Source organism: Salmo salar, chromosome ssa29 (genome assembly GCF_905237065.1).
Source record: "Salmo salar chromosome ssa29, Ssal_v3.1, whole genome shotgun sequence".
Classification (NCBI taxonomy): domain Eukaryota; kingdom Metazoa; phylum Chordata; class Actinopteri; order Salmoniformes; family Salmonidae; genus Salmo; species Salmo salar.
The window spans coordinates 31469910-31541998 of NC_059470.1; the positions used below are offsets into that span (position 1 = coordinate 31469910).

A 72089-nucleotide genomic window follows, 5' to 3' on the forward strand; every position below is an offset into this window, starting at 1 on the left:
TAATAAATCACATGTGTATATGTATTAAATCACCATTACATGTGTATATGTATTAAATCACCATTACATGTGTATATGTATTAAATCACATGTGTATATGTATTAAATCACCATTACATGTGTATATGTAATAAATCACATGTGTATATGTATTAAATCACCATTACATGTGTATATGTATTAAATCACCATTACATGTGTATATGTATTAAATCATCATTACATGTGTATATGTATTAAATCACATGTGTATATGTATTAAATCACCATTACATGTGTATATGTAATAAATCACATGTGTATATGTATTAAATCACCATTACATGTGTATATGTATTAAATCACCATTACATGTGTATATGTATTAAATCACATGTGTATATGTATTAAATCACCATTACATGTGTATATGTAATAAATCACATGTGTATATGTAATAAATCACATGTGTATATGTATTAAATCACCATTACATGTGTATATGTATTAAATCGCATAATGGAGGCAGTTTAATAGGACTTGTTTTATTCTACTTTTACCATTGCGAGAGTCTGATGTGGTTTGGCTTTTTTATTTATACATTCCATTCCAGGAAACCCTAGGGGGGCTGAAAGCATCCCCGCGTCTGCAGCGGCAGCGACGTGCACGTCTATCTGGGTCTGTTCGTGAGAAAAGATCTGGGTTTTTCAATAAGGCCTTGATTCCCAAATCACCTCCCGAACGAGGCTGCGTTTTAATTCGACCTCGTCATAAGCTAATAAAGAGCGAACGAGACGTTGTAGGCCATTGTGTGTGTGATGTTAAGCTTTATTGGCGGCGTTGAGCAAAGCGTCGCACAAGGCCGTCTTTGATGAGGGAATTAGCGGCCTATTCTGTCCCTATTATTCATAGCGCGGTGGAACATGTAAGTACCAGGAAGGGTGTCAAAAGGAGAGCCGGTCCTATTGCAGAGTGTCCCCCTTGTTCGGCCTGAAAGGTCCGCTATGAGATGATAAACCGCTTAATACAGCCAGCTAATTGGATGAGAGCGAAGGAGAGCGGAGGGAATTAAGGGGAAAAGAACCAGTGCCAAAGGGCTCCTATTCACTCCTTTTATTCCCCTCCATCTCATCTCTCTCCCAGACTCCTCTCATCAGCTGTTCACTCCTTTTATTCCCCTCCATCTCATCTCTCTCCCAGACTCCTCTCATCAGCTGTTCACTCCTTTTATTCCCCTCCATCTCATCTCTCTCCCAGACTCCTCTCATCAGCTGTTCACTCCTTTTTATTCCCCTCCATCTCATCTCTCTCCCAGACTCCTCTCATCAGCTGTTCACTCCTTTTATTCCCCTCCATCTCATCTCTCTCCCAGACTCCTCTCATCAGCTGTTCACTCCTTTTATTCCCCTCCATCTCATCTCTCTCCCAGACTCCTCTCATCAGCTGTTCACTCCTTTTATTCCCCTCCATCTCATCTCTCTCCCAGACTCCTCTCATCAGCTGTTCACTCCTTTTATTCCCCTCCATCTCATCTCTCTCCCAGACTCCTCTCATCAGCTGTTCACTCCTTTTATTCCCCTCCATCTCATCTCTCTCCCAGACTCCTCTCATCAGCTGTTCACTCCTTTTATTCCCCTCCATCTCATCTCTCTCCCAGACTCCTCTCATCAGCTGTTCACTCCTTTTATTCCCCTCCATCTCATCTCTCTCCCAGACTCCTCTCATCAGCTGTTCACTCCTTTTATTCCCCTCCATCTCATCTCTCTCCCAGACTCCTCTCATCAGCTGTTCACTCCTTTTATTCCCCTCCATCTCATCTCTCTCCCAGACTCCTCTCATCAGCTGTTCACTCCTTTTATTCACCTCCATCTCATCTCTCTCCCAGACTCCTCTCATCAGCTGTTCACTCCTTTTATTCCCCTCCATCTCATCTCTCTCCCAGACTCCCCTCATCAGCTCTTCACTCCTTTTATTCCCCTCCATCTCATCTCTCTCCCAAACTCCTCTCATCAGCCTGCGTCGCTAGTCCGAGGGGGAGGCGAGGTGGCTTCATCAAAGGGGCTTTAAGAGAGCCTTTCCCGGGGACGGGGTGAGGAGTGAGACGGGTGAGGAGAGGACTGATTGGAGCTATTCTCTCGGAAAGGCTCGCTGGGAGATGGGGGTCCTGGAGAAGCGGAAATCAGCGGTCAAATCAGTCCTGCAGGGAGAGCAGGGATGGAGATGATGAAAATGGGTGGGTCATTGTGGAAAGCAATTTTAGACATCTAATAGGCAACCTTTATAAGAAGATTGTGGTCGTGCCCATAGTCTCTTTTTTCTATTTGAAAATGTAATTTGATTGTATTCAGACACTATTCATAGACCTATCTTAAAAGAGAATTTTCATTATTCGATTTAAAGACCTAGCCTTTGGCCAATTCAAAGTCGTTTGAATCTCAGAGCCTATAGCCTATGCCCTATGTCCAATCTGCAGGCCATCAGGCTATGCCAAGGCTACAGACTATTGTGCGCGCACCCAACAACAAGTGAGAATTCATAGGACCTTGAAGGCGCGCGCCCGCGGCTACGACAACTCATTTCAGTCTTGTCACTCTGAAAAGAAAGTGAAAGCCTCGAGCGCAGCGGGTCACCCGCCTCCTGCGAAGCCCCAGGCATTCCCCAGATATTAGGGGCAAATTGGTTTGCCATTCATTAGTAATGTGCACAATAAGATTAAAGCGTCCCGGACAATCTCATATAACATCCTATTTCAGGAGAATTTTCAAAACACTCAGAGTTCACGTAGAAGGGGAGGGTTTTGGACACACAGGAGAAAATGTGTTTCTTCGTTTATTTCAGTCTTTCTTTTGCATAATGCCCCTTTGAACGCAGAGAACGAGTGTGAGGTTGTCATGCGTGCTTGGCAAGTGAGACGACGCGTAATGCGGGCTCGAGGCGGGTACCAAAGGGTGTCCTTAGCGCGCTGTATGGGAATATTAAGTGTCGAATTAGGACTGATCCAGCTGGAGAAAGTTGAGATCATTTCTCTCTCTCCCTTTCTCTCTCGCTCACTCTTTCCCTCTCTAGCTCTCTCTCTCTCCCCCTCACTCGCACTCTCCCTCCCTCTCTCTTTCTCTTTCCCTCTCTCCCCCTCTCCCTCTCTCACTCCCACTCCCCCCCTCTCCCTCTCTCCCTCCCTCCCTCTCCCTCCCTCCCTCTCTCTCTCTCTCTCTCTCTCTCTCTCTCTCTCTCTCTCTCTCTCTCACTCCCACTCCCCCCCTCTCCCTCTCTCCCTCTCTCCCTCCCTCCCTCCCTCCCTCTCTCTCTCTCTCTCTCTCTCTCTCTCTCTCCCACACACACCATCTCCATATTTGATTGCTTTATTATTCCCGCTCATGTGATCTGATGTCATTCTGTCTCGGATTAGCAGGTGTAGAGCGAGACTATAAAAGAGGACTAAATTAATCCGAGAGGTAATTTCACGCGCTTTGGTCCGATACCATGGACGGGTAAAACGGTTGAGAATTATTTCGGTGAAAGGAAGCGCATTGATGGTCCCTAATAGAACCCTTTATAGGGATTTGGGGAATTAAGTCGTGGATAGAGGGATGGATGGAAGCAGGGAGCGGGGGGGGGGGGGGAGACTTTAGAGCAAGTCTTTATGATTAAGTGATTTGTTACTTCATTAATGACAAAGGGACTCGCTTCCATCGACATGGCATTACAGATGTTAACACCAATTTAGCGCCTTTAAAAGCTTTTAAAGCGCGTTTTGTAAAGAGGGTCCCGGATAAAGTGGGCGATCTAATTGAAAACCCATCGCCTTTGTCGCCCGTTTCACATGTGGGGATTCTGCTCATGAATATATGGGTCTGTATTTTGTCAACTCGGCTGGAGAGACCAGACGCACACAGCGACCTTGAATTCTGTCTGTCATTACTGCAGCTAATCTATTTTCTCTTTCAGTTGGCCTGTCCAGTGTGGCCAGCCACCATACAAATTAGTCCGGTAGCGCTATTCTCCCGTTCTCAGTTCCTCACACTCACAACTTCATTATTTTATCCTCTGGTGAGCCTCTCTTTTTTAAATTCATTTGGAAAACAATTAAGATGCATTTTGGACCTAATTCCAAACGACTTTTGAAATGTCACATGAATGTTAAACAATATGAACATTCGTGAATTACTTATAATAAAGGTTAATTCGATAGGAAATGCTAGTGGGTCAGAATCTAAAAATGAAATGTTATAAAAATTGCAATTCCACGTTACATTGTCATTAAAACTGCATTAGAATCACTCTTTATGGTATAACTGTACAATTCATAGGCAAACAGAATGGAATCATACAATTATTTTGATTTGAAGCAGTCATAAGCCTAGGTCTATCTATATAATTTCTAAGCAATTTTTTTAAGCAAGACTTAAAACATCAGTTTCATTATAACAATTTTATTAATAGTTCTATAATTCTATTTCACATGTTTAAAATTCCTGGCTTCTGTCAGTTCTATAATGGATTGAAATAATAATCTAAGCAATATTTAATTTCACCACTCATTTATTAAATTATGTTTTTTTTCTATTTATTTTTAAACCAGGAAATGTACAATCACTTTAACAATAATAAAAAATCCTGCCCTGTGGGGAACATTTTTACATGACACCCTGCACTCAATCTGTTGGGGAACAGTTTCGACATGAATTGTAATGTAAAAACCTATGATAGCTCATAACCATGGGGGAAGTCTCAGGGCCACATCTCAATCCATACAACGTAACACCGAGTGCAACTTCTCACGCATGGTCTCTTTTCAAATATGCAAGGCTATGTTTTTTGAAAATTATAATTTTTTTGTTAGTTTTCCCCCTAATTTTTTACAATAATATTTACACCAGTTTACTTTCTCACTTCAGCCATAAGAGTCACCGGACAGAATCAAAAATGTATGTAATTTGTCCTTAAATTAAAACTCAATTTGCTGAAAGCCTGAAAATGATATTTTGTTTACTCCAAAAGGATCAATCATGTGCTGCTTAGTGAGGAAGTGAAAATGAAGACAGGAGAAGAAACGTGATGCAGGTTAGATTGAGCCAGTAGGTTCAGGTTGGGTTGCAGGGTAGGACAGGAAGGTCTGTGGACAGGTTGCTTTGGCTTGGATGGAGACCTCAGACTCTGCTTTGGCACTGGGTTCACGTGGTCCACTGAATCAACTGGTTTTAGTTCTGGTTCTTGCTCTCTCTCTGGACTCGAGAAAGTGTGTGTGTGTGTGTGTCCAAGCAGCAGGTGTCATGGAGTTGACCCCCCCCTGAGTTCGTAGTTTTTAATCTGTCACAAAAAAAGTGGACTTAGTGAAACAGGAAGCATGAGCTAGAGAAGGGGTTAAAACAATATGGAAGTTCGTTGGTGTGTGTGTGTGTGTGTGTGTGTGTGTGTGTGTGTGTGTGTGTGTGTGTGTGTGTGTGTGTGTGTGTGTGTGTGTCAGAGGGATTCTTGATGAAATGGATCTATAGCTAAGGATTAAGTTCAATCAGGAGACCTGGAGAGGTGATGATAATGATGCTCTCTCACACTCACACACACACACACACACACACACACACACACACACACACACACACACACACACACACACACACACACACACACACACACACACACACACACACACACACACACACACACACACACGCACACACACACAAACAAAAAACACACACACACACACACACACATACACATACATAAACAGCGCTCCGGTTTGCCAGTGCTCTTTGAATTTGGTTGTGCTTTTTGTTTGGGGCTAAGAGGTGTGGGGTAGGGGAGGGGTGGGGGAGGGGGAGGGACAGTCAGAAGATCAGAGTTCATGGTGTCAGAGGTTAGGTTTGGATCCACCCACCACTCCAGAGGTATGAGAGGTAAGAGGGGGACAGGTGAGGGACAAAAGTCCAGGAGAAAGAGAAAGGGTTGGGATAACAGCTGTTCAGCACACCTCCTTCCCTGGAGCTCCGCTGGGCAGGATGTGGATCTGGGTGATCTGAGCAGAGTGCTCTTTAGCCTTCATCCTTAGAGCTGCAATACTGGAGGCCCTGCGGTCTGCTGCAGCCGAGGAGGAGGGCGATGGGGAGGAGGAAGGGTCAGAGAGGACCGGGGGAGGGATGGAGGGAGTCTTGATGGACAGGCCAGGCTGGCGGAGGAGTGCGGCAGCAGTGGAAGCACTGGTCAGAGGGCCCATACTGGAGAAGAGCCTGAGAGAGAGAGCAAGAGAGAGAGAGTGAGGGGGATGAGAGAGGAGAGACTGTTAGACCAGATTGTGATCACCAGCATTTTCACACCAGTGCAAATAAACAAAAAAAAGGCGATAAGGCGAGGAAGCGCCTTAAACTATTGAGATTCTCGTGTTTGGAGTGTGTGTCTGTTTTGGCACTTCAGGTACCAGCTTGTGTATCAACATCACACTCAGCTAATTACTGTCAACACTGACAAGGCAGAGTGATAATGTTTCTGATGCCATGTACACACACACACACACACAGTCTCATGAGCAACGTTAAGGGCTGTAAACTAGCACACTTCCATCTTACTGAAACCAACAAAGGTAGACGTCGGAGGAGCCTGCTCTGTCAAATCAAATCAAAGTTTATTGGTCTTGTACACAGATTTGCAGATGTTATCACAGGTGCAGGGAAATGCTCGTGTTTCTAGCTCCAACAGTGTAGTAATACCTAGCAATACAAAACAATACACACATAATGAAAAAAGTAAAACATTTACAAAATTAAGAAATATCAGAACGAGCTATATCAGAGTCCGGAATATATACTGTATATATACAGTACCAGTCAAAAGTCTGGACACACCTACTCATTCAATGGATTTTCTTTATTTTTACTATTTTCTACATTGTAGAATAATAGTGAAGACATCAAAACTATGAAATAACACATACGGAATCATGTAGTAACCGAAAAATTGTGAAACAAATCAAAATATATTTTATATTTGAGATTCTTCAAAGTAGCCACCCTTTGCCTTGATGACAGCTTTGCACACTCTTGACATTCTTTCAACCAGCTTCACCTGGAATGCTTTTCCAACGGTCTTGAAGGAGTTCCCACATATGCTGAGCACTTGTTGGCTGCTTTTCCTTCACTCTGCGGTCCAACTCATCCCAAACCATCTCAATTGAGTTGAGGTCGGGTGATTGTGGAGGCCAGGTCATCTGATGCAGCACTCCATCACTCTCCTTGGTCAAATAGTCCTTACACAGCCTGGAGGTGTTTTGGGTCATTGTCCTGTTGAAAAACAAATGATAGTCCCACTAAGTGCAAACCAGATGGGATGACGTATCGCTGCAGAAGGCTGTGATAACCATGCTGGTTAAGTGGGCCTTAAATTCTAAATAAATGGATGGTGTATCAATACAGGCATCCTTCCTAACTCAGTTGCCGGAGAGGAAGGAAACCACTTAGGGATTTCACCATGAGGCCAATGGTGAATTTAAAACATTTACAGAGTTTAATGGCTGTGATAGGAGAAAACTGTGTAGTTACTCCACAATACTAACCTAACTGACAGAGTGAAAAGAAGGAAGCCTGTACAGATAAAAATATTTCAAAACATGCATCCTGTTTGCAACAAGGCACGAAAGTAATACTGCAAAAAATGTGGCAAAGCAATTCACTTTTCGTCCTGAATACAAAGTATTATGTTTGGGGCAAATCCAATGCAACACATTACTGAGTACCACTTCAAGCATAGTGGTGACTGCATCATGTTACGGGTTTGCTTGTAATCGTTAAAGACTTTTTCAGGATAAAAAGAAACAGAATGGAGCTAAGCACAGGCAAAAACCTAGAGGAAAACCTGGTTTAGTCTTCTTTCCACCATACACTGTGAGATAAATTCACCTTTCAGCAGGGCAATAACCTAAAACACTAAGCCAAATCTACACTGGAGTTGCTTACCAAAAAGGCAGTGAATGTTCCTGAGTGGCCGAGTTACAGTTTTGACTCAAATCTACTTGTAAATCTATGGCAAGACCTGAAAATGGTTGTCTAGCAATGATCATCAACCAATTTGACAGAATTGTAAGAATTTTGAAAAGAATAAGGGGCAAATGTTGCACAATCCGGGTGGGGAAAGCTTTTAGAGATTTACCCAGAAAGACTCACAGCTGCAATCACTGCCAAAGATGCTTCTACCAAGTATCGGGTGTGAATATTTATGTAAATGAGATTTTTCTGTATTTAAGCTTCCATACATTTGCAAACATTTTTAAAAACATGTTTTCACTTTGTCATTATGGGGTATTGGGTGTAGATGGGTGAGAATTTAATTGTTTTAATCAATTTTGAATTCAAGCTATAACAACAAAATATCAAGGAGTATGAATACTTTCTTGAAGGCACGGTACATATGAAGTGGGTAAAACAGTATGTAGAACATTATTAAAGTGACCAGTGTTCAATGACTCTATGTACACAGGGCAGCAGTCTCTAAGGTGCAGGGTAGAGTAGCTGGCTAGTAACAGTGACTAAGGTTCAGGTCAGGGTACTGGGTGGAGGCTAGTAACAGTGACTAAGGTTCAGGACAGGGTACTGGGTGGAGGCTAGTAACAGTGACTAAGGTTCAGGTCAGGGTACTGGGTGGAGGCTAGTAACAGTGACTAAGGTTCAGGACAGGGTACTGGGTGGAGGCTAGTAACAGTGACTAAGGTTCAGGGCAGGGTACTGGGTGGAGGCTAGTAACAGTGACTAAGGTTCAGGACAGGGTACTGGGTGGAGGCTAGTAACAGTGAATAAGGTTCAGGGCAGGGTACTGGGTGGAGGCTAGTAACAGTGACTAAGGTTCAGGACAGGGTACTGGGTGGAGGCTAGTAACAGTGACTAAGGTTCAGTGCAGGGTACTGGGTGGAGGCTAGTAACAGTGAATAAGGTTCAGGTCAGGGTACTGGGTGGAGGCTAGTAACAGTGACTAAGGTTCAGGACAGGGTACTGGGTGGAGGCTAGTAACACTGACTAAGGTTCAGGTCAGGGTACTTTTTTTTTCTTGCGACTGTTTGACTTGGATTTGCATTTTTAATTGGTTGCAAGGTTACCAATGACATTTTTTACCTGGTGACATTCGTTTCACTTTTTTCTTCACATTTATTCCTATCATAATTTATTCAAACAGTGATGTGCAATTGACCAAAAATGAACAAACTTTCTGAAGAGGAAACAACCTATTTGAGCTATATGTCTTTATGTAGCCGTTAGCGCCACTAATGCTAATGATGATGTTGATGATAATGATGATGCTAATGATAATGCTAATGATGATGCTAATGATAATGATGACGCTCTTGTCCATAGAGAAATAAATAAAGTCAATAAAAATAGACTACTACATCAGAATGATTTGGTGACAGAGGATAAACTTTAGATTGTTTTAAGTCGCATTGCCTACAGTCAGAAGGGCCCGCAATTTGGACAGTGCGCGTGTCAAATACCACATATATAATTGTTGAGTTGCGACTGTCAGCCCCATCCACGTCGATGCTCCCTCTGCTGTCTCCTGTAGTCCACGATCAGCTCATTTATATTGTTGACACTGAGATGTTATTTTCCTGGCACCACTCCGCCAGCGCTTTCACATCCTCCGTGAAGGCTGTCTCGTCGTTGTTGGTAATCAGGCCTACCACTGTTCTGTCAACAGCAAACTTAATGATTGAGTTGGTGACGTGTGGGGGTGAGCACGGACCCTTGTTGGGCACCTGTGTTGAGGATCAGCAATGGCGGACGTGTTGTTGCCTAACTTCACCATCTGGGATTGGAACATCAGGAAGTCAAGGACCAAGGTGCACAGGGCGGGGATAAGACCCAGGGCCCTGAGCTTAGTGATGAGCTTGGATGGCACTCTGGTGTTGAAGGCTGAGCTGTAGTCGATGAAAAGTGTTCTTACACAGGTAGACAGTCCTTGTGAGCAGCGGGTGGCCACGTCAGTGGCTCAATGTTATTTTCCTCAAAGTGGAATAGTAAGGATGATTATGGATGCTGACGGTCACTAGTGTGAAGTGATGTTATAGAGGACAGTACAGGTGTGAGGTGATGTTATAGGTAGAAGACAGTAGAGGTGTGAGGTGGTGTTATAGAGGACAGTACAGTTGTGAGGTGGTATAATAGGTAGAGGACAGTACAGGTGTGAGGTGGTATTATAGCTAGTGGACAGTACAGTTGTGAGGTGGTATAATAGGTAGAGGACTGTACAGGTGTGAGGTGGTATTATAGGTAGAGGACAGTACAGGTGTGGGTGATATTATAGGTAGAGGACAGTACAGGTGTGAGGTGGTATTATAGGTAGAGGACAGTACAGGTGTGAGGTGGTGTTATAGAGGACAACACAGGTGTGAGGTGGTGTTATAGAGGACAGTACAGATGTGAGGTGGGATTATAGGTAGAGGACAGTACAGATGTGAGGTGGTATTATAGGTAGAGGACAGTACAGGTGTGAGGTGGTGTTATAGAGGACAGTACAGGTGTGAGGTGGTATTATAGGTAGAGGACAGTACAGGTGAGAGGTGGTATTATAGGTAGTGGACAGTACAGGTGTGAGGTGGTATTATAGGTAGAGGACTGTACAGGTGTGAGGTGGTATTATAGGTAGAGGACAGTACAGGTGTGAGGTGGTATTATAGGTAGAGGACAGTACAGGTGTGAGGTGGTATTATAGGTAGAGGACAGTACAGGTGTGAGGTGGTATTATAGGTAGAGGACAGTACAGGTGTGAGGTGGTATTATAGGTAGAGGACAGTACAGGTGTGAGGTGGTGTTATAGGCAGAGGACAGTACAGGTGTGAGGTGGTATTATAGGTAGAGGACAGTACAGGTGTGAGGTGGTATTATAGGTAGAGGACAGTACAGGTGTGAGGTGGTATTATAGGTAGAGGACAGTACAGGTGTGAGGTGGTGTTATAGGTAGAGGACAGTACAGGTGTGAGGTGGTATTATAGGTAGAGGACAGTACAGGTGTGAGGTGGTATTATAGGTAGAGGACAGTACAGGTGTGAGGTGGTATTATAGGTAGAGAACAGTACAGGTGTGAGGTGGTATTATAGGTAGAGGACAGTACAGGTGTGAGGTGGTATTATAGGTAGAGGACAGTACAGGTGTGAGGTGGTATTATAGGTAGAGGACAGTACAGGTGTGAGGTGGTATTATAGGTAGAGGACAGTACAGGTGTGAGGTGGTATTATAGGTAGAGGACAGTACAGGTGTGAGGTGGTATTATAGGTAGAGGACAGTACAGGTGTGAGGTGGTATTATAGGTAGAGGACAGTACAGGTGTGAGGTGGTATTATAGGTAGAGGACAGTACAGGTGTGAGGTGGTGTTATAGGTAGAGGACAGTACAGGTGTGAGGTGGTATTATAGGTAGAGGACAGTACAGGTGTGAGGTGGTATTATAGGTAGAGGACAGTACAGGTGTGAGGTGGTATTATAGGTAGAGGACAGTACAGGTGTGAGGTGGTATTATAGGTAGAGGACAGTACAGGTGTGAGGTGGTATTATAGGTAGAGGACAGTACAGGTGTGAGGTGGTGTTATAGGAGGACAGTACAGGTGTGAGGTGGTATTATAGGTAGAGGACAGTACAGGTGTGAGGTGGTATTATAGGTAGAGAACAGTACAGGTGTGAGGTGGTATTATAGGTAGAGGACAGTACAGGTGTGAGGTGGTATTATAGGTAGAGGACAGTACAGATGTGAGGTGGTATTATAGGTAGTGGACAGTACAGGTGTGAGGTGGTATTATAGGTAGAGGACAGTACAGGTGTGAGGTGGTATTATAGGTAGAGGACAGTACAGGTGTGAGGTGGTATTATAGGTAGAGGACAGTACAGGTGTGAGGTGGTATTATAGGTAGAGGACAGTACAGGTGTGAGGTGGTATTATAGGTAGAGGACAGTACAGTTGTGAGGTGGTATTATAGGTAGAAGACAGTACAGGTGTGAGGTGGTATTATAGGTAGAGGACAGTACAGGTGTGAGGTGGTATTATAGGTAGAGGACAGTACAGGTGTGAGGTGATGTTATAGAGGACAATACAGGTGTGAGGTGGTATTATAGGTAGAGGACAGTACAGTTGTGAGGTGGTATTATAGGTAGAGGACAGTACAGGTGTGAGGTGGTATTATAGGTAGAGGACTGTACAGGTGTGAGGTGATGTTATAGAGGACAATACAGGTGTGAGGTGGTATTATAGGTAGAGGACAGTACGGATGTGAGGTGGTATTATAGGTAGAGGACAGTACAGGTGTGAGGTGGTGTTATAGGTAGAGGACAGTACAGGTGTGAGGTGGTATTATAGGTAGAGGACAGTACAGGTGTGAGGTGGTATTATAGGTAGAGGACAGTACAGGTGTGAGGTGGTATTATAGGTAGTGGACAGTACAGGTGTGAGGTGGTATTATAGGTAGAGGACAGTACAGGTGTGAGGTGGTATTATAGGTAGTGGACAGTACAGGTGTGAGGTGGTATTATAGGTAGATGACAGTACAGTTGTGAGGTGGTATTATAGGTAGAGGACTGTACAGGTGTGAGGTGGTATTATAGGTAGAGGACAGTACAGGTGTGAGGTGGTGTTGTAGAGGACAGTACAGGTGTGAGGTGGTATTATAGGTAGAGGACAGTACAGGTGTGAGGTGGTGTTATAGAGGACAGTACAGGATTTAGGTGATATTATAGGTAGAGGACAGTACAGGTGTGAGGTGGTATTATAGAGGACAGTACAGGTGTGAGGTGGTATTATAGGTAGAGGACAGTACAGGTGTGAGGTGGTATTATAGGTAGAGGACAGTACAGGTGTGAGGTGGTATTATAGGTAGAGGACTGTACAGGTGTGAGGTGGTATTATAGGTAGAGGACAGTACAGGTGTGAGGTGGTATTATAGGTAGAGGACAGTACAGGTGTGAGGTGGTATTATAGGTAGAGGACAGTACAGGTGTGAGGTGGTATTATAGGTAGAGGACAGTACAGGTGTGAGGTGGTATTATAGGTAGAGGACAGTACAGGTGTGAGGTGGTATTATAGGTAGAGGACAGTACAGGTGTGAGGTGGTATTATAGGTAGAGGACAGTACAGGTGTGAGGTGGTATTATAGGTAGAGGACAGTACAGGTGTGAGGTGGTATTATAGGTAGAGAACAGTACAGGTGTGAGGTGGTATTATAGGTAGAGGACAGTACAGGTGTGAGGTGGTATTACAGGTAGAGGACAGTACAGATGTGAGGTGGTATTATAGGTAGTGGACAGTACAGGTGTGAGGTGGTATTATAGGTAGAGGACAGTACAGGTGTGAGGTGGTATTATAGGTAGAGGACAGTACAGTTGTGAGGTGGTATTATAGGTAGAGGACAGTACAGGTGTGAGGTGGTATTATAGGTAGAGGACAGTACAGGTGTGAGGTGGTATTATAGGTAGAGGACAGTACAGGTGTGAGGTGGTATTATAGGTAGAGGACAGTACAGGTGTGAGGTGGTATTATAGGTAGAGGACTGTACAGGTGTGAGGTGGTATTATAGGTAGAGGACAGTACAGGTGTGAGGTGGTATTATAGGTAGATGACAGTACAGTTGTGAGGTGGTATTATAGGTAGAGGACAGTACAGGTGTGAGGTGGTATTATAGGTAGAGGACAGTACAGATGTGAGGTGGTATTATAGGTAGTGGACAGTACAGGTGTGAGGTGGTATTATAGGTAGAGGACAGTACAGGTGTGAGGTGGTGTTATAGAGGACAGTACAGGATTTAGGTGATATTATAGGTAGAGGACAGTACAGGTGTGAGGTGGTGTTATAGAGGACAGTACAGGTGTGAGGTGGTATTATAGGTAGAGGACAGTACAGGTGAGAGGTGGTATTATAGGTAGTGGACAGTACAGGTGTGAGGTGGTATTATAGGTAGAGGACTGTACAGGTGTGAGGTGGTATTATAGGTAGAGGACAGTACAGGTGTGAGGTGGTATTATAGGTAGAGGACAGTACAGGTGTGAGGTGGTATTATAGGTAGAGGACAGTACAGGTGTGAGGTGGTATTATAGGTAGAGGACAGTACAGGTGTGAGGTGGTATTATAGGTAGAGGACAGTACAGGTGTGAGGTGGTATTATAGGTAGTGGACAGTACAGGTGTGAGGTGGTATTATAGGTAGAGGACAGTACAGGTGTGAGGTGGTATTATAGGTAGAGGACAGTACAGGTGTGAGGTGGTATTATAGGTAGAGGACAGTACAGGTGTGAGGTGGTATTATAGGTAGAGGACAGTACAGGTGTGAGGTGGTATTATAGGTAGAGGACAGTACAGGTGTGAGGTGATGTTATAGAGGACAATACAGGTGTGAGGTGGTATTATAGGTAGAGGACAGTACAGTTGTGAGGTGGTATTATAGGTAGAGGACAGTACAGGTGTGAGGTGGTATTATAGGTAGAGGACTGTACAGGTGTGAGGTGATGTTATAGAGGACAATACAGGTGTGAGGTGGTATTATAGGTAGAGGACAGTGCAGGTGTGAGGTGGTATTATAGGTAGAGGACAGTACAGTTGTGAGGTGGTATTATAGGTAGAAGACAGTACAGGTGTGAGGTGGTATTATAGGTAGAGGACAGTACAGGTGTGAGGTGGTATTATAGGTAGAGGACAGTACAGGTGTGAGGTGGTATTATAGGTAGAGGACAGTACAGGTGTGAGGTGGTATTATAGGTAGAGGACAGTACAGGTGTGAGGTGGTATTATAGGTAGAGGACAGTACAGGTGTGAGGTGGTATTATAGGTAGAGGACAGTACAGGTGTGAGGTGGTATTATAGGTAGTGGACAGTACAGATGTGAGGTGGTGTTATAGATAGAGGACAGTACAGGTGTGAGGTGGTATTATAGGTAGAGGACAGTACAGGTGTGAGGTGGTATTATAGGTAGAGGACAGTACAGGTGTGAGGTGGTATTATAGGTAGAGGACAGTACAGGTGTGAGGTGGTATTATAGGTAGAGGACAGTACAGGTGTGAGGTGGTGTTGTAGAGGACAGTACAGGTGTGAGGTGGTATTATAGGTAGAGGACAGTACAGGTGTGAGGTGGTGTTATAGAGGACAGTACAGGATTTAGGTGATATTATAGGTAGAGGACAGTACAGGTGTGAGGTGGTGTTATAGAGGACAGTACAGGTGTGAGGTGGTATTATAGGTAGAGGACAGTACAGGTGTGAGGTGGTATTATAGGTAGTGGACAGTACAGGTGTGAGGTGGTATTATAGGTAGAGGACAGTACAGGTGTGAGTTGGTATTATAGGTAGAGGACAGTACAGGTGTGAGGTGGTATTATAGGTAGAGGACAGTACAGGTGTGAGGTGGTATTATAGGTAGAGGACAGTACAGGTGTGAGGTGGTATTATAGGTAGAGGACAGTACAGGTGTGAGGTGGTATTATAGGTAGAGGACAGTACAGGTGTGAGGTGGTATTATAGGTAGAGGACAGTACAGGTGTGAGGTGGTATTATAGGTAGAGGACAGTACAGGTGTGAGGTGGTATTATAGGTAGAGGACAGTACAGGTGTGAGGTGGTATTATAGGTAGAGGACAGTACAGGTGTGAGGTGGTATTATAGGTAGAGGACAGTACAGGTGTGAGGTGGTATTATAGGTAGTGGACAGTACAGGTGTGAGGTGGTATTATAGGTAGAGGACAGTACAGGTGTGAGGTGGTATTATAGGTAGAGGACAGTACAGGTGTGAGGTGGTATTATAGGTAGAGGACAGTACAGGTGTGAGGTGGTATTATAGGTAGAGGACAGTACAGGTGTGAGGTGGTATTATAGGTAGAGGACAGTACAGGTGTGAGGTGGTATTATAGGTAGAGGACAGTACAGGTGTGAGGTGGTATTATAGGTAGAGGACAGTACAGGTGTGAGGTGGTGTTATAGGTAGAGGACAGTACAGGTTTGAGGTGGTATTATAGGTAGAGGACAGTACAGGTGTGAGGTGGTGTTATAGAGGACAGTACAGGTGTGAGGTGGTGTTATAGAGAGGACAGTACAGGTGTGAGGTGGTGTTGTAGAGGACAGTACAGGTGTGAGGTGGTATTATAGGTAGAGGACAGTACAGGTGTGAGGTGGTGTTTAGGTAGAGGACAGTACAGGTTTGAGGTGGTATTATAGGTAGAGGACAGTACAGGTGTGAGGTGGTGTTATAGAGGACATTACAGGTGTGAGGTGGTGTTATAGAGGACAGTACAGGTGTGAGGTGGTATTATAGGTAGAGGACAGTACAGGTGTGAGGTGGTATTATAGGTAGAGGACTGTACAGGTGTTAGGTGGTGTTATAGAGGACAATACAGGTGTGAGGTGGTATTATAGGTAGAGGACAGTACAGGTGTGAGGTGGTATTATAGGTAGAGGACAGTACAGATGTGAGGTGGTATTATAGGTAGAGGACAGTACAGGTGTGAGGTGGTGTTATAGAGGACATTACAGGGGTGAGGTGGTGTTATAGAGGACAATACAGGTGTGAGGTGGTATTATAGGTAGAGGACAGTACAGGTGTGAGGTGGTATTATAGGTAGTGGACAGTACAGGTGTGAGGTGGTGTTATAGGTAGAGGACAGTACAGGTGTGAGGTGGTATTATAGGTAGAGGACAGTACAGGTGTGAGGTGGTATTATAGGTAGAGGACAGTACAGGTGTGAGGTGGTATTATAGGTAGAGGACAGTACAGGTGTGAGGTGGTATTATAGGTAGAGGACTGTAAAGGTGTTAGGTGGTGTTATAGAGGACAATACAGGTGTGAGGTGGTATTATAGGTAGAGGACAGTACAGGTGTGAGGTGGTATTATAGGTAGAGGACAGTACAGGTGTGAGGTGGTGTTATAGGTAGAGGACAGTACAGGTGTGAGGTGGTATTATAGGTAGAGGACAGTACAGGTGTGAGGTGGTATTATAGGTAGAAGACAGTACAGGTGTGAGGTGGTATTATAGGTAGAGGACAGTACAGGTGTGAGGTGGTATTATAGGTAGAGGACAGTACAGGTGTGAGGTGGTGTTATAGGTAGAGGACAGTACAGGTGTGAGGTGGTATTATAGGTAGAGGACAGTACAGGTGTGAGGTGGTATTATAGGTAGAGGACAGTACAGGTGTGAGGTGGTATTATAGGTAGAGGACAGTACAGGTGTGAGGGTGGTGTTATAGGTAGAGGACAGTACAGGTGTGAGGTGGTGTTACAGGTAGAGGACAGTACAGGTGTGAGGTGGTATTATAGGTAGAGGACAGTACAGGTGTGAGGTGGTGTTATAGGTAGAGGACAGTACAGGTGTGAGGTGGTATTATAGGTAGAGGACAGTACAGGTGTGAGGTGGTATTATAGGTAGAGGACAGTACAGGTGTGAGGTGGTATTATAGGTAGAGGACAGTACAGGTGTGAGGTGGTATTATAGGTAGAGGACAGTACAGGTGTGAGGTGGTATTATAGGTAGAGGACAGTACAGGTGTGAGGTGGTATTATAGGTAGAGGACAGTACAGGTGTTAGGTGGTGTTATAGAGGACAGTACAGGTGTGAGGTGGTATTATAGGTAGAGGACAGTACAGGTGTGAGGTGGTATTATAGGTAGGGGACAGTACAGGTGTGAGGTGGTATTATAGGTAGAGGACAGTACAGGTGTGAGGTGGTATTATAGGTAGAGGACAGTACAGGTGTGAGGTGGTATTATAGGTAGAGGACAGTACAGGTGTGAGGTGGTATTATAGGTAGAGGACAGTACAGGTGTGAGGTGGTATTATAGGTAGAGGACAGTACAGGTGTGAGGTGGTATTATAGGTAGAGGACAGTACAGGTGTGAGGTGGTATTATAGGTAGAGGACAGTACAGGTGTGAGGTGGTATTATAGGTAGAGGACAGTAAAGGTGTGAGGTGGTGTTATAGGTAGAGGACAGTACAGGTGTGAGGTGGTATTATAGGTAGTGGACAGTACAGATGTGAGGTGGTGTTATAGGTAGAGGACAGTACAGGTGTGAGGTGGTATTATAGGTAGAGGACAGTACAGGTGTGAGGTGGTATTATAGGTAGAGGACAGTACAGGTGTGAGGTGGTATTATAGGTAGAGGACAGTACAGGTGTGAGGTGGTATTATAGGTAGAGGACAGTACAGGTGTGAGGTGGTATTATAGGTAGAGGACAGTAAAGGTGTGAGGTGGTATTATAGGTAGAGGACAGTACAGGTGTGAGGTGGTGTTGTAGAGGACAGTACAGGTGTGAGGTGGTGTTGTAGAGGACAGTACAGGTGTGAGGTGGTATTATAGGTAGAGGACAGTACAGGTGTGAGGTGGTATTATAGGTAGAGGACAGTACAGGTGTGAGGTGGTGTTATAGAGGACATTACAGGTGTGAGGTGGTGTTATAGAGGACAGTACAGGTGTGAGGTGGTATTATAGGTAGAGGACAGTACAGGTGTGAGGTGGTATTATAGGTAGAGGACAGTACAGGTGTGAGGTGGTGTTATAGGTAGAGGACAGTACAGGTGTGAGGTGGTGTTATAGGTAGAGGACAGTACAGGTGTGAGGTGGTATTATAGGTAGAGGACAGTACAGGTGTGAGGTGGTATTATAGGTAGAGGACAGTACAGGTGTGAGGTGGTATTATAGGTAGAGGACAGTACAGGTGTGAGGTGGTATTATAGGTAGAGGACAGTACAGGTGTGAGGTGGTGTTATAGGTAGAGGACAGTACAGGTGTGAGGTGGTATTATAGGTAGAGGACAGTACAGGTGTGAGGTGGTGTTATAGGTAGAGGACAGTACAGGTGTGAGGTGGTATTATAGGTAGAGGACAGTACAGGTGTGAGGTGGTATTATAGGTAGAGGACAGTACAGGTGTGAGGTGGTGTTATAGGTAGAGGACAGTACAGGTGTGAGGTGGTGTTATAGGTAGAGGACAGTACAGGTGTGAGGTGGTATTATAGGTAGAGGACAGTACAGGTGTGAGGTGGTGTTATAGGTAGAGGACAGTACAGGTGTGAGGTGGTATTATAGGTAGAGGACAGTACAGGTGTGAGGTGGTGTTATGGTGAGAGGACAGTACAGGTGTGAGGTGGTATTATGGTAGAGGACAGTACAGGTGTGAGGTGGTATTATAGGTAGAGGACAGTACAGGTGTGAGGTGGTGTTATAGGTAGAGGACAGTACAGGTGTGAGGTGGTATTATAGGTAGAGGACAGTACAGGTGTGAGGTGGTGTTATAGGTAGAGGACAGTACAGGTGTGAGGTGGTATTATAGGTAGAGGACAGTACAGGTGTGAGGTGGTATTATAGGTAGAGGACAGTACAGGTGTGAGGTGGTGTTATAGGTAGAGGACAGTACAGGTGTGAGGTGGTGTTATAGAGGACAGTACAGGTGTGAGGTGGTATTATAGGTAGAGGACAGTACAGGTGTGAGGTGGTATTATAGGTAGAGGACAGTACAGGTGTGAGGTGGTATTATAGGTAGAGGACAGTACAGGTGTGAGGTGGTATTATAGGTAGAGGACAGTACAGGTGTGAGGTGGTGTTATAGAGGACAATACAGGTGTGAGGTGGTGTTATAGAGGACAGTACAGGTGTGAGGTGGTATTATAGGTAGAGGACAGTACAGGTGTGAGGTGGTATTATAGGTAGAGGACAGTACAGGTGTGAGGTGGTGTTATAGAGGACAGTACAGGTGTGAGGTGGTATTATAGGTAGAGGACAGTACAGGTGTGAGGTGGTGTTATAGAGGACATTACAGGTGTGAGGTGGTGTTATAGAGGACAGTACAGGTGTGAGGTGGTATTATAGGTAGAGGACAGTACAGGTGTGAGGTGGTATTATAGGTAGAGGACTGTACAGGTGTGAGGTGGTGTTATAGAGGACAGTACAGGTGTGAGGTGGTATTATAGGTAGAGGACAGTACAGGTGTGAGGTGGTGTTATAGGTAGAGGACAGTACAGATGTGAGGTGGTATTATAGGTAGAGGACAGTACAGGTGTGAGGTGGTGTTATAGGTAGAGGACAGTACAGGTGTGAGGTGGTGTTATAGGTAGAGGACAGTACAGGTGTGAGGTGGTATTATAGGTAGAGGACAGTACAGGTGTGAGGTGGTATTATAGGTAGAGGACAGTACAGGTGTGAGGTGGTATTATAGGTAGAGGACAGTACAGATGTGAGGTGGTATTATAGGTAGAGGACAGTACAGGTGTGAGGTGGTGTTATAGGTAGAGGACAGTACAGGTGTGAGGTGGTATTATAGGTAGAGGACAGTACAGGTGTGAGGTGGTATTATAGGTAGAGGACAGTACAGGTGTGAGGTGGTATTATAGGTAGAGGACAGTACAGGTGTGAGGTGGTGTTATGTAGAGGACAGTACAGGTGTGAGGTGGTATTATAGGTAGAGGACAGTACAGATGTGAGGTGGTATTATAGGTAGAGGACAGTACAGGTGTGAGGTGGTATTATAGGTAGAGGACAGTACAGGTGTGAGGTGGTGTTATAGAGGACAGTACAGGTGTGAGGTGGTATTAGTAGAGGACAGTACAGGTGTGAGGTGGTATTATGGTAGAGGACAGTACAGGTGTGAGGTGGTATTATAGGTAGAGGACAGTACAGGTGTGAGGTGGTATTATAGGTAGAGGACAGTACAGGTGTGAGGTGGTATTATGGTAGAGGACAGTACAGGTGTGAGGTGGTATTATAGGTAGTGGACAGTACAGATGTGAGGTGGTGTTATAGGTAGAGGACAGTACAGGTGTGAGGTGGTATTATAGGTAGAGGACAGTACAGGTGTGAGGTGGTGTTATAGGAAGAGGACAGTACAGGTGTGAGGTGGTATTATAGGTAGAGGACAGTACAGGTGTGAGGTGGTATTATAGGTAGAGGACAGTACAGGTGTGAGGTGGTATTATAGGTAGAGGACAGTACAGGTGTGAGGTGGTATTATAGGTAGAGGACAGTACAGGTGTGAGGTGGTATTATAGGTAGAGGACAGTACAGGTGTGAGGTGGTATTATAGGTAGAGGACAGTACAGGTGTGAGGTGGTATTATAGGTAGAGGACAGTACAGGTGTGAGGTGGTATTATAGGTAGAGGACAGTACAGGTGTGAGGTGGTATTATAGGTAGAGGACAGTACAGGTGTGAGGTGGTATTATAGGTAGAGGACAGTACAGGTGTGAGTTGGTATTATAGGTAGAGGACAGTACAGATGTGAGGTGGTATTATAGGTAGTGAACAGTACAGGTGTGAGGTGGTATTATAGGTAGAGGACAGTACAGTTGTGAGTTGGTATTATAGGTAGAGGACTGTACAGGTGTGAGGTGATGTTATAGAGGACAATACAGGTGTGAGGTGGTATTATAGGTAGAGGAGAGTACAGATGTGAGGTGGTATTATAGGTAGTGAACAGTAGAGGTGTGAGGTGGTATTATAGGTAGTGGACAGTACAGGTGTGAGGTGGTATTATAGGTAGAGGCCTGTACAGGTGTGAGGTGGTGTTATAGAGGACAATACAGGTGTGAGGTGGTGTTATAGAGGACAGTACAGGTGTGAGGTGGTATTATAGGTAGAGGACAGTAAAGGTGTGAGTTGGTATTATAGGTAGAGGACTGTAAAGGTGTGAGGTGGTGTTGTAGGTAGAGGACAGTACAGGTGTGAGATGGTATTATAGGTAGAGGACAGTACAGGTGTGAGGTGGTTTTATAGGGAGAGGAAAGTACAGGTGTGAGGTGATGTTATAGAGGACAATACAGGTGTGAGGTGGTGTTATAGAGGACAGTACAGGTGTGAGGTGGTATTATAGGTAGAGGACAGTACAGGTGTGAGGTTGGTATTATAGGTAGAGGACTGTACAGGTGTGAGGTGGTGTTATAGAGGACAATACAGGTGTGAGGTGTTGTTATAGAGGACAGTACAGGTGTGAGGTGGTGTTATAGGTAGAGGACAGTACAGGTGTGAGTTGGTATTATAGGTAGAGGACTGTACAGGTGTGAGGTGATGTTATAGAGGACAGTACAGGTGTGAGGTGGTGTTATAGAGGACAGTACAGGTTTGTGGTGTTTTTATAGGTAGAGGACAATACAGGTGTGAGGTGGTGTTATAGAGGACAGTACAGGTGTGAGGTGGTATTATAGGTAGAGGACAGTAAAGGTGTGAGTTGGTGTTGTAGGTAGAGGACAGTACAGGTGTGAGGTGGTATTATAGGTAGAGGACTGTAAAGGTGTGAGGTGGTATTATAGGTAGTGGACAGTACAGGTGTGAGGTGGTGTTGTAGGTAGAGGACAGTACAGGTGTGAGTTGGTATTATAGGTAGAGGACAGTACAGGTGTGAGGTGGTGTTGTAGGTAGAGGACAGTACAGGTGTGAGGTGGTATTATAGGTAGAGGACAGTACAGGTGTGAGGTGGTATTATAGGTAGAGGACAGTACAGATGTGAGGTGGTATTATAGGTAGAGGACAGTACAGATGTGAGGTGGTATTATAGGTAGAGGACAGTACAGGTGTGAGGTGGTGTTATAGAGGACATTACAGGGGTGAGGTGGTGTTATAGAGGACAATACAGGTGTGAGATGGTATTATAGATAGAGGACAGTACAGGTGTGAGGTGGTATTATAGGTAGTGGACAGTACAGATGTGAGGTGGTGTTATAGGTAGAGGACAGTACAGATGTGAGGTGGTATTATAGGTAGAGGACAGTACAGGTGTGAGGTGGTATTATAGGTAGAGGACAGTACAGATGTGAGGTGGTATTATAGGTAGAGGACAGTACAGATGTGAGGTGGTATTATAGGTAGAGGACAGTACAGGTGTGAGGTGGTGTTATAGAGGACATTACAGGGGTGAGGTGGTGTTATAGAGGACAATACAGGTGTGAGGTGGTATTATAGCTAGAGGACAGTACAGATGTGAGGTGGTATTATAGGTAGAGGACAGTACAGGTGTGAGGTGGTGTTATAGGTAGAGGACAGTAAAGGTGTGAGGTGGTGTTATAGAGGACAGTAGAGGTGAGAGGTGGTGTTGTAGAGGACAGTACAGGTGTGAGGTGGTATTATAGAGGACAGTACAAGTGTGAGGTGATATTATAGGTAGAGGACAGTACAGGTGTGAGGTGGTATTATAGGTAGAGGACAGTACAGGTGTGAGGTGGTATTATAGGTAGAGGACAGTACAGGTGTGAGGTGGTATTATTGATAGAGGACAGAACAGGTGTGAGGTGGTATTATAGGTAGTGGACAGTACAGATGTGAGGTGGTGTTATAGGTAGAGGACAGTACAGTTGTGAGGTGGTATTATAGGTAGAGGACAGTACAGGTGTGAGGTGGTATTATAGGTAGAGGACAGTACAGGTGTGAGGTGGTATTATAGGTAGAGGACAGTACAGGTGTGAGGTGGTATTATAGGTAGAGGACAGTACAGGTGTGAGGTGGTATTATAGGAAGAGGACAGTACAGGTGTGAGGTGGTATTATAGGTAGAGGCCAGTACAGGTGTGAGGTGGTATTATAGGTAGAGAACAGTACAGATGTGAGGTGGTATTATAGGTAGAGGACAGTACAGGTGTGAGGTGGTATTATAGGTAGAAGACAGTACAGGTGTGAGGTGGTATTATAGGTAGAGGACAGTACAGGTGTGAGGTGGTGTTATAGGTAGAGGACAGTACAGGTGTGAGGTGGTATTATAGGTAGAGGACAGTACAGGTGTGAGGTGGTATTATAGGTAGAGGACAGTACAGGTGTGAGGTGGTATTATAGGTAGAGGACAGTACAGGTGTGAGGTGGTATTATAGGTAGAGGACAGTACAGGTGTGAGGTGGTATTATAGGTAGAGGACAGTACAGGTGTGAGGTGGTATTATAGGTAGTGAACAGTACAGGTGTGAGGTGGTATTATAGGTAGAGGACAGTACAGGTGTGAGTTGGTATTATAGGTAGAGGACTGTACAGGTGTGAGGTGGTGTTATAGAGGACAATACAGGTGTGAGGTGGTATTATAGGTAGAGGAGAGTACAGATGTGAGGTGGTATTATAGGTAGAGGACAGTACAGGTGTGAGGTGGTATTATAGGTAGTGGACAGTACAGGTGTGAGGTGGTATTATAGGTAGAGGCCTGTACAGGTGTGAGGTGGTGTTATAGAGGACAGTACAGGTGTGAGGTGGTGTTATAGAGGACAGTACAGGTGTGAGGTGGTATTATAGGTAGAGGACAGTAAAGGTGTGAGGTGGTATTATAGGTAGAGGACTGTAAAGGTGTGAGGTGGTGTTGTAGGTAGAGGACAGTACAGGTGTGAGATGGTATTATAGGTAGAGGACAGTACAGGTGTGAGGTGGTTTTATAGGGAGAGGAAAGTACAGGTGTGAGGTGATGTTATAGAGGACAATACAGGTGTGAGGTGGTGTTATAGAGGACAGTACAGGTGTGAGGTGGTATTATAGGTAGAGGACAGTACAGGTGTGAGGTGGTATTATAGGTAGAGGACTGTACAGGTGTGAGGTGATGTTATAGAGGACAATACAGGTGTGAGGTGGTGTTATAGAGGACAGTACAGGTGTGAGGTGGTGTTATAGGTAGAGGACAGTACAGGTGTGAGTTGGTATTATAGGTAGAGGACTGTACAGGTGTGAGGTGGTGTTATAGAGGACAGTACAGGTGTGAGGTGGTGTTATAGAGGACAGTACAGGTTTGTGGTGTTTTTATAGGTAGAGGACAATACAGGTGTGAGGTGGTGTTATAGAGGACAGTACAGGTGTGAGGTGGTATTATAGGTAGAGGACAGTAAAGGTGTGAGGTGGTGTTGTAGGTAGAGGACAGTACAGGTGTGAGGTGGTATTATAGGTAGAGGACTGTACAGGTGTGAGGTGGTATTATAGGTAGTGGACAGTACAGGTGTGAGGTGGTGTTGTAGGTAGAGGACAGTACAGGTGTGAGTTGGTATTATAGGTAGAGGACAGTACAGGTGTGAGGTGGTGTTATAGGTAGAGGACAGTACAGATGTGAGGTGGTATTATAGGTAGAGGACAGTACAGGTGTGAGGTGGTATTATAGGTAGAGGACAGTACAGATGTGAGGTGGTATTATAGGTAGAGGACAGTACAGATGTGAGGTGGTATTATAGGTAGAGGACAGTACAGGTGTGAGGTGGTGTTATAGAGGACAGTACAGGGGTGAGGTGGTGTTATAGAGGACAGTACAGGTGTGAGGTGGTATTATAGGTAGAGGACAGTACAGATGTGAGGTGGTATTATAGGTAGAGGACAGTACAGGTGTGAGGTGGTATTATAGGTAGAGGACAGTACAGGTGTGAGGTGGTGTTATAGAGGACAGTAGAGGTGAGAGGTGGTGTTTAGTAGAGGACAGTACAGGTGTGAGGTGGTATTATAGAGGACAGTACAAGTGTGAGGTGATATTATAGGTAGAGGACAGTACAGGTGTGAGGTGGTATTATAGGTAGAGGACAGTACAGGTGTGAGGTGGTATTATAGGTAGAGGACAGTACAGGTGTGAGGTGGTATTATTGATAGAGGACAGAACAGGTGTGAGGTGGTATTATAGGTAGTGGACAGTACAGATGTGAGGTGGTGTTATAGGTAGAGGACAGTACAGGTGTGAGGTGGTGTTATAGAGGACAGTACAGGATTTAGGTTATATTATAGGTAGAGGACAGTACAGGTGTGAGGTGGTGTTATAGAGGACATTACAGGTGTGAGGTGGTGTTATAGAGGACAGTACAGGTGTGAGGTGGTATTATAGGTAGAGGACAGTACAGGTGTGAGGTGGTATTATAGGTAGAGGACTGTACAGGTGTTAGGTGGTGTTATAGAGGACAATACAGGTGTGAGGTGGTATTATAGGTAGAGGACAGTACAGGTGTGAGGTGGTGTTATAGATAGAGGACAGTACAGGTGTGAGGTGGTATTATAGGTAGTGGACAGTACAGATGTGAGGTGGTGTTATAGGTAGAGGACAGTACAGATGTGAGGTGGTATTATAGGTAGAGGACAGTACAGGTGTGAGGTGGTATTATAGGTAGAGGACAGTACAGGTGTGAGGTGGTATTATAGGTAGAGGACAGTACAGGTGTGAGGTGGTATTATAGGTAGAGGACAGTACAGGTGTGAGGTGGTATTATAGGTAGAGGACAGTACAGGTGTGAGGTGGTGTTATAGAGGACAGTACAGGGGTGAGGTGGTGTTATAGAGGACAGTACAGGTGTGAGGTGGTATTATAGGTAGAGGACAGTACAGGTGTGAGGTGGTATTATAGGTAGAGGACAGTACAGATGTGAGGTGGTGTTATAGGTAGAGGACAGTACAGGTGTGAGGTGGTATTATAGGTAGAGGACAGTACAGGTGTGAGGTGGTATTATAGGTAGAGGACAGTACAGGTGTGAGGTGGTATTATAGGTAGAGGACAGTACAGATGTGAGGTGGTATTATAGGTAGAGGACAGTACAGGTGTGAGGTGGTGTTATAGAGGACAGTACAGGGGTGAGGTGGTGTTATAGAGGACAATACAGGTGTGAGGTGGTATTATAGATAGAGGACAGTACAGGTGTGAGGTGGTATTATAGGTAGAGGACAGTACAGGTGTGAGGTGGTGTTATAGGTAGAGGACAGTACAGGTGTGAGGTGGTGTTATAGAGGACAGTACAGGTGAGAGGTGGTGTTATAGGTAGGGGACAGTACAGGTGTGAGGTGGTGTTATAGAGGACAGTACAGGTGTGAGGTGGTATTATAGGTAGAGGACAGTACAGGTGTGAGGTGGTATTATAGGTAGAGGACAGTACAGGTGTGAGGTGGTATTATAGGTAGAGGACAGTACAGGTGTGAGGTGGTATTATTGATAGAGGACAGAACAGGTGTGAGGTGGTATTATAGGTAGTGGACAGTACAGATGTGAGGTGGTGTTATAGGTAGAGGACAGTACAGGTGTGAGGTGGTATTATAGGTAGAGGACAGTACAGGTGTGAGGTGGTATTATAGGAAGAGGACAGTACAGGTGTGAGGTGGTATTATAGGTAGAGGCCAGTACAGGTGTGAGGTGGTATTATAGGTAGAGAACAGTACAGATGTGAGGTGGTATTATAGGTAGAGGACAGTACAGGTGTGAGGTGGTATTATAGGTAGAAGACAGTACAGGTGTGAGGTGGTATTATAGGTAGAGGACAGTACAGGTGTGAGGTGGTATTATAGGTAGAGGACAGTACAGGTGTGAGGTGGTATTATAGGTAGAGGACAGTACAGGTGTGAGGTGGTATTATAGGTAGAGGACAGTACAGGTGTGAGGTGGTATTATAGGTAGAGGACAGTACAGGTGTGAGGTGGTATTATAGGTAGAGGACAGTACAGGTGTGAGTTGGTATTATAGGTAGAGGACAGTACAGATGTGAGGTGGTATTATAGGTAGTGAACAGTACAGGTGTGAGGTGGTATTATAGGTAGAGGACAGTACAGTTGTGAGTTGGTATTATAGGTAGAGGACTGTACAGGTGTGAGGTGATGTTATAGAGGACAATACAGGTGTGAGGTGGTATTATAGGTAGAGGAGAGTACAGATGTGAGGTGGTATTATAGGTAGTGAACAGTAGAGGTGTGAGGTGGTATTATAGGTAGTGGACAGTACAGGTGTGAGGTGGTATTATAGGTAGAGGCCTGTACAGGTGTGAGGTGGTATTATAGGGGACAGTACAGGTGTGAGGTGGTGTTATAGAGGACAGTACAGGTGTGAGGGTGGTATTATAGGTAGGGACAGTAAAGGTGTGAGTTGGTATTATAGGTAGAGGACTGTAAAGGTGTGAGGTGGTGTTGTAGGTAGAGGACAGTACAGGTGTGAGGTGGTATTATAGGTAGAGGACAGTACAGGTGTGAGGTGGTTTTATAGGGGAGAGGAAAGTACAGGTGTGAGGTGGTGTTATAGAGGACAATACAGGTGTGAGGTGGTGTTATAGAGGACAGTACAGGTGTGAGGTGGTATTATAGGTAGAGGACAGTACAGGTGTGAGTTGGTATTATAGGTAGAGGACTGTACAGGTGTGAGGTGATGTTATAGAGGACAATACAGGTGTGAGGTGTTGTTATAGAGGACAGTACAGGTGTGAGGTGGTGTTATAGGTAGAGGACAGTACAGGTGTGAGTTGGTATTATAGGTAGAGGACTGTACAGGTGTGAGGTGATGTTATAGAGGACAGTACAGGTGTGAGGTGGTGTTATAGAGGACAGTACAGGTTTGTGGTGTTTTTATAGGTAGAGGACAATACAGGTGTGAGGTGGTGTTATAGAGGACAGTACAGGTGTGAGGTGGTATTATAGGTAGAGGACAGTACAGGTGTGAGGTGGTGTTATAGGTAGAGGACAGTACAGGTGTGAGGTGGTATTATAGGTAGAGGACTGTAAAGGTGTGAGGTGGTATTATAGGTAGTGGACAGTACAGGTGTGAGGTGGTATTATAGGTAGAGGACAGTACAGGTGTGAGGTGGTATTATAGGTAGAGGACAGTACAGGTGTGAGGTGGTGTTATAGGTAGAGGACAGTACAGGTGTGAGGTGGTATTATAGGTAGAGGACAGTACAGGTGTGAGGTGGTATTATAGGTAGAGGACAGTACAGGTGTGAGGTGGTATTATAGGTAGAGGACAGTACAGATGTGAGGTGGTATTATAGGTAGAGGACAGTACAGGTGTGAGGTGGTGTTATAGAGGACATTACAGGGGTGAGGTGGTGTTATAGAGGACAGTACAGGTGTGAGGTGGTATTATAGGTAGAGGACAGTACAGGTGTGAGGTGGTATTATAGGTAGTGGACAGTACAGGTGTGAGGTGGTGTTATAGGTAGAGGACAGTACAGGTGTGAGGTGGTATTATAGGTAGAGGACAGTACAGGTGTGAGGTGGTATTATAGGTAGAGGACAGTACAGATGTGAGGTGGTATTATAGGTAGAGGACAGTACAGATGTGAGGTGGTATTATAGGTAGAGGACAGTACAGGTGTGAGGTGGTGTTATAGAGGACATTACAGGGGTGAGGTGGTGTTATAGAGGACAATACAGGTGTGAGGTGGTATTATAGCTAGAGGACAGTACAGATGTGAGGTGGTATTATAGGTAGAGGACAGTACAGGTGTGAGGTGGTGTTATAGGTAGAGGACAGTAAAGGTGTGAGGTGGTGTTATAGAGGACAGTAGAGGTGAGAGGTGGTGTTGTAGAGGACAGTACAGGTGTGAGGTGGTATTATAGAGGACAGTACAGGTGTGAGGTGGTATTATAGGTAGAGGACAGTACAGGTGTGAGGTGGTATTATAGGTAGAGGACAGTACAGGTGTGAGGTGGTATTATAGGTAGAGGACAGTACAGGTGTGAGGTGGTATTATAGATAGAGGACAGAACAGGTGTGAGGTGGTATTATAGGTAGTGGACAGTACAGATGTGAGGTGGTGTTATAGGTAGAGGACAGTACAGGTGTGAGGTGGTATTATAGGTAGAGGACAGTACAGGTGTGAGGTGGTATTATAGGTAGAGGACAGTACAGGTGTGAGGTGGTATTATAGGTAGAGGACAGTACAGGTGTGAGGTGGTATTATAGGTAGAGGACAGTACAGGTGTGAGGTGGTATTATAGGTAGAGGACAGTACAGGTGTGAGGTGGTATTATAGGTAGAGGACAGTACAGGTGTGAGGTGGTATTATAGGTAGAGGACAGTACAGGTGTGAGGTGGTATTATAGGTAGAGGACAGTACAGGTGTGAGGTGGTATTATAGGTAGAGGACAGTACAGGTGTGAGGTGGTATTATAGGTAGAGGACAGTACAGGTGTGAGGTGGTATTATAGGTAGAGGACAGTACAGGTGTGAGGTGGTATTATAGGTAGAGGACAGTACAGGTGTGAGGTGGTGTTATAGGTAGAGGACAGTACAGGTGTGAGGTGGTATTATAGGTAGAGGACAGTACAGGTGTGAGGTGGTATTATAGGTAGAGGACAGTACAGGTGTGAGTTGGTATTATAGGTAGAGGACAGTACAGATGTGAGGTGGTATTATAGGTAGTGGACAGTACAGGTGTGAGGTGGTATTATAGGTAGAGGACAGTACAGTTGTGAGGTGGTATTATAGGTAGAGGACTGTACAGGTGTGAGGTGGTGTTATAGAGGACAGTACAGGTGTGAGGTGGTATTATAGGTAGAGGACAGTACAGGTGTGAGGTGGTATTATAGGTAGTGAACAGTAGAGGTGTGAGGTGGTATTATAGGTAGTGGACAGTACAGGTGTGAGGTGGTATTATAGGTAGAGGCCTGTACAGGTGTGAGGTGGTGTTATAGAGGACAATACAGGTGTGAGGTGGTGTTATAGAGGACAGTACAGGTGTGAGGTGGTATTATAGGTAGAGGACAGTAAAGGTGTGAGTTGGTATTATAGGTAGAGGACTGTAAAGGTGTGAGGTGGTGTTGTAGGTAGAGGACAGTACAGGTGTGAGATGGTATTATAGGTAGAGGACAGTACAGGTGTGAGGTGGTTTTATAGGGAGAGGAAAGTACAGGTGTGAGGTGGTGTTATAGAGGACAATACAGGTGTGAGGTGGTGTTATAGAGGACAGTACAGGTGTGAGGTGGTATTATAGGTAGAGGACAGTACAGGTGTGAGTTGGTATTATAGGTAGAGGACTGTACAGGTGTGAGGTGATGTTATAGAGGACAATACAGGTGTGAGGTGGTGTTATAGAGGACAGTACAGGTGTGAGGTGGTGTTATAGGTAGAGGACAGTACAGGTGTGAGTTGGTATTATAGGTAGAGGACTGTACAGGTGTGAGGTGATGTTATAGAGGACAGTACAGGTGTGAGGTGGTGTTATAGAGGACAGTACAGGTTTGTGGTGTTTTTATAGGTAGAGGACAATACAGGTGTGAGGTGGTGTTATAGAGGACAGTACAGGTGTGAGGTGGTATTATAGGTAGAGGACAGTACAGGTGTGAGGTGGTGTTATAGGTAGAGGACAGTACAGGTGTGAGGTGGTATTATAGGTAGAGGACAGTACAGGTGTGAGGTGGTATTATAGGTAGAGGACAGTACAGGTGTGAGGTGGTATTATAGGTAGAGGACAGTACAGGTGTGAGGTGGTATTATAGGTAGAGGACAGTACAGGTGTGAGGTGGTATTATAGGTAGAGGACAGTACAGGTGTGAGGTGGTATTATAGGTAGAGGACAGTACAGGTGTGAGGTGGTATTATAGGTAGAGGACAGTACAGGTGTGAGGTGGTATTATAGGTAGAGGACAGTACAGATGTGAGGTGGTATTATAGGTAGAGGACAGTACAGGTGTGAGGTGGTGTTATAGAGGACATTACAGGGGTGAGGTGGTGTTATAGAGGACAATACAGGTGTGAGATGGTATTATAGATAGAGGACAGTACAGGTGTGAGGTGGTATTGTAGAGGACAGTACAGGTGTGAGGTGGTATTATAGGTAGAGGACAGTACAGGTGTGAGGTGGTGTTATAGGTAGAGGACAGTACAGGTGTGAGGTGGTGTTGTAGAGGACAGTACAGGTGTGAGGTGGTATTATAGGTAGAGGACAGTACAGGTGTGAGGTGGTATTATAGGTAGAGGACAGTACAGGTGTGAGGTGGTATTATAGGTAGAGGACAGTACAGGTGTGAGGTGGTATTATAGGTAGAGGACAGTACAGGTGTGAGGTGGTATTATAGGTAGAGGACAGTACAGGTGTGAGGTGGTATTATAGGTAGTGGACAGTACAGGTGTGAGGTGGTATTATAGGTAGAGGACAGTACAGGTGTGAGGTGGTATTATAGGTAGAGGACAGTACAGGTGTGAGGTGGTGTTATAGGTAGAGGACAGTACAGGTGTGAGGTGGTATTATAGGTAGAGGACAGTACAGGTGTGAGGTGGTGTTATAGGTAGAGGACAGTACAGGTGTGAGGTGGTATTATAGGTAGAGGACAGTACAGGTGTGAGGTGGTATTATAGGTAGAGGACAGTACAGGTGTGAGGTGGTATTATAGGTAGAGGACAGTACAGGTGTGAGGTGGTATTATAGGTAGAGGACAGTACAGGTGTGAGGTGGTATTATAGGTAGAGGACAGTACAGGTGTGAGGTGGTATTATAGGTAGAGGACAGTACAGGTGTGAGGTGGTGTTTAGGTAGAGGACAGTACAGGTGTGAGGTGGTATTATAGGTAGAGGACAGTACAGGTGTGAGGTGGTGTTATGGTAGAGGACAGTACAGGTGTGAGGTGGTATTATAGGTAGAGGACAGTACAGGTGTGAGGTGGTGTTATAGGTAGAGGACAGTACAGGTGTGAGGTGGTGTTATAGGTGAGGACAGTACAGGTGTGAGGTGGTATTATAGGTAGAGGACAGTACAGGTGTGAGGTGGTATTATAGGTAGAGGACAGTACAGGTGTGAGGTGGTATTATAGGTAGAGGACTGTACAGGTGTGAGGTGGTGTTATAGAGGACAATACAGGTGTGAGGTGGTATTATAGGTAGAGGACAGTACAGGTGTGAGGTGGTATTATAGGTAGAGGACAGTACAGTTGTGAGGTGGTATTATAGGTAGAGGACAGTACAGGTGTGAGGTGGTATTATAGGTAGAGGACAGTACAGGTGTGAGGTGGTATTATAGGTAGAGGACAGTACAGGTGTGAGGTGGTGTTATAGGTAGAGGACAGTACAGGTGTGAGGTGGTATTATAGGTAGAGGACAGTACAGGTGTGAGGTGGTATTATAGGTAGAGGACAGTACAGGTGTGAGGTGGTGTTATAGAGGACATTACAGGTGTGAGGTGGTATTATAGGTAGAGGACAGTACAGGTGTGAGGTGGTGTTATGGTAGAGGACAGTACAGGTGTGAGGTGGTATTATAGGTAGAGGACAGTACAGGTGTGAGGTGGTATTATAGGTAGAGGACAGTACAGGTGTGAGGTGGTATTATAGGTAGAGGACAGTACAGGTGTGAGGTGGTATTATAGGTAGAGGACAGTACAGGTGTGAGGTGGTATTATAGGTAGAGGACTGTACAGGTGTGAGGTGATGTTATAGAGGACAATACAGGTGTGAGGTGGGATTATAGGTAGATGACAGTACAGTTGTGAGGTGGTATTATAGGTAGAGGACTGTACAGGTGTGAGGTGGTGTTATAGGTAGAGGACAGTACAGGTGTGAGGTGGTATTATAGGTAGAGGACAGTACAGGTGTGAGGTGGTATTATAGGTAGAGGACAGTACAGGTGTGAGGTGGTATTATAGGTAGTGGACAGTACAGGTGTGAGGTGGTATTATAGGTAGAGGACAGTACAGGTGTGAGGTGGTGTTATAGGTAGAGGACAGTACAGGTGTGAGGTGGTATTATAGGTAGAGGACAGTACAGGTGTGAGGTGGTATTATAGGTAGGGGACAGTACAGGTGTGAGGTGGTATTATAGGTAGAGGACAGTACAGGTGTGAGGTGGTATTATAGGTAGAGGACAGTACAGGTGTGAGGTGGTATTATAGGTAGAGGACAGTACAGGTGTGAGGTGGTATTATAGGAGAGGACAGTACAGGTGTGAGGTGGTATTATAGGTAGAGGACAGTACAGGTGTGAGGTGGTATTATAGGTAGAGGACAGTACAGGTGTGAGGTGGTATTATAGGTAGAGGACAGTACAGGTGTGAGGTGGTATTATAGGTAGAGGACAGTACAGGTGTGAGGTGATGTTATAGAGGACAATACAGGTGTGAGGTGGGATTATAGGTAGATGACAGTACAGTTGTGAGGTGGTATTATAGGTAGAGGACTGTACAGGTGTGAGGTGGTGTTATAGGTAGAGGACAGTACAGGTGTGAGGTGGTATTATAGGTAGAGGACAGTACAGGTGTGAGGTGGTATTATAGGTAGAGGACAGTACAGGTGTGAGGTGGTATTATAGGTAGTGGACAGTACAGGTGTGAGGTGGTATTATAGGTAGAGGACAGTAAAGGTGTGAGGTGGTGTTGCAGAGGACAGTACAGGTGTGAGGTGGTATTATAGGTAGAGGACAGTACAGATGTGAGGTGGTATTATAGGTAGAGGACAGTACAGGTGTGAGGTGTTGTTATAGGTAGAGGACAGTACAGGTGTGAGGTGGTGTTGTAGAGGACAGTACAGGTGTGAGGTGGTATTATAGGTAGAGGACAGTACAGGTGTGAGGTGGTGGTATTATAGGTAGAGGACAGTACTGGTGTGAGGTGGTGTTATAGAGGACAGTACAGGTGTGAGGTGGTGTTATAGAGGACATTACAGGTGTGAGGTGGTGTTATAGAGGACAGTACTGGTGTGAGGTGGTATTATAGGTAGAGGACAGTACAGGTGTGAGGTGGTATTATAGGTAGAGGACTGTACAGGTGTTAGGTGGTGTTATAGAGGACAATACAGGTGTGAGGTGGTATTATAGGTAGAGGACAGTACAGGTGTGAGGTGGTATTATAGGTAGAGGACAGTAAAGGTGTGAGGTGGTGTTATAGGTAGAGGACAGTACAGGTGTGAGGTGGTATTATAGGTAGAAGACAGTACAGGTGTGAGGTGGGTTTATAGGTAGAGGACAGTACAGGTGTGAGGTGGTATTATAGGTAGAGGACAGTACAGGTGTGAGGTGGTATTATAGGTAGAGGACAGTACAGGTGTGAGGTGGTATTATAGGTAGAGGACAGTACAGGTGTGAGGTGGTATTATAGGTAGAAGACAGTACAGGTGTGAGGTGGGTTTATAGGTAGAGGACAGTACAGGTGTGAGGTGGTATTATAGGTAGAGGACAGTACAGGTGTGAGGTGGTGTTATAGATAGAGGACAGTACAGGTGTGAGGTGGTATTATAGGTAGTGGACAGTACAGATGTGAGGTGGTGTTATAGGTAGAGGACAATACAGATGTGAGGGGGTATTATAGGTAGAGGACAGTACAGGTGTGAGGTGGTATTATAGGTAGAGGACAGTACAGATGTGAGGTGGTATTATAGGCAGAGGACAGTACAGGTGTGAGGTGGTATTATAGGTAGAGGACAGTAAAGGTGTGAGGTGGTATTATAGGTAGAGGACAGTACAGGTGTGAGGTGGTGTTGTAGAGGACAGTACAGGTGTGAGGTGGTATTATAGGTAGAGGACAGTACAGGTGTGAGGTGGTATTATAGGTAGAGGACTGTACAGGTGTTAGGTGGTGTTATAGAGGACAATACAGGTGTGAGGTGGTATTATAGGTAGAGGACAGTACAGGTGTGAGGTGGTGTTATAGATAGAGGACAGTACAGGTGTGAGGTGGTATTATAGGTAGTGGACAGTACAGATGTGAGGTGGTGTTATAGGTAGAGGACAGTACAGATGTGAGGTGGTATTATAGTTAGAGGACAGTACAGGTGTGAGGTGGTATTATAGGTAGAGGACAGTACAGGTGTGAGGTGGTATTATAGGTAGAGGACAGTACAGGTGTGAGGTGGTATTATAGGTAGAGGACAGTACAGATGTGAGGTGGTATTATAGGTAGAGGACAGTACAGGTGTGAGGTGGTGTTATAGAGGACATTACAGGGGTGAGGTGGGGTTATAGAGGACAATACAGGTGTGAGAAGGTATTATAGATAGAGGACAGTACAGGTGTGAGGTGGTATTATAGGTAGAGGACAGTACAGGTGTGAGGTGGTGTTATAGAGGACAGTACAGGATTTAGGTGATATTATAGGTAGAGGACAGTACATTTGTGAGGTGGTGTTATAGAGGACAGTACAGGTGTGAGGTGGTGTTATAGAGGACATTACAGGTGTGAGGTGGTGTTATAGAGGACAGTACTGGTGTGAGGTGGTATTATAGGTAGAGGACAGTACAGGTGTGAGGTGGTATTATAGGTAGAGGACTGTACAGGTGTTAGGTGGTGTTATAGAGGACAATACAGGTGTGAGGTGGTATTATAGGTAGAGGACAGTACAGGTGTGAGGTGGTATTATAGGTAGAGGACAGTACAGGTGTGAGGTGGTATTATAGGTAGAGGACAGTACAGGTGTGAGGTGGTATTATAGGTAGAGGACAGTACAGGTGTGAGGTGGTATTATAGGTAGAAGACAGTACAGGTGTGAGGTGGGTTTATAGGTAGAGGACAGTACAGGTGTGAGGTGGTATTATAGGTAGAGGACAGTACAGGTGTGAGGTGGTATTATAGGTAGAGGACAGTACATATGTGAGATGGTATTATAGGTAGAGGACAGTACAGATGTGAGGTGGTATTATAGGCAGAGGACAGTACAGGTGTGAGGTGGTATTATAGGTAGAGGACAGTAAAGGTGTGAGGTGGTATTATAGGTAGAGGACAGTACAGGTGTGAGGTGGTGTTGTAGAGGACAGTACAGGTGTGAGGTGGTGTTGTAGAGGACAGTACAGGATTTAGGTTATATTATAGGTAGAGGACAGTACAGGTGTGAGGTGGTGTTATAGAGGACATTACAGGTGTGAGGTGGTGTTATAGAGGACAGTACAGGTGTGAGGTGGTATTATAGGTAGAGGACAGTACAGGTGTGAGGTGGTATTATAGGTAGAGGACTGTACAGGTGTTAGGTGGTGTTATAGAGGACAATACAGGTGTGAGGTGGTATTATAGGTAGAGGACAGTACAGGTGTGAGGTGGTGTTATAGATAGAGGACAGTACAGGTGTGAGGTGGTATTATAGGTAGTGGACAGTACAGATGTGAGGTGGTGTTATAGGTAGAGGACAGTACAGATGTGAGGTGGTATTATAGGTAGAGGACAGTACAGGTGTGAGGTGGTATTATAGGTAGAGGACAGTACAGGTGTGAGGTGGTATTATAGGTAGAGGACAGTACAGGTGTGAGGTGGTATTATAGGTAGAGGACAGTACAGATGTGAGGTGGTATTATAGGTAGAGGACAGTACAGGTGTGAGGTGGTGTTATAGAGGACATTACAGGGGTGAGGTGGGGTTATAGAGGACAATACAGGTGTGAGAAGGTATTATAGATAGAGGACAGTACAGGTGTGAGGTGGTATTATAGGTAGTGGACAGTACAGATGTGAGGTGGTGTTATAGGTAGAGGACAGTACAGATGTGAGGTGGTATTATAGGTAGAGGACAGTACAGGTGTGAGGTGGTATTATAGGTAGAGGACAGTACAGATGTGAGGTGGTATTATAGGTAGAGGACAGTACAGGTGTGAGGTGGTGTTATAGAGGACATTACAGGGGTGAGGTGGTGTTATAGAGGACAATACAGGTGTGAGGTGGTATTATAGGTAGAGGACAGTACAGATGTGAGGTGGTATTATAGGTAGAGGACAGTACAGGTGTGAGGTGGTATTATAGGTAGAGGACAGTACAGGTGTGAGGTGGTATTATAGGTAGAGGACAGTACAGGTGAGAGGTGGTATTATAGGTAGAGGACTGTACAGGTGTGAGGTGATGTTATAGAGGACAATACAGGTGTGAGGTGGGATTATAGGTAGATGACAGTACAGTTGTGAGGTGGTATTATAGGTAGAGGACTGTACAGGTCTGAGGTGGTGTTATAGGTAGAGGACAGTACAGGTGTGAGGTGGTATTATAGGTAGAGGACAGTACAGGTGTGAGGTGGTATTATAGGTAGAGGACAGTACAGGTGTGAGGTGGTATTATAGGTAGTGGACAGTACAGGTGTGAGGTGGTATTATAGGTAGAGGACAGTACAGGTGTGAGGTGGTATTATAGGTAGAGGACAGTACAGGTGTGAGGTGGTATTATAGGTAGAGGACAGTACAGGTGTGAGGTGTTGTTATAGGTAGAGGACAGTACAGGTGTGAGGTGGTGTTGTAGAGGACAGTACAGGTGTGAGGTGGTATTATAGGTAGAGGACAGTACAGGTGTGAGGTGGTGTTATAGAGGACAGTACAGGATTTAGGTGATATTATAGGTAGAGGACAGTACAGGTGTGAGGTGGTGTTATAGAGGACAGTACAGGTGTGAGGTGGTGTTATAGAGGACATTACAGGTGTGAGGTGGTGTTATAGAGGACAGTACTGGTGTGAGGTGGTATTATAGGTAGAGGACAGTACAGGTGTGAGGTGGTATTATAGGTAGAGGACTGTACAGGTGTTAGGTGGTGTTATAGAGGACAATACAGGTGTGAGGTGGTATTATAGGTAGAGGACAGTACAGGTGTGAGGTGGTATTATAGGTAGAGGACAGTACAGTTGTGAGGTGGTATTATAGGTAGAGGACAGTACAGGTGTGAGGTGGTATTATAGGTAGAGGACAGTACAGGTGTGAGGTGGTATTATAGGTAGAGGACAGTACAGGTGTGAGGTGGGTTTATAGGTAGAGGACAGTACAGGTGTGAGGTGGTATTATAGGTAGAGGACAGTACAGGTGTGAGGTGGTGTTATAGATAGAGGACAGTACAGGTGTGAGGTGGTATTATAGGTAGTGGACAGTACAGATGTGAGGTGGTATTATAGGTAGAGGACAGTACAGATGTGAGGTGGTATTATAGGTAGAGGACAGTACAGGTGTGAGGTGGTGTTATAGAGGACATTACAGGGGTGAGGTGGTATTATAGGTAGAGGACAGTAAAGGTGTGAGGTGGTGTTATAGAGGACATTACAGGTGTGAGGTGGTATTATAGAGGACAGTACAAGTGTGAGGTGATATTATAGGTAGAGGACAGTACAGGTGTGAGGTGATATTATAGGTAGAGGACAGTACAGGTGTGAGGTGGTATTATAGGTAGAGGACAGTACAGGTGTGAGGTGGTATTATAGGTAGAGGACTGTACAGGTGTGAGGTGATGTTATAGAGGACAATACAGGTGTGAGGTGGGATTATAGGTAGATGACAGTACAGTTGTGAGGTGGTATTATAGGTAGAGGACTGTACAGGTGTGAGGTGGTGTTATAGGTAGAGGACAGTACAGGTGTGAGGTGGTATTATAGGTAGAGGACAGTACAGGTGTGAGGTGGTATTATAGGTAGAGGACAGTACAGGTGTGAGGTGGTATTATAGGTAGTGGACAGTACAGGTGTGAGGTGGTATTATAGGTAGAGGACAGTAAAGGTGTGAGGTGGTGTTGCAGAGGACAGTACAGGTGTGAGGTGGTATTATAGGTAGAGGACAGTACAGATGTGAGGTGGTATTATAGGTAGAGGACAGTACAGGTGTGAGGTGTTGTTATAGGTAGAGGACAGTACAGGTGTGAGGTGGTGTTGTAGAGGACAGTACAGGTGTGAGGTGGTATTATAGGTAGAGGACAGTACAGGTGTGAGGTGGTGTTATAGAGGACAGTACAGGTGTGAGGTGGTATTATAGGTAGAGGACAGTACTGGTGTGAGGTGGTGTTATAGAGGACAGTACAGGTGTGAGGTGGTGTTATAGAGGACAGTACAGGTGTGAGGTGGTGTTATAGAGGACAGTACAGGTGTGAGGTGGTATTATAGGTAGAGGACAGTACAGGTGTGAGGTGGTATTATAGGTAGAGGACTGTACAGGTGTGAGGTGGTGTTATAGAGGACAGTACAGGTGTGAGGTGGTATTATAGGTAGAGGACAGTACAGGTGTGAGGTGGTATTATAGGTAGAGGACAGTAAAGGTGTGAGGTGGTATTATAGGTAGAGGACAGTACAGGTGTGAGGTGGTATTATAGGTAGAAGACAGTACAGGTGTGAGGTGGGTTTATAGGTAGAGGACAGTACAGGTGTGAGGTGGTATTATAGGTAGAGGACAGTACAGGTGTGAGGTGGTGTTGTAGGTAGAGGACAGTACAGGTGTGAGGTGGTATTATAGGTAGAGGCCAGTACAGGTGTGAGGTGGTATTATAGGTAGAGGACAGTACAGGTGTGAGTTGGTATTATAGGTAGAGAACAGTACAGGTGTGAGGTGGTATTATAGGTAGTGGACAGTACAGGTGTGAGGTGGTATTATAGGTAGAGGACAGTACAGTTGTGAGGTGGTATTATAGGTAGAGGCCTGTACAGGTGTGAGGTGGTGTTATAGAGGACAATACAGGTGTGAGGTGGTGTTATAGAGGACAGTACAGGTGTGAGGTGGTATTATAGGTAGAGGACAGTAAAGGTGTGAGTTGGTATTATAGGTAGAGGACAGTAAAGGTGTGAGGTGGTGTTGTAGGTAGAGGACAGTACAGGTGTGAGGTGGTATTATAGGTAGAGGACAGTACAGGTGTGAGGTGGTTTTATAGGTAGAGGACAGTACAGGTGTGAGGTGGTATTATAGGTAGAGGACAGTACAGGTGTGAGTTGGTATTATAGGTAGAGGACTGTACAGGTGTGAGGTGATGTTATAGAGGACAATACAGGTGTGAGGTGGTGTTATAGAGGACAGTACAGGTGTGAGGTGGTATTATAGGTAGAGGACAGTACAGGTGTGAGTTGGTATTATAGGTAGAGGACTGTACAGGTGTGAGGTGATGTTATAGAGGACAGTACAGGTGTGAGGTGGTGTTATAGAGGACACTACAGGTTTGTGGTGTTTTTATAGGTAGAGGACAATACAGGTGTGAGGTGGTGTTATAGAGGACAGTACAGGTGTGAGGTGGTATTATAGGTAGAGGACAGTAAAGGTGTGAGTTGGTGTTGTAGGTAGAGGACAGTACAGGTGTGAGGTGGTATTATAGGTAGAGGACTGTAAAGGTGTGAGGTGGTATTATAGGTAGTGGACAGTACAGGTGTGAGGTGGTGTTGTAGGTAGAGGACAGTACAGGTGTGAGGTGGTATTATAGGTAGAGGCCAGTACAGGTGTGAGGTGGTATTATAGGTAGAGGACAGTACAGATGTGAGGTGGTATTATAGGTAGAGGACAGTACAGGTGTGAGGTGGTATTATAGGTAGAGGACAGTACAGGTGTGAGTTGGTATTATAGGTAGAGGACTGTACAGGTGTGAGGTGATGTTATAGAGGACAATACAGGTGTGAGGTGGTATTATAGGTAGAGGACAGTACAGGTGTGAGGTGGTATTATAGGTAGAGGACAGTACAGGTGTGAGTTGGTATTATAGGTAGAGAACAGTACAGGTGTGAGGTGGTATTATAGGTAGAGGACAGTACAGGTGTGAGGTGGTATTATAGAGGACAGTACAAGTGTGAGGTGGTATTATAGGTAGAGGACAGTACAGGTGTGAGGTGGTATTATAGGTAGAGGACAGTACAGGTGTGAGGTGGTATTATAGGTAGAGGACAGTACAGATGTGAGGTGGTATTATAGGTAGAGGACTGTACAGGTGTGAGGTGGTGTTATAGAGGACAGTACAAGTGTGAGGTGGTATTATAGGTAGAGGACAGTACAGGTGTGAGGTGGTATTATAGGTAGAGGACAGTACAGGTGTGAGGTGGTATTATAGGTAGAGGACATTACAGGTGTGAGGTGGTGTTATAGAGGACAGTACAGGTGTGAGGTGGTATTATAGGTAGAGGACAGTACAGATGTGAGGTGGTGTTATAGGTAGAGGACAGTACAGGTGTGAGGTGGTATTATAGGTAGAGGACAGTACAGGTGTGAGGTGGTATTATAGGTAGAGGACAGTACAGGTGTGAGGTGGTATTATAGGTAGAGGACAGTACAGGTGTGAGGTGGTATTATAGGTAGAGGACAGTACAGGTGTGAGGTGGTATTATAGGTAGAGGACAGTACAGGTGTGAGGTGGTATTATAGGTAGAGGACAGTACAGGTGTGAGGTGGTATTATAGGTAGAGGACAGTACAGGTGTGAGGTGGTATTATAGGTAGAGGACAGTACAGGTGTGAGGTGGTATTATAGGTAGAGAACAGTACAGGTGTGAGGTGGTTTTACAGAGGACAATACAGGTGTGAGGTGGTGTTATAGAGGACAGTACAGGTGTGAGGTGGTGTTATAGGTAGAGGACAGTACAGGTGTGAGGTGGTATTATAGGTAGAGGACAGTACAGGTGTGAGGTGGTGTTATAGGTAGAGGACAGTACAGGTGTGAGGTGGTGTTATAGAGGACAGTACAGGTGTGAGGTGGTGTTATAGAGGACAGTACAGGTGTGAGGGGGTGTTATAGAGGACAGTACAGGTGTGAGGTGGTGTTATAGAGGACAGTACAGGTGTGAGGTGGTGTTATAGAGGACAGTACAGGTGTGAGGTGGTATTATGGTAGAGAACAGTACAGGTGTGAGGTGGTGTTATAGAGGACAGTACAGGTGTGAGGTGGTGTTATAGAGGACAGTACAGGTGTGAGGTGGTGTTATAGAGGACAGTACAGGTGTGTGGTGGTTTTATAGGTAGAGGACAGTACAGGTGTGAGGTGGTGTTATAGAGGACAGTACAGGTGTGAGGTGGTATTATAGGTAGAGAACAGTACAGGTGTGAGGTGGTTTTACAGAGGACAATACAGGTGTGAGGTGGTGTTATAGAGGACAGTACAGGTGTGAGGGGGTGTTATAGAGGACAGTACAGGTTTGTGGTGTTTTTATAGGTAGAGGACAGTACAGACGTGTTGGTGTTGTAGTGGACAGTACGGGTGTGAGGTGGTGTTATAGGTAGAATATAATTCATTGGCTGATTCCTCCTGGTGACCTGGATTTAATTATGTGATCCTTCCTTAACCCTTAGGATGCCTCACCCAATTGTTATTATTGTAAATGGTTAAATTCCTCAATGACGCTGCCCATGATTTTATTGTTTTTTGAGCTCCTCTGTCTACATCTATGGGTATACAGGGTTACTTAGGTAGAGGTACCTATTATCTCACCTGCCGAAGGTGGGCCCGATGAAGGTGGGGTGACGGAACATGGCAGTTGCACCTAGGAATGTTCCAAGGCCCAGCGGTGTCCCTTGGTGCTGGGGTGAGTGGTTGCTATGGTGAGGAGCTAGACCAGGAAATGCGACGGTCCAGGCAGACTCCATGGCGGGGTGGTGATGTGTGGAGAAGGGAACCCCATCCAGGTAGTGGCTGAGGGGGTGCGTGGCAGAAAGGGGACCGGGGAAAGGGAGGCCAGAGGGGTGTGTCTGGACACCAGCCTTCTCACGCTTACGCCACTTAGCACGACGATTCTGAAACCACACCTGTGGAAAGACAGTGGGAGTGAGGTCAGAGGTTAGCTAGAACATTTCGGCTACATGTAATTATGTAAGTTTAGTTTCTGTAGATTGAGTGAAGAGCATAGAATACTCTGAAAAACTTTTCCCTGTTAATGTACAGCATTATACCACCACCAGAGTTGCCAGCTTAATACTGTAATTTTTCTTTACAGCAGAGACGCTGTAACATACACTCACCGTGCAGATTATTGGATATTTGTATTTGTATTTATTAGGTACAACACCCTGTTCACTAGAATGGATCGCTCCTACAGACAGTGAGTCACTTGGCTGTGGCTTGTTATTTTAAGCAGACAGACAGGCATCGAGGCCTTCAGTTACTGTTCCATTGACCATTAGAATGGGTAAAACGAGTGACCTAAGTGACTGAGAGTGGTATGATCGTCGTTGCCAGGCACGCTGGATCCACTATCTCAGAAACGGCCGGCTTCCTGGGCTTTTCACGCACAACAGTGTCTAGGGTTTACTGAGAATGGTGCGACAAACACAAAACATCCAGTCAGCGGCAGTCCTGTGGGCGAGAACAGCTTGTTGATGAGAGAGGTCGAAGGAGAATGGCAAGAATCGTGCAAGTTAACAGGTGGGTCACAAACAGACAAATAACGGTACAGTACAACAGTGGTGTGCAGAACGCCATCACGGTGAGCACAACTCCTCAATCCTAGTCATGGATGGGTTATTGCAGCAGACGACCACACCGGGTTCCACTCCTATCAGCTAAAAACAAGAAGAAGCGGCTCCAGTGGGAACGCCATCACCAACACTGGACAATTGAGGAGTGGAAAAACATCACCTGGAACATTACAGTGAGTTCAGTTTACTTGAGTGTCCTGGTCAGTCCCCAGACCTGGTCAGTCCCCAAACCTGGTCAGTCCCCAGACCTGGTCAGTCCCCAGACCTGGTCAGTCCCCAGACCTGGTCAGTCCCCAAACCTGGTCAGTCCCCAGACCTGGTCAGTCCCCAAACCTGATCAGTCCCCAGACCTGGTCAGTCCCCAGACCTGGTCAGTCCCCAAACCTGGTCAGTCCCCAGACCTGGTCAGTCCCCAAACCTGGTCAGTCCCCAGACCTGGTCAGTCCCCAGACCTGGTCAGTTCCCAAACCTGATCAGTCCCCAGACCTGGTCAGTCCCCAGACCTGGTCAGTCCCCAGACCTGGTCAGTCCCCAAACCTGGTCAGTCCCCAGACCTGGTCAATCCCCAAACCTGGTCAGTCCCCAGACCTGGTCAGTTCCCAAACCTGATCAGTCCCCAGACCTGGTCAGTCCCCAGACCTGGTCAGTTCCCAGACCTGGTCAGTCCCCAGACCTGGTCAGTTCCCAAACCTGATCAGTCCCCAGACCTGGTCAGTCCCCAGACCTGGTCAGTTCCCAAACCTGGTCAGTCCCCAGACCTGGTCAGTCCCCAGACCTGGTCAGTCCCCAGACCTGGTCAGTCCCCAAACCTGATCAATCCCCAGACCTGGTCAGTCCCCAGACCTGGTCAGTCCCCAGACCTGGTCAGTCCCCAAATCTGGTCAGTTCCCAAACCTGATCAGTCCCCAGACCTGGTCAGTCCCCAGACCTGGTCAGTTCCCAAACCTGGTCAGTCCCCAAACCTGGTCAGTCCCCAGACCTGGTCCCCAGACCTGGTCAGTTCCCAAACCTGGTCAGTCCCCAGACCTGGTCAGTCCCCAAACCTGGTCAGTCCCCAGACCTGGTCAGTCCCCAAACCTGGTCAGTCCCCAGACCTGGTCAGTCCCCAGACCTGGTCAGTCCCCAAACCTGATCAGTCCCCAGACCTGGTCAGTCCCCAGACCTGGTCAGTCCCCAGACCTGGTCAGTTCCCAAACCTGGTCAGTCCCCAAACCTGGTCAGTTCCCAAACTTGGTCAGTTCCCAAACCTGGTCAGTCCCCAGACCTGGTCAGTTCCCAAACCTGCTCAGTCCCCAGACCTGGTCAGTCCCCAGACCTGGTCAGTCCCCAGACCTGGTCAGTCCCCAGACCGCAATCCAATAGAGCATCATGGGATGAGATGGAACGGGCTGTTTGATACAACACTGGCATTCTCATTAGGTTTAGTGGCTCATGAGTACGGCCCACAATTTGATTTACAGGTATGTGTAAAGTGTGATATATGTTAATATATGGGTCATATCTTTTGAACTGATAGAATCAAGACATTTATCTGTAGTAATGGTGAAAACATACCTGTCAATTATTATCTGGGTGATGTTTTTCTGTCTCACTACAAGACATATACGATCAATTTAGAGCAGACCGAAGTGGCTTGTGTCAACTTCAGCTAGCTAACGTTAGCTAGCTAACATTAGCTAGCTAGCTAGGTAGTATGTGGACCCCCTTTCAAATTAGGGGATTTGGCTATTTCAGCCACACCCGTTGTCGACAGGTGTATAAAATCAAGGACACAGCCATGCAAACTCCATACACAAACATTGCCAGTAGAATGGCCCGGAATGAAGATCTCAGTGACGTTTAACGTGGCACCATCATAGGATGCTACCTTTCCAACAAGTCAGTTCGTCAAATGTATGTATGCCCTGCTAGAGCTGCCCCGGTCAACTGTAAATGCTGTCATTGTGAAGTGGAAACATCTAGGAGCAACAATGACTCAGCTGCAAAGTGGTAGGCCACACAATCTCACAGAACAGGACTGCCGAGTGCTAAAGCACAGCGCGTACAAATCATTTGTCCTCAGTTACAACATTCACTACTGAGTTTCAAACTGCTTCTGAAAGCAACATCAGCACAAGAACTGTTCCAGTGAAGGAACATCTTAATGCTACATTCTAGACGATTCTGTGCTTCCAACTTTTGTGGCAACAGTTTGGGGAAGGGCCTTTCCGGTTTGTCGATATTGTCGAGAACTTGACTGGCCTGCACAGAGCCCAGAGCCCTGGCCTAATCACCCAGCATCAGTGCCTGACCTCACTCATGCTCTTGTGGCTGAAATGAAGAAAGTCCCAGCAGCAATGTTCCAACATCTAGAGGAAAGCCTTCCCAGAAGAGTGGAGGCTGTTATAGCAGCAAAGGCGAGATCAACTCCCTATTAATGCCCATGATTTCGGAATGAGATGTTAGATGAGCACGTGTCCACATAGTTTGGCCATGTAGTGTACGTGGTGACATAAGGTTGTTTGGAATCCAGGGAAACCCTCTGACACGTTGAGCCTGATCCGTCGCAACTTCCTGTGTCAACCAACGGAAGATCCCATCTACCAGTTGATGAGGTGACAGACGGGCTGAAAGTCAGCGGTAATTACACGTGCACTAAAACCCGCGCACCCTCTCGGCCAGTTAGTTTAAAGTTAACTAATTAAAATCAGTTCCCCCTGCAGTCTAACTGAGAGACTGAGATCGGTGTGGCACACGGTAATTAAGAATTGTGTTCACAAAAGATGGGGAGAATAACGGCTGAACAGAGTCCAATAGCAATTAGACTAATGCGCTTTAAATTAAATTCTTCAAAATGTGGAACAAGTCATTTCCAAAGAATATTTAACTTTCCCACGCCCTCCCCCCTTTCCTAGTTTGAGACAGGAGGTCTACAAATGTCAACAGTAAGAGAAAGTGAACGATATTAGCCCTGCACACACACTCACTCACTCACTCACTCACTCACCACACAAGCACACACGTCATTCCCGTTGAAAGTGTTTAGCATTACATGGCCCCTCGGGAATTTATTAGTTTTTATCACCTCCCGATGCGCCCGTTAAGTGCCTTGTTCACCTACAGTTCTGCGAGGGGACATCTGTTGTTTTATACCGGCTATAACCCCAGACGGAGCATCGCCGTGTTTGAACTGTCTCTTTGGTTATGAGCCCCGGGCTAAGATATGCAAGCCACGCTCTCAATGGAGAGATGGGATAGGAGGGGGAGAGAGAAAAGAGGGGGGGGGGAACAAACACCTTTAATGGTCTCTCTTCTCATTGGCTCCAAGTGCAAAGCATCGGTTCAATGCGTCTCTATTGCAATCACAAAATGGGAAATCAAATAGCATTATCCCAGCCACCCTTCTGCCCTTCTCTGTCTCTCTCCATCTCTCTCTCTCTCTCTCTCTCGCTCTCTCTCACTCTCTCTCTCTTTCTCTCTCTCTGTCTCTCTCCATCTCTCTCTCTCTCTTTCTCTCTCTCTGTTTTTCTCCATCTCTCTCTCTCGCTCTCAATTCAATTTAAGGTTCTTTATAGGCAAAGCAAGTGAAATAGATAAAAAAACAAAAGTTAAATAAACAATAAAATATGAACAGTTAACATTACACTCACAAAAGTTCCAAAGGAATAAAGACATTTCAAATGTCATATTATGTCTATATACAGTGTTGAACTGATGTGCAAATAGTCTCTCTCTGACTCTCTGTCACTCTCCCTCTCCCCTATCTCATTCCGGCAATGGGAATTCAAACACCATTTTCTCCCTGAGAATAGCCCATGTTTGCTCTCACGCTAAGTGCGCTTTTATAAATCGTCCGTTTCCGCTTAATTGCCGTTAAAACGTCCCTTGGCGCATGTAATAACTTCCAATAACAGGAAGGAGCTTCGCTACGCAGCGATTGGGGTCATTTAACACATTTTAGGTTAATATATCACTAAGACTCTCATAAAGACTTTTCTCCGGCTACTGTCTGGTAAGGTGGGGCAGCAGGTAGCCTAGTGGTTAGAGCGTTGGAGCGTTGGACTTGTTGCAAGAGCTGACAATGTAAAAATCTGTAGTTCTGTCCCTGAACAAGGCAGTTAACCCACTGTTCCTAGGCCGTCATTGAAAATAAGAATTTGTTCTTAACTGACTTGCCTAGTTAAATAAAGATTAAATAAATAAAAAAAAAAATCTGAATTGTAGCATACTTTGGTGTATGCATCATGTCAACAAAAATATATAAATAATACTGTAAGCATATTGGAAATAAAAATTATTATAGACTTTGTAAAATTTTTATTACATAGCCTAAGAAGGTGTGTAAATCTGAATATGCTTTGAAATTATTCTATTGGCCTACATTGTATAAATATGCATTGGATGTTTTATTTTAATTATTATAACATAAACTAGAATAGCCTAATAATAAATTGGGTATTATTTCATGACATCTTATTATAAGTGGTAGTGGCCTTTATATTCGTTTCTAATTTGGTAGCCTATATATTTCAATTACCCATTTGAAATGTATAAGTGTTAAGGCGTTTTAGTTGAAAGCGACAGACAGCCATAATTGCAGCAATAAAACGTTAAAAGGCCACTTACTTGCACGCGCGCCTCGGTCAGATCCAGCCGCATCGCAAGCTCCTCTCTGAAAAGGCAGGAAATAGGTTACCTTTTGTGACCGAGAGCTAGGCTGTTTTTCTTCTGTCCTAGCCTCACTGGTAACAATACAAGAACATAGTTATTTTTCAGACATGGAAAACCCACAGCGAAATGAAGGTCCTTTGTGCTGTTTTCCCTGCGAAGGTTTGAGAGAAACTGTCGGGTTGATTTTATTGTAATCTGTCTTTTCTTCGCCTTAATAGCTCCCTTACACAACGGTTTTTCTTTAGAGTCAGTGGAAATAATGCTATCCAAACTATTACAAAGCCATCGAGTGCCTGGCTGAACTCTATAGGCTACACACATTGATTACCACAATTTCGCCGTAATAAAAAGACTGAACGCAAATAGATACAAAAACATTGATCAACAATAGCCTATGTATTATTTGCTTCATGATGCCAGTGTTAAATCATCTTTTTCAAATCGATTACTCCATTGTTTAAAACGTCATATGTTCTATTCACCATCTTAAATGTGTCCTATAGATGATTTACCTTGCTGAACGCGATTAGCTAACAGAATCCACCTGCCTGTCTGACACACACACACACACACACACACACACACACACACACACACACACACACACACACACACACATATATATATATATATATATATATATATATATATATATATATGTGTGTGTATATATGGATGGGAATTAATTGTGTCTGACATTCTGAATCCTGTTGTAAATTCACAACTGCAGAGTAATATTACATTCTGTAATAGTATACAATTATAATAGGAGAAATGTCATCTCAAATCTAAATATTCAAAGCTACATGTTCATGGGGTCCTGAAAACACAAGGGTTAGCTAAATATATTTGTTTTATAGAACAATATTAGGCTTTCATGTTTGGCTGAAAAAATACTTATATTTGAAATTCACCTCTGTACATTTAATTGCATCAAAAAATAAATAGCACCAACTCATTTATGTACACCAAAAATTCATGTAGACCAGCCTTAGCAGTGACTCACAGTTCTTCATAAAGCTTCATTCACAAAACTGATTTGCCTTTGCGTGAAAGTCAGTAACAGGTGGATTTGTGTATACTGCTGTCGAATTGAATGTATTTTCCGTCCAGATGCGTAGCCTGCACCAGCTAATGGAGGGGAACAACGGAGTTGAGGTGCGCATCACCGTGTGTGTGTGTGTGTGTGTGTGTGTGTGTGTGTGTGTGTGTGTGTGTGTGTGTGTGTGTGTGTGTGTGTGTGTGTGTGTGTGTGTGTGTGTGTGTGTGTGTGTGTGTGTGTGTGTGTGTGTGTGTGTGTGTGTGTGTGTGTGTGTGATACCATTGAGCTTGGATATGCCCAGAAACGTAATTAGCGTTGAATAGAACATGATTAAACACGGTAAATCGAGCTGTAACCAGTTTATTTTCCCTTCGAGAATAATATCCATATCGCCGATAACAAAGAGAAGAGGTAACTGTGACAAAACGGTTTGGTGTTCCCACTTTGGGCCTTATGTAAGGCCCGGTTTCGGTTAGACCGTATACCTGTCAATGCGCCTGTGTCAAATTATAGACGGGCTGAATTACATTACCAGTGGATAAACAATTTACTGTTTTCTACAAACAAACCAAAATATAATAATAATAATAATAACATAAATGGTATGATGATAAAGGGTTTTAATGTTACCCCAGACATATCTAGATGAAAATATGCATCAGAAATTACAACTTGCAGGCCAGGCCTATGCATGAATTGATCTCATGTCCAACCCAATCTCACACTCAATTCGTGCAAATATGTAAAAAAATTTATATACACCAGCTTTGTGAAATTCTTTCACAATTTCTGGAGATAAATGTTTGCCTCTGGTATTTGTATCTCAGGCCCTGTAAAGATAAAACAACGTTATTTTTTTACCAACTGTAATTATTCCGTTATTACTATTATTATCATTGTTATAACAGCCTACTGCTACTTGCTGGTCGTTTATGTAGCATACAATTGATGTAGCCTCACGATAAATTGTAAGATGAAATAGAAACGTCTATCCAAATCGTGTATTTAACGAAATGTTATGAGACTCGGTTAGGTTACATTGTTGTATGTACGTTGAATAAATGTTTTTGAGTTTGTGCTGTAGCCTGTGTGACAGTTCTCTTGCCCACTCCTACACGTTTGTCTTGACAATGGCAACGCAGTAGGCAAAAACACAAAACAGCTATTGGACTGTGACTGTACCTGGTGAAGACGTCGGGGTAGTGTGTCTTCCGGAAAGCCTTCTCCAGTTCCTCCAGCTGATAGCTGGTGAATGTAGTCCTGTATCTTCTTTGCTTGCGTTTTAGCATCCCTTCGTCCGAGTCACTGCCTGCCGACAGACACACGTTGTCCTCGCCGTCCCTCACGTCTCCATCCCCGGCGTGGATGCTCTCCCTCTCCTCGTCCTTCGGGGAGAGACCCATCGCGTCCCCACAGCTCTCCTCTTCTTTCCCCGCGTCCTCGAACTTCATCAGCCCTAGTCTCAGCCCGGGTCCATCCTCCGGCACACCAGTGGGGCTCTGACCTCCCTCTCCCCGGCTTAGGGACGCGTTCTCCCGGTATGACTTGCTCCGGCTGATGCTCACCTGTGGAGCCTGGTTGATTTTGAGACTCTCGCAGGCTTGGTCCACCAGAAGCCTTTCCCTATCCAATTTCTCATCGAGGTCGTGAACTAAAACCCGTCCGTGGTCCAGATACTTCCCGCCTGGTCCGTAGAGTCGGCGCAGCTTTGGTGGAAGGTGAATGTCTGGGGACAGGTTGTCTTTAGTTGAGCCTATGGGGAGGGGGACAGAAGTACGGATAGGTTGAAGCGACATGTGTCAACAAGCCTGCGCATAGTTCAACGTAAAGCTTCGCACAAGGCATCATTGATAATGTTCGAATAGACTTGATCATGTATTATTTCTGTCCACAGTTTCATGCACATTAGAGTATGTATAGCGTAGCGACGATAAAGTTTACTTTTGGTCTCTGAAAAAGTGCTTAAAAGTGACAAATATCCCATTTTCAACACAGTCACACAACCCTTTCGGTTCTGATGGACAATTATTTGCTAACTTTTACCTCCACTCTGCAGTCAGCCCAATGCTGTTGACGGTTTATTTACATGTTATAGACACACACCGTATTGCCTATATTCAACACCGAAAACGTTTTCCCGGAACATGTAGCAAACCTTTCCGCAGATGGAAAGTCATGCATGTTTTCATGAACGTTTAGCGGTGGTTGTCTTACCTTCCGTCTGCTTGTCGTCGTCCTGTCTCCTGGGTAGAGCTGTCAAACTTTGCGCCCCTATCAGCCTGACTTTACAGGGGCTCCGTCGGCCCAGAATACTGTCGATGCAGTAGGAGGAGAGCAGGGTGGGCGGTTTACTCTTCCTGTCTCCCCGGTCGTGGATATCTTCTTCCAATTGACTAGTCATTTTTCATCCGTTTAGTGTTACGCTTATTTGGAAGTATCCTAAATGTGTTTCTCACTTACTCATTCACTCACTCACTCACTCACTCAACCTCTCTCGCTCTCTCTTTTCTTCTGTCTGTCTGTCGCTCCGAGATCGTTCCTCTCTCTCTCTCTCTCCCTCTCTCTCTCCCTACCCAACCTTTAATTAAAGACACCGTTGGCTGGCTCTCAAGCTCCGCTTTGTGCTTGCTCACATTGACGTGTGTTATAGCGTCCCTGATTGGTTCATGTGTAGGGGAAAGAGCAGCTTCATATATTTTCCTATATTATTAAGGTAATTTTGGAGAAACGGGGGAAAAAAACTAAGCTCGCGATGAAACCCTGCTCCCATGGACTGAACTCAATTTTGATTTTCCTTTTGGATTTCAGAAGGATAGTAGTCTATGCAGGTGTGGCCTATACGGTTTAACTACGATTAATGATAGGCTGATAATAATGATCATAATAATAATATTCATAATAATATTCATAACAATAGTCATAACAATCGTAATATTAATAACAACAGTCATAATAATATGCCTAATAATACATATCTTCTTTTGAAATATATATTATCTTGTTGAGTTAAATAATCATGTATCACAATTCAGCCCTTCAGTTAAGTGGAACCCGTTTGGCAATGTCAATTCTAGTCCATAGTTAACTGTAAGCCTTTTCCATACCTCTGTAAACTTCAGTGAGCCTTTTCCATACCTCTGTAAACTTCAGTGAGCCTTTTTCCATACCTCTGTAAACTTCAGTGAGCCTTTTCCATACCTCTGTAAACTTCAGTGAGCCTTTTTCTATACCTCTGTAAACTTCAGTGAGCCTTTTTCTATACCTCTGTAAACTTCAGTGAGCCTTTTTCCATACCTCTGTAAACTTCAGTGAGCCTTTTCCATACCTCTGTAAACTTCAGTGAGCCTTTTTCCATACCTCTGTAAACTTCAGTGAGCCTTTTTCCATACCTCTGTAAACTTCAGTGAGCCTTTTTCCATACCTCTGTAAACTTCAGTGAGCCTTTTTCCATACCTCTGTAAACTTCAGTGAGCCTTTTCTATACCTCTGTAAACTTCAGTGAGCCTTTTTCCATACCTCTGTAAACTTCAGTGAGCCTTTTCCATACCTCTGTAAACTTCAGTGAGCCTTTTTCCATACCTCTGTAAACTTCAGTGAGCCTTTTTCCATACCTCTGTAAACTTCAGTGAGCCTTTTTCCATACCTCTGTAAACTTCAGTGAGCCTTTTCTATACCTCTGTAAACTTCAGTGAGCCTTTTTCTATACCTCTGTAAACTTCAGTGAGCCTTTTTCCATACCTCTGTAAACTTCAGTGAGCCTTTTTCCATACCTCTGTAAACTTCAGTACCCTCATCTTATACTACTTAAACTCCATCAAGTCGTCGGATCAATCTCTAATAATTAGAGAAGAGGAAAATGACCTAGGTGTATGTAATCTTATTCCCAATAATAGGGACACATTTTATCCTGCATATAAGGATGAATGTAAACTAAGAGTTTGATGTTGTTTATTCCCATGACAAATTAAAAAAAAATTAAAAAACACGGGACAAATGTCAAACTATAGATGTTCTGTAATAGAATAAGGCTTTTTACAGTATGTGCTTTTATAGGACTACACTCTTCCTTTCAACTAATAATTGCCTTAGATTAGCTGTAAATAGGACCAAACGATCCCTGCAATTACTACCAGAATTATCATAACAATTTGATAATTTGATTGCTATTGATTACCAAAAACGCTTTCAAACACTTCTGTAAGCCTTGTCACCTTCCATCTCTCTCGCGCCACACACACACACACACACACACACACACACACACACACACACACACACACACACACACACACACACACACACACACACACACACACACACACACACACACACACACACCGCAACAGGCGAACACGGAACACTAATTGCCTGGCCTCTCTCTGGCAATTGCAGAGGCGATCAGATGGTCCGTGCGCCGGATGATTGATTTAAAAAGTGAAGGTGGCGATGATGAGAAGGCGTGAGGGGAGCCGGGACGCCGTGCAGGCTCGCTCCAGACAGGGGCAGATGGCTCGAGAATGTAATTTTAAATGAAAGTCTATTTAACCCGCTGCGAATAGTGTGACCCCATCCTTCGCCTAGCGAGCCCATCACTGTTAAAAATATCATTTTCAGAATTCAATCCCAAAACTTCAACAAGCTGCAATTTACACTTTTTTTCTGATGCTGCTTCTCTCCCTTTGTATAGCTGCCCAGTTACTAAGACTCAGCAGAACATGAAAAATAACAATAAAACATGTCTTTAGAAATGTTTTACAACGTTTTAAAAGTGATAGGTTATAGTTTGAGCTCTCGGTCATGGATTTCCACGAACGGTATGGATTTTTTGTGAAAATAAAATGAATGTTTCTCTGTATTTGGGCGCCAGGGTGATCGATCAAGATTAACGTTGACATTTGACATCAATCCATGTCCTGCGGAAGTCGGGAAATGAGCGCTATTACCATCAAGTAGGATTTGTCTTTGCCAGAATGCAGTGAACAGGGATGGCAGATGGGCGTAATCACATGTCTCTGGGTCAGAAGGTTACGTGTTCAATCCTTGTTTTAACCCTGTCCCAAACTTTAACCATTACCTAACCATTCAGAATGAGTGCCCAAACTTAATGTTTTTAACCCTGTCCCAAACTGGAACCCTTACCTTCCTTAACCATGCTGAATGAGTGTATAAACTTAAATGTTTTTAACCCTGTCTCAAACCTTAACCCTTACCTAATCATTCAGAATGAGTGTCTAAACGTAATGTTTTTAACCCTGTCTCAAACCTTAACCCTTACCTAACCATTCAGAATGAGTGTCTAAACTTAACCCTTAACTTTGAAATGGGATGTTTGGAGAAATTGAACGATACAGAGCAGTAGGAGCAACAAAAACACGTTGAAAAGTATATTTCTGCAGTGAGACTGTGAGAGCTTGTTGAGGGCGCACGGTAGATCCATGGGCAAGGTGGCCCAAGACTCAGTTCTGTTATAAGACAATATTCACTAGGCTATATTGAATTCATTGAAGTGAATACAAATCATGATGGCATTATTTGTAGGCATAATCCTGGGCTATTTCAAAACGATTCAATCATCTTGGTGCAAATTGCAGGCAGCCAATTATCATTAATTCATTCTAATCAGACCTCAGACGCGTGGCCGTAACCAAAGGGCTCTAGCCAAATGCTCCTTACTTACTATTAGGCTACCAACAATTCACCGCGTTTATTGAGTCAGAAACTTCAGGGCTCGTTTTCTGCTCTCAGATCAACACAGTAATGAGATTTAACAACAATATAAAAGGTTCTGTTTTTTCCCCCCCTGCGCGTCACAAACAGATGCGCGTAATGCAGACGGGTATTTAGCGTCGCTATGTAATTTGGAGTGTAAAATTTGATTCATTTATCTGCGCTCTGTTATTAACCCGTGAAAAGAGAGATGTCAGTCGCCATTTGAGCCAGCAGGACATCCGCGATTTGTTTAAACGCACTAATTACGCCAATACACATTCGCAAGGAGAAGAAATAAGCGCAATTTTCACCGTTTAAATTTTCCCTCTATTAAGAGCGTCGCATGCGGGTTGCAGAAGTTGGGGGAGGAGTGGAGGCAGTGCCCGACCGTGGCTCGTGCTCTTTCCGTTCCCATCTCTCCCCCACTCAGTCACACTTTGCTACAGTGTGGGTTGTATTTTCATAACACACTAATTTAATAATTTCTACACCCCCATGCACTTGTGAATTGTGTTGTTGTACAGTTATGGTCCAAATTGGAATTTGTACAAGTGTAGCCTAATGTGCAACACAATAGGTACTAGATACCATTTTCGCCACAGGGTCATTTTCAAGACCATTTCTCTGTTTGTTGGCAGACTATGCGGGTCACTTTCAGAAGACTACTGATTTAGGGCCAGTTCTTCCACAGCCCATCTCTAGTATGAGTTAAACAGAAACAGATCCTGGGGCAGTGGTTAAGGACATGGCCTAACCAGGAGTGCCGTTCAAAATGCTTAGATGTTGGAACGTTTCCAGCCATGGTTCCATGGGTCACCGCTCAGCCATGTGAGCTTTGGGTGTGTGTTTGTTGGGTACATCCCTCTCTGTCTCTCCGTGTCTATAGCCTAGTCATACTGTGTCGTCCGCACAGATGCCGTAAAAGGTTGGACCAACCATCTCCGTATCATTTCCATCCATTCCAAGGGCGCCATCTTCTGGACTAAACAACCTGTCTGTTATTGCATCTGGAGAGAGGGAGAAATAGATCAGCCTAATAATCCATTAATAATAATAATCAGAGACTATGAACTGGAGTAACATTAAACTGGCAAGTGCTCATTACGAAATGTGAGGGTTTACGTGTCGATTTTAATTAATTAACATATTTTATTCAGTTGGTTAAGGCTGAAAATTACGCATAATTGCATAATTAATCAACAAGCCGATCTGGTGTTTTCCTTGGTAGTTAATGTGGTTATCTTCTGCCATCAAACCACGTGATGATTCATGTCGCCTTCTACGAATGTTATGTTGGGGAAGAATGATTGTAGAATGTATGCGATTCAGTCTTATGTTCATTGTATGCACTGTGACTGTCTGAGATATAAGCCCAGGTGTTTCATGAATATTTTGTGTATAGCCTAAAAGCTCAAATTGTTTGCATGTCCAATCAAGCCATGTTGACTTCAGGGGTCATGGCTAAAAGGGATCCATTTTTTGTCAAATGAAGGCCAAAAGTAAATATATATATATTTTTTTGCATTTTAGCTAACCCTAACCCTTTTCCAAACCGTAAACTAATGATCCTAACCTGCTGAGTAAATTATCCTAACCTGCAACGTTAACGATCCTAACCTGCTGAGTAAATTATCCTAACCTGCTGAATAAATTATCCTAACCTGCTGAGTAAATGATCCTAACCTGCTGAGTAAATTATCCTAACCTGCTGAGTAAATGATCCTAACCTGCTGAGTAAATTATCCTAACCTGCTGAGTAAATTATCCTAACCTGCTGAGTAAATTATCCTAACCTGCTGAGTAAATGATCCTAACCTGCTGAGTAAATTATCCTAACCTGCAACGTTAACGATCCTAACCTGCTGAGTAAATTATCCTAACCTGCTGAGTAAATTATCCTAACCTGCTGAGTAAATTATCCTAACCTGCTGAGTAAATTATCCTAACCTGCTGAGTAAATGATCCTAACCTGCTGAGTAAATGATCCTAACCTGCTGAGTAAATGATCCTAACCTGCTGAGTAAATGATCCTAACCTGCTGAGTAAATTATCCTAACCTGCTGAGTAAATTATCCTAACCTGCTGAGTAAATTATCCTAACCTGCTGAGTAAATTATCCTAACCTGCTGAGTAAATTATCCTAACCTGCTGAGTAAATTATCCTAACCTGCTGAGTAAATTATCCTAACCTGCTGAGTAAATTATCCTAACCTGCTGAGTAAATGATCCTAACCTGCTGAGTAAATTATTATAACCTGCTACGTTAATGATCCTAACCTGCTGAGTAAATGATCCTAACCTGCTGAGTAAATGATCCTAACCTGCTGAGTAAATTATACTAACCTGCTGAGTAAATAATCCTAACCTGCTGAGTAAATTATCCTAACCTGCTGAGTAAATTATCCTAACCTGCTGAGTAAATTATCCTAACCTGCTGCGTAAATGATCCTAACCTGCTGAGTAAATTATCCTAACCTGCTGAGTAAATTATCCTAACCTGCTGAGTAAATTATCCTAACCTGCTGAGTAAATTATCCTAACCTGCTGAGTAAATGATCCTAACCTGCTGAGTAAATTATCCTAACCTGCTACGTTAATGATCCTAAACTGCTGAGTAAATTATCCTAACCTGATGAGTAAATTATCCTAACCTGCTGAGTAAATTATCCTAACCTGCTGAGTAAATGATCCTAACCTGCTGAGTAAATTATCCTAACCTGCTGAGTAAATTATCCTAACCTGCTGAGTAAATTATCCTAACCTGCTGAGTAAATTATCCTAACCTGCTGAGTAAATGATCCTAACCTGCTGAGTAAATTATCCTAACCTGCTGAGTAAATTATCCTAACCTGCTACGTTAATGATCCTAACCTGCTGAGTAAATTATCCTAACCTGCTGAGTAAATTATCCTAACCTGCTGAATAAATTATCCTAACCTGCTGAGTAAATTATCCTAACCTGCTGAGTAAATTATCCTAACCTGCTGAGTAAATTATCCTAACCTGCTGAGTAAATGATCCTAACCTGCTGAGTAAATTATCCTAACCTGCTGAGTAAATTATCCTAACCTGCTGAGTAAATGATCCTAACCTGCTGAGTAAATTATCCTAACCTGCTGAGTAAATTATCCTAACCTGCTGAGTAAATGATCCTAACCTGCTGAGTAAATTATCCTAACCTGCTACGTTAATGATCCTAACCTGCTGAGTAAATTATCCTAACCTGCTGAGTAAATTATCCTAACCTGCTGAGTAAATGATCCTAACCTGCTGAGTAAATGATCCTAACCTGCTGAGTAAATTATCCTAACCTGCTGAGTAAATTATCCTAACCTGCTGAGTAAATTATCCTAACCTGCTGAGTAAATTATCCTAACCTGCTGAGTAAATGATCCTAACCTGCTGAGTAAATGATCCTAACCTGCTGAGTAAATTATCCTAACCTGCTGAGTAAATTATCCTAACCTGCTACGTTAATGATCCTAACCTGCTGAGTAAATTATCCTAACCTGCTGAGTAAATTATCCTAACCTGCTGAATAAATTATCCTAACCTGCTGAGTAAATTATCCTAACCTGCTGAGTAAATTATCCTAACCTGCTGAGTAAATGATCCTAACCTGCTGAGTAAATTATCCTAACCTGCTGAGTAAATTATCCTAACCTGCTGAGTAAATTATCCTAACCTGCTGAGTAAATTATCCTAACCTGCTGAGTAAATGATCCTAACCTGCTGAGTAAATGATCCTAACCTGCTGAGTAAATTATCCTAACCTGCTGAGTAAATTATCCTAACCTGCTGAGTAAATTATCCTAACCTGCTACGTTAATGATCCTAACCTGCTGAGTAAATTATCCTAACCTGCTGAGTAAATTATCCTAACCTGCTGAGTAAATTATCCTAACCTGCTGAGTAAATTATCCTAACCTGCTACGTTAATGATCCTAACCTGCTGAGTAAATTATCCTAACCTGCTGAGTAAATGATCCTAACCTGCTGAGTAAATTATCCTAACCTGCTGAGTAAATTATTCTAACCTGCTACGTTAATGATCCTAACCTGCTGAGTAAATTATCCTAACCTGCTGAGTAAATTATCCTAACCTGCTGAATATATTATCCTAACCTGCTGAGTAAATTATCCTAACCTGCTGAGTAAATTATCCTAACCTGCTGAGTAAATTATCCTAACCTGCTGAGTAAATTATCCTAACCTGCTACGTTAATGATCCTAACCTGCTGAGTAAATTATCCTAACCTGCTGAGTATATTATCCTAACCTGCTGAGTAAATTATCTTAACCTGCTGAGTAAATTATCCTAACCTGCTATGTTAATGATCCTAACCTGCTGAGTAAATTATCCTAACCTGCTGAGTAAATTATGCTAACCTGCTGAGTAAATTATCCTAACCTGCAACGTTAACGATCCTAACCTGCTGAGTAAATGATCCTAACCTGCTGAGTAAATGATCCTAACCTGCTGAGTAAATGATCCTAACCTGCTGAGTAAATTATCCTAACCTGCTACGTTAATTTTCCTAACCTGCTGAGTAAATTATCCTAACCTGCTGAGTAAATTATCCTAACCTGCTGAGTAAATGATCCTAACCTGCTGAGTAAATGATCCTAACCTGCTGAGTAAATGATCCTAACCTGCTGAGTAAATGATCCTAACCTGCTGAGTAAATTATCCTAACCTGCTGAGTAAATTATCCTAACCTGCTGAGTAAATGATCCTAACCTGCTGAGTAAATGATCCTAACCTGCTGAGTAAATTATCCTAACCTGCTGAGTAAATTATCCTAACCTGCTGAGTAAATTATCCTAACCTGCTGAGTAAATTATCCTAACCTGCTGAGTAAATGATCCTAACCTGCTGAGTAAATTATCCTAACCTGCAACGTTAACGATCCTAACCTGCTGAGTAAATTATCCTAACCTGCTGAGTAAATTATCCTAACCTGCTGAGTAAATTATCCTAACCTGCTGAGTAAATGATCCTAACCTGCTGAGTAAATGATCCTAACCTGCTGAGTAAATTATCCTAACCTGCTGAGTAAATGATCCTAACCTGCTGAGTAAATGATCCTAACCTGCTGAGTAAATTATACTAACCTGCTGAGTAAATGATCCTAACCTGCTGAGTAAATTATCCTAACCTGCTGAGTAAATTATCCTAACCTGCTGAGTAAATTATCCTAACCTGCTGAGTAAATTATCCTAACCTGCTGAGTAAATTATCCTAACCTGCTGAGTAAATTATCCTAACCTGCTGAGTAAATTATCCTAACCTGCTGAGTAAATGATCCTAACCTGCTGAGTAAATGATCCTAACCTGCTGAGTAAATTATCCTAACCTGCTACGTTAATGATCCTAACCTGCTGAGTAAATGATCCTAACCTGCTGAGTAAATGATCCTAACCTGCTGAGTAAATTATACTAACCTGCTGAGTAAATAATCCTAACCTACTGAGTAAATTATCCTAACCTGCTGAGTAAATTATCCTAACCTGCTGAGTAAATTATCCTAACCTGCTACGTTAATGATCCTAACCTGCTGAGTAAATTATCCTAACCTGCTGAGTAAATTATCCTAACCTGCTGAGTAAATGATCCTAACCTGCTGAGTAAAAGATCCTAACCTGCTGAGTAAATTATCCTAACCTGCTGAGTAAATTATCCTAACCTGCTACGTTAATGATCCTAACCTGCTGAGTAAATTATCCTAACCTGCTGAGTAAATTATCCTAACCTGCTGAGTAAATTATCCTAACCTGCTGAGTAAATTATCCTAACCTGCTGAGTAAATTATCCTAACCTGCTGAGTAAATGATCCTAACCTGCTGAGTAAATTATCCTAACCTGCTACGTTAATTTTCCTAACCTGCTGAGTAAATTATCCTAACCTGCTGAGTAAATTATCCTAACCTGCTGAGTAAATGATCCTAACCTGCTGAGTAAATGATCCTAACCTGCTGAGTAAATGATCCTAACCTGCTGAGTAAATTATCCTAACCTGCTGAGTAAATGATCCTAACCTGCTGAGTAAATTATCCTAACCTGCTGAGTAAATTATCCTAACCTGCTGAGTAAATGATCCTAACCTGCTGAGTAAATTATCCTAACCTGCTGAGTAAATGATCCTAACCTGCTGAGAAAATGATCCTAACCTGCTGAGTAAATTATCCTAACCTGCTGAGTAAATGATCCTAACCTGCTGAGTAAATTATCCTAACCTGCTGAGTAAATTATCCTAACCTGCTGAGTAAATTATCCTAACCTGCTGAGTAAATTATCCTAACCTGCTGAGTAAATTATCCTAACCTGCTGAGTAAATGATCCTAACCTGCTGAGTAAATTATCCAAACCTGCTGAGTAAATTATCCTAACCTGCTGAGTAAATGATCCTAACCTGCTGAGTAAATTATCCTAACCTGCTACGTTAATGATCCTAACCTGCTGAGTAAATTATCCTAACCTGCTGAGTAAATTATCCTAACCTGCTGAGTAAATTATCCTAACCTGCTGAGTAAATTATCCTAACCTGCAACGTTAACGATCCTAACCTGCTGAGTAAATGATCCTAACCTGCTGAGTAAATGATCCTAACCTGCTGAGTAAATGATCCTAACCTGCTGAGTAAATTATCCTAACCTGCTACGTTAATTTTCCTAACCTGCTGAGTAAATTATCCTAACATGCTGAGTAAATGATCCTAACCTGCTGAGTAAATGATCCTAACCTGCTGAGTAAATGATCCTAACCTGCTGAGTATGATCCTAACCTGCTGAGTAAATGATCCTAACCTGCTGAGTAAATTATCCTAACCTGCTGAGTAAATGATCCTAACCTGCTGAGTAAATTATCCTAACCTGCTGAGTAAATTATCCTAACCTGCAGAGTAAATGATCCTAACCTGCTGAGTAAATTATCCTAACCTGCTGAGTAAATTATCCTAACCTGCTGAGTAAATTATCCTAACCTGCTGAGTAAATTATCCTAACCTGCTGAGTAAATGATCCTAACCTGCTGAGTAATTGATCCTAACCTGCTGAGTAAATGATCCTAACCTGCTGAGTAAATGATCCTAACCTGCTGAGTAAATTATCCTAACCTGCTGAGTAAATTATCCTAACCTTCTGAGTAAATTATCCTAACCTGCTGAGTAAATTATCCTAACCTGCTGAGTAAATGATCCTAACCTGCTGAGTAAATTATCCTAACCTGCAACGTTAACGATCCTAACCTGCTGAGTAAATTATCCTAACCTGCTGAGTAAATTATCCTAACCTGCTGAGTAAATTATACTAACCTGCTGAGTAAATGATCCTAACCTGCTGAGTAAATGATCCTAACCTGCTGAGTAAATTATCCTAACCTGCTGAGTAAATGATCCTAACCTGCTGAGTAAATGATCCTAACCTGCTGAGTAAATTATCCTAACCTGCTGAGTAAATGATCCTAACCTGCTGAGTAAATTATCCTAACCTGCTGAGTAAATTATCCTAACCTGCTGAGTAAATTATCCTAACCTGCTGAGTAAATTATCCTAACCTGCTGAGTAAATTATCCTAACCTGCTGAGTAAATTATCCTAACCTGCTGAGTAAATTATCCTAACCTGCTGAGTAAATTATCCTAACCTGCTGAGTAAATGATCCTAACCTGCTGAGTAAATTATCCTAACCTGCTACGTTAATGATCCTAACCTGCTGAGTAAATGATCCTAACCTGCTGAGTAAATGATCCTAACCTGCTGAGTAAATTATACTAACCTGCTGAGTAAATTATCCTAACCTGCTGAGTAAATTATCCTAACCTGCTGAGTAAATGATCCTAACCTGCTGAGTAAATTATCCTAACCTGCTACGTTAATGATCCTAACCTGCTGAGTAAATTATCCTAACCTGCTGAGTAAATTATCCTAACCTGCTGAGTAAATGATCCTAACCTGCTGAGTAAATGATCCTAACCTGCTGAGTAAATTATCCTAACCTGCTGAGTAAATTATCCTAACCTGCTACGTTAATGATCCTAACCTGCTGAGTAAATTATCCTAACCTGCTGAGTAAATTATCCTAACCTGCTGAGTAAATTATCCTAACCTGCTGAGTAAATTATCCTAACCTGCTGAGTAAATTATCCTAACCTGCTGAGTAAATGATCCTAACCTGCTGAGTAAATTATCCTAACCTGCTACGTTAATGTTCCTAACCTGCTGAGTAAATTATCCTAACCTGCTGAGTAAATTATCCTAACCTGCTGAGTAAATGATCCTAACCTGCTGAGTAAATGATCCTAACCTGCTGAGTAAATGATCCTAACCTGCTGAGTAAATTATCCTAACCTGCTGAGTAAATGATCCTAACCTGCTGAGTAAATTATCCTAACCTGCTGAGTAAATTATCCTAACCTGCTGAGTAAATGATCCTAACCTGCTGAGTAAATTATCCTAACCTGCTGAGTAAATGATCCTAACCTGCTGAGAAAATTATCCTAACCTGCTGAGTAAATTATCCTAACCTGCTGAGTAAATGATCCTAACCTGCTGAGTAAATTATCCTAACCTGCTGAGTAAATTATCCTAACCTGCTGAGTAAATTATCCTAACCTGCTGAGTAAATTATCCTAACCTGCTGAGTAAATTATCCTAACCTGCTGAGTAAATGATCCTAACCTGCTGAGTAAATTATCCAAACCTGCTGAGTAAATTATCCTAACCTGCTGAGTAAATGATCCTAACCTGCTGAGTAAATTATCCTAACCTGCTACGTTAATGATCCTAAACTGCTGAGTAAATTATCCTAACCTGCTGAGTAAATTATCCTAACCTGCTGAGTAAATTATCCTAACCTGCTGAGTAAATTATCCTAACCTGCAACGTTAACGATCCTAACCTGCTGAGTAAATGATCCTAACCTGCTGAGTAAATGATCCTAACCTGCTGAGTAAATGATCCTAACCTGCTGAGTAAATTATCCTAACCTGCTACGTTAATTTTCCTAACCTGCTGAGTAAATTATCCTAACATGCTGAGTAAATGATCCTAACCTGCTGAGTAAATGATCCTAACCTGCTGAGTAAATGATCCTAACCTGCTGAGTAAATGATCCTAACCTGCTGAGTAAATGATCCTAACCTGCTGAGTAAATTATCCTAACCTGCTGAGTAAATGATCCTAACCTGCTGAGTAAATTATCCTAACCTGCTGAGTAAATTATCCTAACCTGCTGAGTAAATGATCCTAACCTGCTGAGTAAATTATCCTAACCTGCTGAGTAAATTATCCTAACCTGCTGAGTAAATGATCCTAACCTGCTGAGTAAATTATCCTAACCTGCTGAGTAAATGATCCCAACCTGCTGAGTAAATTATCCTAACCTGCTGAGTAAATGATCCTAACCTGCTGAGTAAATTATCCTAACCTGCTGAGTAAATGATCCTAACCTGCTGAGTAAATTATCCTAACCTGCTGAGTAAATTATCCTAACCTGCTGAGTAAATTATCCTAACCTGCTGAGTAAATTATCCTAACCTGCTGAGTAAATGATCCTAACCTGCTGAGTAAATTATCCTAACCTGCTGAGTAAATGATCCTAACCTGCTGAGTAAATTATCCTAACCTGCTGAGTAAATTATCCTAACCTGCTGAGAAAATGATCCTAACCTGCTGAGTAAATTATCCTAACCTGCTGAGTAAATTATCCTAACCTGCTGAGTAAATTATCCTAACCTGCTGCGTTAATGATCCTAACCTGCTGAGTAAATTGTCCTAACCTGCTGAGTAAATTATCCTAACCTGCTGAGTAAATGATCCTAACCTGCTGAGTAAATGATCCTAACCTGCTGAGTAAATTATCCTAACCTGCTGAGTAAATTATCCTAACCTGCTGAGTAAATTATCCTAACCTGCTGAGTAAATGATCCTAACCTGCTGAGTAAATTATCCTAACCTGCTACGTTAATGATCCTAACCTGCTGAGTAAATTATCCTAACCTGCTGAGTAAATGATCCTAACCTGCTGAGTAAATTATCCTAACCTGCTGAGTAAATGATCCTAACCTGCTGAGTAAATGATCCTAACCTGCTGAGTAAATGATCCTAACCTGCTGAGTAAATTATCCTAACCTGCTGAGTAAATTATCCTAACCTGCTGAGTAAATTATCCTAACCTGCTGAGTAAATGATCCTAACCTGCTGAGTAAATGATCCTAACCTGCTGAGTAAATTATCCTAACCTGCTACGTTAATGATCCTAACCTGCTGAGTAAATGATCCTAACCTGCTGAGTAAATGATCCTAACCTGCTGAGTAAATTATACTAACCTGCTGAGTAAATAATCCTAACCTACTGAGTAAATTATCCTAACCTGCTGAGTAAATTATCCTAACCTGCTGAGTAAATTATCCTAACCTGCTGAGTAAATGATCCTAACCTGCTGAGTAAATGATCCTAACCTGCTGAGTAAATTATCCTAACCTGCTGAGTAAATGATCCTAACCTGCTGAGTAAATTATCCTAACCTGCTACGTTAATTTTCCTAACCTGCTGAGTAAATTATCCTAACCTGCTGAGTAAATGATCCTAACCTGCTGAGTAAATGATCCTAACCTGCTGAGTAAATGATCCTAACCTGCTGAGTAAATGATCCTAACCTGCTGAGTAAATTATCCTAACCTGCTGAGTAAATGATCCTAACCTGCTGAGTAAATGATCCTAACCTGCTGAGTAAATGATCCTAACCTGCTGAGTAAATGATCCTAACCTGCTGAGTAAATGATCCTAACCTGCTGAGTAAATTATCCTAACCTGCAACGTTAACGATCCTAACCTGCTGAGTAAATTATCCTAACCTGCTGAGTAAATGATCCTAACCTGCTGAGTAAATGATCCTAACCTGCTGAGTAAATTATCCTAACCTGCTACGTTAATTTTCCTAACCTGCTGAGTAAATTATCCTAACCTGCTGAGTAAATGATCCTAACCTGCTGAGTAAATGATCCTAACCTGCTGAGTAAATGATCCTAACCTGCTGAGTAATGATCCTAACCTGCTGAGTAAATGATCCTAACCTGCTGAGTAAATTATCCTAACCTGCTGAGTAAATGATCCTAACCTGCTGAGTAAATGATCCTAACCTGCTGAGTAAATGATCCTAACCTGCAGAGTAAATGATCCTAACCTGCTGAGTAAATTATCCTAACCTGCTGAGTAAATTATCCTAACCTGCTGAGTAAATTATCCTAACCTGCTGAGTAAATTATCCTAACCTGCTGAGTAATTGATCCTAACCTGCTGAGTAAATTATCCTAACCTGCTGAGTAAATGATCCTAACCTGCTGAATAAATTATCCTAACCTGCTGAGTAAATGATCCTAACCTGCTGAGTAAATTATCCTAACCTGCTGAGTAAATTATCCTAACCTGCTGAGTAAATTATCCTAACCTGCTGAGTAAATTATCCTAACCTGCTACGTTAATGATCCTAAACTGCTGAGTAAATTATCCTAACCTGCTGAGTAAATTATCCTAACCTGCTGAGTAAATTATCCTAACCTGCTGAGTAAATGATCCTAACCTGCTGAGTAAATTATCCTAACCTGCTACGTTAATGATCCTAACCTGCTGAGTAAATTATCCTAACCTGCTGAGAAAATGATCCTAACCTGCTGAGTAAATTATCCTAACCTGCTGAGTAAATTATCCTAACCTGCTGAGTAAATGATCCTAACCTGCTGAGTAAATTATCCTAACCTGCTACGTTAATGATCCTAACCTGCTGAGTAAATTGTCCTAACCTGCTGAGTAAATTATCCTAACCTGCTGAGTAAATGATCCTAACCTGCTGAGTAAATTATCCTAACCTGCTGAGTAAATTATCCTAACCTGCTGAGTAAATGATCCTAACCTGCTGAGTAAATTATCCTAACCTGCTGAGTAAATTATCCTAACCTGCTGAGTAAATTATCCTAACCTGCTACGTTAATGATCCTAACCTGCTGAGTAAATTGTCCTAACCTGCTGAGTAAATTATCCTAACCTGCTGAGTAAATTATCCTAACCTGCTGAGTAAATTATCCTAACCTGCTGAGTAAATGATCCTAACCTGCTGAGTAAATTATCCTAACCTGCTACGTTAATGATCCTAACCTGCTGAGTAAATTATCCTAACCTGCTGAGAAAATGATCCTAACCTGCTGAGTAAATTATCCTAACCTGCTGAGTAAATGATCCTAACCTGCTGAGTAAATGATCCTAACCTGCTAAGTAAATTATCCTAACCTGCTACGTTAATGATCCTAACCTGCTGAGTAAATTGTCCTAACCTGCTGAGTAAATTATCCTAACCTGCTGAGTAAATGATCCTAACCTGCTGAGTAAATTATCCTAACCTGCTGAGTAAATTATCCTAACCTGCTGAGTAAATGATCCTAACCTGCTGAGTAAATTATCCTAACCTGCTGAGTAAATGATCCTAACCTGCTGAGTAAATTATCCTAACCTGCTACGTTAATGATCCTAACCTGCTGAGTAAATTATCCTAACCTGCTGAGTAAATTATCCTAACCTGCTGAGTAAATGATCCTAACCTGCTGAGTAAATTATCCTAACCTGCTGAGTAAATTATCCTAACCTGCTGAGTAAATTATCCTAACCTGCTGAGTAAATTATCCTAACCTGCTGAGTAAATTATCCTAACCTGCTGAGTAAATGATCCTAACCTGCTGAGTAAATGATCCTAACCTGCTGAGTAAATGATCCTAACCTGCTGAGTAAATTATCCTAACCTGCTACGTTAATGATCCTAACCTGCTGAGTAAATGATCCTAACCTGCTGAGTAAATGATCCTAACCTGCTGAGTAAATTATACTAACCTGCTGAGTAAATAATCCTAACCTACTGAGTAAATTATCCTAACCTGCTGAGTAAATTATCCTAACCTGCTGAGTAAATGATCCTAACCTGCTGAGTAAATGATCCTAACCTGCTGAGTAAATGATCCTAACCTGCTGAGTAAATGATCCTAACCTGCTGAGTAAATGATCCTAACCTGCTGAGTAAATTATCCTAACCTGCTACGTTAATTTTCCTAACCTGCTGAGTAAATTATCCTAACCTGCTGAGTAAATGATCCTAACCTGCTGAGTAAATGATCCTAACCTGCTGAGTAAATGATCCTAACCTGCTGAGTAAATGATCCTAACCTGCTGAGTAAATTATCCTAACCTGCTGAGTAAATGATCCTAACCTGCTGAGTAAATTATCCTAACCTGATGAGTAAATGATCCTAACCTGCTGAGTAAATTATCCTAACCTGCTGAGTAAATGATCCTAACCTGCTGAGTAAATTATCCTAACCTGCTGAGTAAATGATCCTAACCTGCTGAGTAAATTATCCTAACCTGCTGAGTAAATGATCCTAACCTGCTGAGTAAATTATCCTAACATGCTGAGTAAATGATCCTAACCTGCTGAGTAAATTATCCTAACCTGCTGAGTAAATTATCCTAACCTGCTGAATAAATTATCCCAACCTGCTGAGTAAATGATCCTAACCTGCTGAGTAAATTATCCTAACCTGCTGAGTAAATTATCCTAACCTGCTGAGTAAATTATCCTAACCTGCTACGTTAATGATCCTAAACTGCTGAGTAAATTATCCTAACCTGCTGAGTAAATTATCCTAACCTGCTGAGTAAATTATCCTAACCTGCTGAGTAAATTATCCTAACCTGCAACGTTAACGATCCTAACCTGCTGAGTAAATTATCCTAACCTGCTGAGTAAATGATCCTAACCTGCTGAGTAAATGATCCTAACCTGCTGAGTAAATTATCCTAACCTGCTACGTTAATTTTCCTAACCTGCTGAGTAAATTATCCTAACCTGCTGAGTAAATGATCCTAACCTGCTGAGTAAATGATCCTAACCTGCCGAGTAAATGATCCTAACCTGCTGAGTAAATGATCCTAACCTGCTGAGTAAATGATCCTAACCTGCTGAGATAATTATCCTAACCTGCTGAGTAAATGATCCTAACCTGCTGAGTAAATTATCCTAACCTGCTGAGTAAATGATCCTAACCTGCAGAGTAAATGATCCTAACCTGCTGAGTAAATGATCCTAACCTGCTGAGTAAATTATCCTAACCTGCTGAGTAAATTATCCTAACCTGCTGAGTAAATTATCCTAACCTGCAACGTTAACGATCCTAACCTGCTGAGTAAATTATCCTAACCTGCTGAGTAAATGATCCTAACCTGCTGAGTAAATGATCCTAACCTGCTGAGTAAATTATCCTAACCTGCTACGTTAATTTTCCTAACCTGCTGAGTAAATTATCCTAACCTGCTGAGTAAATGATCCTAACCTGCTGAGTAAATGATCCTAACCTGCCGAGTAAATGATCCTAACCTGCTGAGTAAATGATCCTAACCTGCTGAGTAAATGATCCTAACCTGCTGAGATAATTATCCTAACCTGCTGAGTAAATGATCCTAACCTGCTGAGTAAATTATCCTAACCTGCTGAGTAAATGATCCTAACCTGCAGAGTAAATGATCCTAACCTGCTGAGTAAATTATCCTAACCTGCTGAGTAAATTATCCTAACCTGCTGAGTAAATTATCCTAACCTGCTGAGTAAATGATCCTAACCTGCTGAGTAAATTATCCTAACCTTCTGAGTAAATGATCCTAACCTGCTGAGTAAATGATCCTAACCTGCTGAATAAATTATCCTAACCTGCTGAGTAAATGATCCTAACCTGCTGAGTAAATGATCCTAACCTGCTGAGTAAATTATCCTAACCTGCTGAGTAAATGATCCTAACCTGCTGAGTAAATTATCCTAACCTGCTACGTTAATGATCCTAAACTGCTGAGTAAATTATCCTAACCTGCTGAGTAAATTATCCTAACCTGCTGAGTAAATTATCCTAACCTGCTGAGTAAATTATCCTAACCTGCTGATTAAGTGATCCTAACCTGCTGAGTAAATTATCCTAACCTGCTACGTTAATGATCCTAACCTGCTGAGTAAATTATCCTAACCTGTTGAGTAAATTATCCTAACCTGCTGAGTAAATGATCCTAACCTGCTGAGTAAATTATCCTAACCTGCTGAGTAAATGATCCTAACCTGCTGAGTAAATTATCCTAACCTGCTGAGTAAATTATCCTAACCTGCTACGTTAATGATCCTAACCTGCTGAGTAAATTATCCTAACCTGCTGAGTAAATTATCCTAACCTGCTGAGTAAATGATCCTAACCTGCTGAGTAAATGATCCTAACCTGCTGAGTAAATTATCCTAACCTGCTGAGTAAATTATCCTAACCTGCTGAGTAAATTATCCTAACCTGCTGAGTAAATGATCCTAACCTGCTGAGTAAATTATCCTAACCTGCTGAGTAAATTATCCTAACCTGCTGAGTAAATTATCCTAACCTGCTGAGTAAATTATCCTAACCTGCTGAGTAAATTATCCTAACCTGCTGAGTAAATGATCCTAACCTGCTGAGTAAATTATCCTAACCTGCAACGTTAACGATCCTAACCTGCTGAGTAAATTATCCTAACCTGCTGAGTAAATTATCCTAACCTGCTGAGTAAATTATCCTAACCTGCTGAGTAAATGATCCTAACCTGCTGAGTAAATTATCCTAACCTGCTGAGTAAATTATCCTAACCTGCTGAGTAAATGATCCTAACCTGCTGAGTAAATGATCCTAACCTGCTGAGTAAATTATACTAACCTGCTGAGTAAATGATCCTAACCTGCTGAGTAAATTATCCTAACCTGCTGAGTAAATTATCCTAACCTCCTGAATAAATTATCCTAACCTGCTGAGTAAATTATCCTAACCTGCTGAGTAAATTATCCTAACCTGCTACGTTAATGATCCTAACCTGCTGAGTAAATGATCCTAACCTGCTGAGTAAATGATCCTAACCTGCTGAGTAAATTATACTAACCTGCTGAGTAAATAATCCTAACCTACTGAGTAAATTATCCTAACCTGCTGAGTAAATTATCCTAACCTGCTGAGTAAATTATCCTAACCTGCTACGTTAATGATCCTAACCTGCTGAGTAAATTATCCTAACCTGCTGAGTAAATTATCCTAACCTGCTGAGTAAATGATCCTAACCTGCTGAGTAAATGATCCTAACCTGCTGAGTAAATTTTCCTAACCTGCTGAGTAAATTATCCTAACCTGCTGAATAAATTATTCTAACCTGCTGAGTAAATTATCCTAACCTGCTGAGTAAATTATCCTAACCTGCTGAGTAAATTATCCTAACCTGCTGAGTAAATTATCCTAACCTGCTGAGTAAATTATCCTAACCTGCTGAGTAAATTATCCTAACCTGCTACGTTAATGATCCTAACCTGCTGAGTAAATTATCCTAACCTGCTGAGTAAATTATCCTAACCTGCTGAGTAAATTATCCTAACCTGCTGAGTAAATTATCCTAACCTGCTCAGTAAATGATCCTAACCTGCTGAGTAAATTATCCAAACCTGCTGAGTAAATTATCCTAACCTGCTACGTTAATGATCCTAAACTGCTGAGTAAATTATCCTAACCTGCTGAGTAAATTATCCTAACCTGCTGAGTAAATTATCCTAACCTGCTACGTTAATGATCCTAACCTGCTGAGTAAATTATCCTAACCTGCTGAGTATATTATCCTAACCTGCTGAGTAAATTATCCTAACCTGCTGAGTAAATTATCCTAACCTGCTCAGTAAATGATCCTAACCTGCTGAGTAAATTATCCAAACCTGCTGAGTAAATTATCCTAACCTGCTACGTTAATGATCCTAAACTGCTGAGTAAATTATCCTAACCTGCTGAGTAAATTATCCTAACCTGCTGAGTAAATTATCCTAACCTGCAACGTTAACGATCCTAACCTGCTGAGTAAATGATCCTAACCTGCTGAGTAAATGATCCTAACCTGCTGAGTAAATGATCCTAACCTGCTGAGTAAATTATCCTAACCTGCTACGTTAATTTTCCT

The 72089-nt window shown here is 43.3% G+C and overlaps 1 protein-coding gene across 2 annotated transcripts; it reads right to left on the reverse strand.

Moving 5' to 3' along the window:
• Positions 1-4413: 4413 nt before the first annotated feature.
• On the reverse strand, positions 4414-51892 carry LOC106590582 (aristaless-related homeobox protein). 2 transcript variants are annotated; one of them, XM_045710983.1, is made up of 6 exons: positions 51562-51892; positions 50530-51100; positions 48261-48306; positions 42673-42986; positions 5951-6206; positions 4414-5286 (listed from the first exon to the last, which is right to left on the reverse strand). In XM_045710983.1, exons 1-6 carry the CDS (start codon positions 51746-51748, stop codon positions 5248-5250), a joined length of 1413 nt encoding a protein of 470 aa, XP_045566939.1. In that variant the 5' UTR covers positions 51749-51892; the 3' UTR covers positions 4414-5247. The 2 variants fall into 2 exon arrangements, with proteins under 2 accessions (XP_045566939.1, XP_014037170.2); XM_014181695.2 differs by lacking the exon at positions 4414-5286 and having other exon boundaries at positions 5682-6206.
• Between the last annotated feature and the right edge of the window lie 20197 nt (positions 51893-72089).

What these genes read in the sequence shown, in the direction of transcription:
- LOC106590582 (XM_045710983.1), bottom strand. Translation starts at nt 51,748, where the DNA reads ATGACTAGTCAATTGGAAGAAGATATCCACGACCGGGGAGACAGGAAG. An exon ending in ATCGGGCCCACCTTCGGCAG is followed by an intron (nt 6,207 to 42,672) that starts GTGAGATAATAG and finishes TCTCTCTCTCAG; the next exon opens with GCTCTTCTCCAGTATGGGCC. An exon ending in GCGGAGCTCCAGGGAAGGAG is followed by an intron (nt 5,287 to 5,950) that starts GTGTGCTGAACA and finishes TTTTTGTGACAG; the next exon opens with ATTAAAAACTACGAACTCAG.